This window comes from Platichthys flesus, chromosome 18, assembly GCF_949316205.1.
Source record: "Platichthys flesus chromosome 18, fPlaFle2.1, whole genome shotgun sequence".
In the NCBI taxonomy this organism is placed as follows: Eukaryota; Metazoa; Chordata; class Actinopteri; order Pleuronectiformes; family Pleuronectidae; genus Platichthys; species Platichthys flesus.
The window spans coordinates 4,655,243-4,727,331 of record NC_084962.1 but is presented as its reverse complement, the minus strand read 5'-3'; the positions used below and the strand labels follow the sequence as shown (position 1 = coordinate 4,727,331).

The 72,089-nt window shown below is 40.2% G+C and overlaps 1 protein-coding gene, 1 long non-coding RNA gene and 2 pseudogenes across 2 annotated transcripts; 1 reads left to right on the top strand and 3 right to left on the bottom strand.

Annotated features, from left to right (window-relative positions):
* Positions 1–4,272, top strand: part of LOC133973902 (macoilin-1-like) — a 9,810-nt pseudogene extending 5,538 nt beyond the window's left edge.
* Positions 4,273–15,736: 11,464 nt separating this feature from the next.
* On the bottom strand, positions 15,737–35,513 carry LOC133973901 (adhesion G-protein coupled receptor F3-like; annotated as a pseudogene).
* LOC133974002 (uncharacterized) lies at positions 26,406–27,339 on the bottom strand. The gene is made up of 2 exons (XR_009924630.1): positions 27,118–27,339; positions 26,406–26,924 (listed from the first exon to the last, which is right to left on the bottom strand). It is a non-coding gene; the product is annotated as an uncharacterized LOC133974002 (long non-coding RNA).
* Positions 35,514–52,988: 17,475 nt separating the features above from the next.
* Positions 52,989–70,471, bottom strand: LOC133973900 (adhesion G-protein coupled receptor F3-like). Its single transcript, XM_062411978.1, has 19 exons — positions 70,418–70,471; positions 70,091–70,103; positions 68,355–68,501; positions 67,263–67,415; positions 67,001–67,062; positions 66,839–66,900; positions 66,587–66,705; positions 65,409–65,639; positions 63,488–63,743; positions 63,339–63,439; positions 62,459–62,704; positions 62,162–62,299; positions 61,867–62,054; positions 61,101–61,280; positions 58,519–59,835; positions 56,763–56,804; positions 56,562–56,588; positions 56,406–56,476; positions 52,989–54,825 (listed from the first exon to the last, which is right to left on the bottom strand). Exons 1-18 carry the CDS (start codon positions 70,469–70,471, stop codon positions 56,414–56,416), a joined length of 3,399 nt encoding a protein of 1,132 aa, XP_062267962.1. The 3' UTR covers positions 52,989–54,825; positions 56,406–56,413.
* Positions 70,472–72,089: the final 1,618 nt, after the last annotated feature.

Sequence of the window (72,089 nt, the reverse complement as noted above, 5' to 3'; positions counted from 1 at the left end):
CAATCACAGCCTTGCGGGCTGAGTGAGCTTGCGGAGCTTTGCCGTAAATTTTAGAAAAGGGGGTCGACACCCGTCAGCACGTAAGGAGGGATACATAAGCACGTAAGGGACCCGGAAGGGCTCTTGCGCTTACGGGCCCGTGAAAACGCAGAAGCATGTTTCAGGCTTAAGTATTTAATAGGAAACACCAGATATTTCACTCTTAAATGAAAATTCGATATTGTACCAGAGGGGTTACTATCATGGCAAGATTAATATATATTTCACATTATAAGTGACTACTTTGACCAGCCGATGGTGCTAGAGGAGGCTTTTAAAGTCTAGTCTAATGCATGAATACTCAAAATATTCAATTCTCAATCTCATACCCTAATGATCCAACCTGCTTGACCATTTCCTCCTCACTCCTCAGGCTCCACAGCGCCGTCCAGGCCAAGCAGAAAAATAAGCAGACCATCTCCCAGCTGGAGAAGAGGCTCAAGGCTGAGCAGTAGGCTCGGGCCCTGGCTAAGAAACAGCTGGCTGAGGAGAGGAAGAGGAAGAAGATGGAGGAGGCCACGGCTGCCAGAGCTGTAGCATTAGCTACTGCCACTAGGTACTAATTAAATGATTGTTGGGATGTTAACCTCTGAACCAAGGAAAGCAGAGCATCAGTACATATTTCAAGAGATTAGTCTTTGTCCCCTCTGGCAGATGAAACAAATGTAAACTCTATTTGTGCCTAACTCAATTAAAACGTAAAATAATGTTGCCTGAAGCTGCAGGGGGGCAGTGATAGTTTCATGGTTCCTACGACTTCTCCTCACTGGCTGTGCAATAAGTGCAGTAGGGACTGCTTAGTTGTTGTTTTTTTATATAACTATTGTTATATAAAGTGTTGCATGCAGCATTTTGGTACAAGTTTACCATATAATATGTTCCCTCTATTTTCTGACTTAACTTTTTGCCTATTCACAATGTAATTGCTCTTTTTCTCCTTTATTCCACAGAGGGGAGTCTAATGACTCTCTTCGCGTTCGTCTCAGAGAGCTACAGACCGAGCTATTTTTAATACAAAAATAGCTACTATCCACCAGCAACTGACCCCTCACATGTCTAGTTGTCCTACCCCTCTAGTTCTCCACTCCCCCCTCTCTGTACCACTTTCATGCTTCCAACTCCCCTCTCCCGCCGAATTATCAGATGCCATCCGGAAATCCAAATCATCCACCTGCCAACTTGACCCCCTGCCATCCTCCCTGGTTATAGCCTCCCTCCCCTCTCTACTGCCCCTGATAACTGCCATTATCCATTCTTCCATGAGCTCTGGTTCTGTCCCATCTTCTCTTAAATCTGCTGCAGTGACACCGACGCTGAAAAAACCTGGTTCAGACCCCAACAACTTCAATAACCTTCATCCCATCTCCAAACTGCCATTTCTCTCAAAAATCCTGGAAAAGGAAGTCCATGCTCATCTCTCCAACAATAACCTCTACGAACAGTTCCAATCCGGTTTTCGCCCCCGCCACAGCACAGAAACAGCCCTTCTCAAAATCACAAATGACCTCCTGATGGCAGCTGACTCCGGACTATTATCCATCCTCATCCTCCTCGACCTGAGCACGGCTTTTGACACCATATCCCACTCCACCCTCCTTGACAGACTAGCCTCCATTGGCATTACTGACATACCCCTAGACTGGTTCCGCTCATATCTCTATGGCCGTACTCAGTTCATCCAGTTAAAATCATTCACATCTCACCCATCCCCCCTCTCCTCTGGTGTTCCCCAGGGCTCTGTCCTTGGCCCTATCCTATTCATCATCTACCTCCTCCCACTTGGACTGATCTTCCGTAAATTCAACATTCATTTCCACTGTTACGCGGACGACACCCAGCTCTACGTTTCCTCCAAACCCACTTCCACCTTCCCACCCTCCTCCCTCTGTGCCTGTTTACAGGAAATCAAATCCTGGTTTTCCTCCAATTTCCTCAAACTAAACAGTGAAAAAACGGAGGCAGTCCTCATTGGTTCCAAACACACCCTCACCAAACAGCCCAGTTTCACCCTCACCATAGACAACTCCTTGGTTTCCCCCTCTCCTCAGGTTAAGAGCCTGGGTGTCGTCCTCGACAGCACTCTATCATTACATACCCACATCAACAACACTATCCGGTCTGCCTACTTCCACATCCGCAATGTCAACCGCCTCCGCCCCTCACTCACTCCCAACACCGCCGCGATCCTGGTTCACTCCCTTGTCACTTCCCGCCTGGATTACTGCAACTCCCTTCTCTTTGGTCTCCCACACAAACTCCTCCATAAACTTCAACTGGTACAGAATGCTGCTGCCCGTATCGTCACTAGAACACCATCCATCAGTCACATCACCCCCGTTCTACATCAACTCCGCTGGCTTCCTATTGAAAATCGCATTGACTATAAAATCCTCCTCCATACATTTAAGGCTATCCATAACCTTGCTCCTCCATACCTTTCTGCCCTACTCCATATCAATGTCCCTATCCGGTTGCTCAGGTCTGCTTTCTCCATCAGCCTGACCGTCCCCCGAGTCCACCTGTCCACCATGGGATCTAGAGCCTTCAGCCACTCTGCCCCTCACCTCTGGAACTCCCTCCCCCCTCACATCAGGAACATTGACCCAAATTCAATCACTCTTTTTAAATCTACCATCAAAACCCACCTGTTTAGGCAGGCATATAACTTTTAATGTTCCTGTTTGCTGAAATTGTTGTTCTGCTGCTGCTCTGCTTTGTGCATTTTAAAATTGTTTTATTAACTCTATTGTTGACTGTTGTACGGCGACCTTGGGTGTCCTGAAAGGCGCCTTATAAATAAAATGTATTATTATTATAAGAAGCTCAGCTTGGACATGAAACTTAAGGAGGAGCAGATTAGGGACCTGGAGGGCAAGTGTCAGGTAAAACTGAATATTTTTCATTAACATAATAGTCTGTAAATGTGCACTTACTTGTTCAGTCACAGCATTGAAAAATATATCTTCCTTGTACTAATTCCACAAATCACTGTCTTTCCGTATGTGGATTATACGTCTCTTGAATCGTTCAAGTTATTGGCATTACACTTGGCATGTATGTATTTTTAAGGGCCCAAGGAAGTGCAGTATCAAATTTGGCGCAATATAAACATGCAATAAGTTCAATGACAAAAACAATCTAATAAACAGATGATCAGCGCTCTGTAACAGTTTGCTGGGACTAATAATGAAGTCGATGTTGTCACCTTCATTTGCCGTAGCTCAATTTATTGAAGGTTACTTGAATGGTTTCAGAAAGAGCTGCAACCTAGTATCACCACAGGCCAAGCAAACAGGCAGGTTTAGAGCAGCCATAAATGCTCTAATGTAATTAGCTATATTTACCTCTAGCTATCTAAGAGCACTTCAATTTCTAAGAGCACATGATCCTTTAAATAAAATTTGATGCTTTAAGTGTGAGCTATTGGTGTAAATAAATCAAGAGACCCTCTGCGCCATATCAACAGTAAAAGTTTTGTTTGAGCAATACAATAAAATATCCACAAGAAATAATGTGTTTTGTAGTGTGACCATACATTGATCTAATATCCTATTACTCTTACCACACAGGAGCTGAGGAAGTACAAAGAGAATGAGAAGGACACAGAGGTGTTGATGTCGGCACTGTCAGCCATGCAGGACAAGACCCAGCACCTGGAGAACAGCCTCAGTGCTGAGACCAGGATCAAACTGAACCTCTTCTCTGCACTGGGAGATGCCAAGAGGCAGCTGGAGATAGCACAAGGTAAGTGGGGACTGTGGGGATACAGTGAAATAAGCATTGTAGAAGCTACAGAATCTGTCTGTGGTTCCTTACATCAGGGTGGAGGTGAGCGTGTAGTGTCCTCGAGCTCTCAGTCAGGCTCCACCGGCCACTCCTCAAAATTTGGGCATTTCTGGTTTCAAAAATCTTCATGAGCTAAAATACCATTTGAGTACTCAGGGAATCAGTTTGAAAGGTCACATGTGTACCCCCGCTCTGTACTCTGTGTGATAAACGTGTCTTCATCCTCCATGTCCTCCAGGCCAGAACCACCAGAGGGAGCAAGAGATCGCAGAGCTGAAGCAGAAGATAGCCGAGGTGATGGCGGTGATGCCGAGCCTGTTTTACTCGTCGGACAGCAGCAACCTCAGCCACGTCACCCCGCACTACTCTTCCAAGTTCATGGACAATAGTCCCTCCTCCCTGGACCCCAACGCCTCATACTACCAGCCCCTCAAAAAGTTACTCTGACGTCCACACTTTGTGTCAGACAGAACTTTTTCCCTTTCTTTATTTCAGTGACGATTTCAGTTCTGGCTTTTTGTTTTTCAGTTAACCAGCCCCTCACACACACACACACAAACACAGTGCACACAGCCCCTTCATATATGTGTACTTGGGTTACATTTTTGTTCTATTGTGAGAACTATTATTTTTAGGGGGTTGTGTACAATCAGATTATTTTTTTTTTTAATATTGAGTTTTAAGAATTTAGCCATTAGACTGCATTATCTGTTTAAAGGGGGAGGAAGGGACATGCAATTTGTTGGTCAAACTTTTACTTAAGAGCCATCATGCATTACGTCATGTCAGTCTTCTTTTGCTGTACAGTATGAATCCCCCCCACAGCCATACTCACTTCTATAGTGAACTCACTCCCAGACCTTTTTATTTGAAAACAACAATTGGCCTCCATGATCGTTTATATAAAGACAAAAGACGTGTTTAGATGTGTAAAGTAAAGCCAGGTGTGAGATACATGAATGTAAAACTATTCATGTTTTGATATATCCATCTACTCAAATCAGTGATAGTTTGTTTTGTAACGTTTTGGTTTCAGTTACAGTGATGTACATTTCCTAGAAGACAGTGATATTGAGCAGGTACACGTTTGCTATATTCTTCTGATATTCCAGTACAATTTTGCCCCTTAATGCTGGAATATAGTAGATTCTCCAAGATTATTAGTGAGTGGATGAAGCAGATTCCGTTTTGTCCGAAAATAAAATATAATGCTGTTCGATTCGAACCTGGCACTGCCAAAAGCGTTCACCTGTTTGCTGCCAAAACCTTTCCTTTCCCTCTGGACCAAATTAGAACCCGTTACGCCATATTGTCCACTGGATTTAATGATGTCAAGGTAACCAGTCGTAACCATTATTTGCAGATCTTATAGTGCCTTTCAGTTTCTCTTTTTCAGACGCAGAAACCACATACCTGGGATCTAAAAGCATCAGACTTCAAAACCGTCCCTTTCTCTCTATTGCTGTGAATCGCCTGATTTCTCACAATCCAAAATGTTTAAGTCAGTATTCAAAAGTTAAACCAATGAAGTGTCACCTCAGAGATCGCTTTGAGCTAATTGATCTTTGCAAACTAAAAAGGGAAGACCTTACTTTGGACAAGGTGCATGTCATTTCACAGTGACACAGTATTGGTATGCCAGACACCAGCCAAACCGATTGTCTGTTATCATGCCCTAGTCTCGGCATCTAGCTGTTTACAAAAATGTACATTAAGATATTGAGGAATGTTTATTTGTTTGTTTCTTTTCCGTTCTCATGTGCCAAGTGTTGATGTTCGGTTTTCATCCATACTTTGATCGATGTAGCTAGCATAAGGTTTGCAGAAGAGTGCTGTCATTTTGTTTTGTTGTCATTAGAACATATCGGGGTGGTGTTGTGTTTACATGGTGCTGGACTAATCTTGATGACGCAGCAGATTGTCAGTCGGACCGATTGTGTTATTCACTCGTTTATTTATTTTTGTTTCCAGACCTTTAATTGAGAGGCACCACTTTGATATCTCCCATCATGTTCAGGTGACTTCCCGAACGTCCACCAGGAAAGATTCAGTGAATGTGTTGTGTTGGGGGATCGGTTACCCCTGAACCGTTGACCATGTTGTGCTGTCATGCTTCCTACCTGGGGGAGAAAAAAAAAAAAAATGTGTGGATTGCTCTGGCGTTGTGACTTCAGTTCTCGAGTTCCTTTTATATATATATAGTATGTTACTAAGGACACCTAATACTAGAAGAAATAGCTGAGAAAACTTTTGTTAGAATTTTTTTGAGGTTAGGTGTTTTTTTTTCATATATGCAGCCGCCTATTTTACAAGTTTGTGTAAAAGGAGGAAAAGGTTGAAAACAAGTGCTTTGTTTTTTTCATCTTTGTTCCACCATGCTTATTTTCTCGAAGTGAAGGTGACTATGTCACCCTCCTCACTTTGACCATCACTATTAAAGAAAGTCTTGCTGGTGGCAATGCAGGCCGTTAAGTTTGAGTTTGTGTCATTATCTGTGTGTCTGGCTTTACTCTTTCTAGCTCAAATGTGAACATATTTTATCTGTGACATCCAAACAAAAAAAACTACTCTAGTCAATGTATTTTGCTTTTTTAACTTATTTCTAGTAATATTACAAATTTTACTACAGTAAGTGCAACTGAAATGTGTGCCAACCTTTTCTGTCGTAACAATTTACAAAATTTAAAAGGTATCCAAACAATCCTTTTCAATTTTAATTTCAAGACGTTCTTAGTTCAGAATCTACAATTCCATGTAGGTGACAACTGCTTGCAAGCTGTTAGTTAGGGCCCGAGAACTGAATGGTGAGAGGCCATATTGAAGGACTCTTATTATTATTACTATTATTGTGACGAAACTGTATTGGCTTTTTGAGGGCTTTAACATGCTGAACTTCTTACCAAACTTTGCAGCAAATTAGAAAGTGGTGAAAATGTACTTATTTGGGAGTAATTTGAAATGGGTGTAGCAAAATGGCTCAACAACGCCCCCTGGAACCAGCCCTTAGGTTTCCCCTTGATCGATCTTCACCAAAATCGAAACACAGGTGTGTCGTGACCAGTCATAAAAAAAATGTCTCAATGGCAATTGTTAAATTGCAACAAGGGAACGTGCCATTTTCAATTTAGTGGCTATTTTTGGCCATATTCCAAATTTTTACTGTGAAGTCAGAAGACAAAGATATAAGGGACTGACTTTAGTTATTCAGTTATTGATGAGAATTATATTAAGATAATTATTGATATCATTTTATTGCCTAGCTCCCTGTGCTACTTGCAAACTTTGGCTTTATTTTTGTCAACTCAAGTCCAAGGGCTGGGTCATACATCAAGAAATGACACATTTGTTTTTATTGTAAGTTTAAAGGCAAATTAGCACTTGCATACATGGGATATTTTTTACCCATGTGTGTAAACCTGATGTAGTAATACAAAAACTATTTTAGTTCAAAAATGAAGACCGAGAAAATGAATATAATGATTTGTGGTAATCAAAAACAAGATATTTTAATGAATACTTTGTAATATTAAATAATTAAATAAATAGATTTGAAAAGATATAGCAAAGAAGCACAGCCATTCATGACATAACATGTGTTTTGAATACGGATCATTTTTTTACCCATGTTGTGCTTTAGAAGGGTAGTGATACAAAAATGATTTTTTGTAAAAAAGGAAAAAAAGGACAAATCAAAAATAAGAATTTGTGATGACCAAAAACAACTTAGTTGAGGAATTCCTGGAATTCTGAATGATGAAATAAATTTATTGCAAAGATATTTACGATTAAAACTCCAATTGTAGTTTTAATTACATCGGCCATTATTTCAACATCGGTCGAAATAATGACCGATGTTGTGTACCCTTTGATACACAATATGGGTCACTTTTGACACATGTCGTGTATCAATCAATCAATCAATCAATCAAATTTTATTTGTATAGCCCATATTCACAAATTACAATTCATCTCATAGGGCTTTAACAGGGTGTGACATCCTCTGTCCTTAACCCTCAGCAAGAGTAAAGAAAAACTACAAAAAACCCTTTTAACAGGGTAAAAATATGTAGAAACCTCAGAGAGAGCCACATGTGAGGGATCCCTCTCCCAGGACGGACAGAAGTGCAGTAGATGCCACGTGCAGGAGAAAATCATCAATAATCAAAGTCTCTAGCAGCATTTGATGCGGGTAGACATCCTGAAGGACAACCCCAACATGACATGCCAAGCAGTCCCGCTGCAAGCACAGTCCATGCTCAGCAACCATCTAGACCACGATCCACCATCCAGACCAGACGCCAAAATTGCGGGTCATCCAGGTTTTTATGTCCTTGAGACATGTTCGAAGTTTAGTTAATTGATTACTTTGTTCAGGTTTTATTGACAAATATAACTGGGTGTCATCCGCATAGCAGTGGAAATTTACCGAGTGTGTCCTGATAATGTTTCCTAGTAGAAGCATATATAATGAGAATAAAATTGGGCCGAGCACAGAGCCCTGTGGAACACCATGGTTAACTTTGGTGTGCACAGATGACTCATCATTAATTTGCACAAATTGGGAGCGATCAAAAAAATACGATTTAAACCAGTTAAGGGCGGTTCCATTAATGTTAATTAACTGTTTCAGTCTTTTTTATAAAATTTGATGGTCAATTGTGTCGAATGCTGCACTGAGATCTAACAGAACGAGGACAGACACAAGTCCCTGATCTGAGGCTATTAGAAGGTCATTAGTGACTTTTGCCAAGGCTGTCTCTGTACTGTGATTGGCTCTAAACCCCAATTGAAGGTCTTCATATATATTATTTTCCTGGAGAAACTCACACAGCTGATTGGCAACAACTTTTTCTAAGATTTTAGACATGAAGGGGAGATTAGATATTGGTCTGTAATTGGCTAAAACCTCTGGGTCTAGGGTGGTTTTTTTGAGTAGGGGTTTGATGACAGCTATTTTAAAAGACTGTGGTACATAACCTGATGATAATGACAGATTGATAATGTTAAGTAACGAACTATCAATTAGGGGCAGAATTTCTTTAAGTAATTTGGTAGGAATGGGATCTAAGATACAGGTTGTTGCTTTAGAACCTGAGATTAATTTGGTAAACTGATCACGGGTGATCAGAGAGAAGCTGTCTAAGTAATGGGTAGGATTCTCAGCCGTTTCTGAGATCTCTGTTGTTGGGAGGGTATTAGTGCCAATTGAGGGCAGGAGATGGTTGATTTTATTTCTAATAGTTTGAATTTTATCATTAAAAAAGGTCATAAAAATATTGCTATTTAGGGATCGAGGAATACTGGGTTCGGTGGAGGTGTGACTCTCTGTCAGCCTGGCTACAGTGCTGAAGAGAAACCTGGGGTTGTTTTTATTCTCTTCTATTAGTTTTGAGTAGTAGGCGGCTCTTGCTTTGTGGAGAGCCTTTTTATATTCTTTAACACTATTCTTCCAGTCTATTAGATTTTCAACATTGTTGCTGGAGCGCCACTTCCTTTCTAGTTTTCTTGATAATTGTTTTAACTCATTTGTCTGGGAATTATACCACGGAGCTAATTTACTATGTTTGACATTTTTCTTTTTTCGAGGCGATATTGAGTCTAATGTTAATCGTAATGAGTCTGCAGAGCTATCGACGAGGTGGTCGATCTCAATGGAGCTCAGGGTTTTAAAGAATTTGTTGTTTATATCTACTGCTAATACGGGTTTAAATGTAATTGGGATTATATCCTTAAATTTAGCTACAGCACTATCAGGTAGACATCTAGAAAATGAATTTTTTATTAGTGGCATATATTCAGTTATTGAAAAATCAAAGGTTATTAAATTATGGTCTGATAGAACTGGATTGCGCGGAAGTACTGTTAAATTTTCAATTCCGACACCGTACGATAATACAAGGTCAAGTGTGTGGTTACCACAATGAGTAGGTTTGTGCACACACTGACTGAAACCAATAGAGTCTAGTATTGAAATAAATGCTACGCTAAGGCAATCTTTATTATTATCAACATGAATATTAAAGTCACCAACAATAATAATTTTATCGGTCTTTAGGACTAAGTTTGATAAAAACTCAAGGAATTCCTTTAAAAATTCAGTATAAGCCCTGGGAGCACGGTAAACTACGGCAAATATGATTGGCTGTTGGTGGTTCCTGGATTGGCGTGGAAGACTAAGAACCAGACATTCAAATGATTTGTAGCTGAGTTTAGGTTTAGGATTAATTGATAGACTGGAGTTAAAAATAGTAGCAACTCCACTCCTCATTTAGACTGACATATTCATCAGGATGCAGCCACGTCTCAGTGAGGGATAATAAATCTATGTTGTAATCGGAGACTATTTCATTAACTAAAAGAGCCTTTTTTTTCAGTGATCTAATGTTTAAAAGACCACATTTAAAAGTCTGGGTTTCCTGTATTGTTTGAGAGGTTGTTTTAATTTGTATTACATTTTTGTGTGGAGTTCTCGCTCTGTTATTGTTTAATTTCAATAATTTAATCGGACGGTGAACAGACACAATCTCAATGGGGTTTTGTGACTGATCCAAAGGGAGCGCAGAGAAGAGTTTAGCACTGCAGCTCTGCTTCCTGGTCCTGACTAAGGGTTGTCATGTTATAGACTTAGTAATATTCCTAGATAAGAGAGCTGCTCCATCCCAAGTGGGATGAACGCCGTCTCTCCTAACAAGACCAGGTTTTCTCAAAAAAGTTAGCCAATTATCTATAAAGGAATGGGAGTGGCAAAATAAATGACTAGCGCCCCCGAAAGGGCAGCCCCGGCAATACGATTGGCCTACATCTACAAAAATCTATAGGACATGTTTCTTTTTATAAGAAAATACATCACGACTTAAAACCACAGCGCCACCTGATGGCTACAGGAAGTGAAGCATTTATCCCTGCCACAGAGCGCAAAAAGCATGCAACGCGGAGACGTGCGCTTGGTGATCGATTGTTCTCTCTTCCCAACAACAGCCTTGAAATTGCCTGTGCTCAGCCCCGTTAGTGCTACAACGTAGCCCTATTTTGATGAGGCGACAAAAACTGCGTTAAATGGTGTTCGATGGGCCACGCATTCAGTCTGCGTGTCAATATATTTGGCCAATCAGATGGAGCCCTGCTACTCTAGCTGATACATTAAAGAAATTCATATTATTGACGGGTTTTTCTATCAATGAATTATTGTTAACAAAAGAGAAACTATCCTTTTTTGTGTGCCTAGACATTGTTTCCTTTTGCTGAGTTATCTTAAGGGTCATTGTGTATCATTCCTGCTACTGATTAGAAAGTGAAAGGTAGTAAACTATTTTTTAGTGGTTATACTGTGGACTATTAGTGATCTTAGGAAGACACAAGAGACCCTTGTTTATTCTGTTGTGTTGCTTCTTTGTTGTCCCTAAAAGATCAGATGCACTAGTCCAATAATATTTTAGCCTCATCATCTGGGGTTCGAATTGTTTACAAATATACCATACATGTATATTTTTGTTATAATTTCTCAGTCAGTTGAAATAAATCCTGATGAGAATAATTTTGGGTTGCTTGTGTCTGTATAGGCCTACCATAAAAAGCACTTAGCATGTTTAAGTTTGGTACTTTTACTTTTGATACTTAATTAAATAAAATTATCTGTATAAAATACATATTGAATGAATTTGTCACTATGAATAACCGCTTCAATATAGACAAAGTCACTTGATCCATCGTTAATATAAAAATTTGAGCTTCTGCTCAGTGTGAACAATTCAAGTCTTGAATTCTCGCTCACCTCACATCTAGTTTTAACAATAAATATGTAAATAGAAAAGAAGTGCAGTTTCCTATCGAGATCGAATTAGCTGGCGACGTGAATGAAGAATGATTGATGAACCTTTTTTTCTAGCCTTCTTTATTCTGAGACTCCGACGCTCGCAGGAACAAGCCAACCAATGCTTCAGGAGCCGAGTGGGATGCCAGCTGCAGGTGCTACCGCGGCCCAGACGTTGGCTGGAGAACGTTCATGTCTCACAATGATCTGCACAGAAGGAGCTTCCTCAAGAACAATGACCTCATCATTACTGCTGATTTCAATGGTGAGAATATAAAATATCAGCTCTTTTATATCTACTAGTAAATAATGGCACAATTCACACAACTCAGAAATCTATTTTTTAATTAGCAATTGAAATCTTGCCATACAGTTTATATATGTTTTTTATTATTGAGCATCATTATTAACCTGTTGTTTTGATAGATTTGACCTACCTGATCAAGTAGGTCGAAAGTTGTCAATGACAATACAGATGAGAAGCCAATCGGTGACGTGGGAGTGAGAGCGCAGGATCCGAAGCAAAGAGAGGCACGTGCAGCCCACCTGTGTTTTAATGGAGTTGTGTGTCTAGAGAGTGAAGGATAAGCCTCATGCAGGTGTGTGTTTCTTTGTTTCAGGGGTTGATATTTATGAAGGTGTGACTATTTTTGAGAATTAAAAATGGACAGTTTAGCTGGTCATCACTTGCAGGTACCTAAATATAATAATAATAACTAGGGCTGGTGCTCCTGTGCCCTTTTTTGGCGAAAGTCAATATCAGTTCATATAATGGATGGATGGATTGAAAGATAGTTAATCTAGTCAACAATTAAAAGTAGCATTTTAGGGCATGTGTGTACGGTCACATATGGTTAAAACTTTCATAACGGGGCTAGCAGGCTAGCCACCATACTAACTGCGGTGGGAACAGCGCAAAAACCCGCTGATTTTAGTCCCACGGCTGTCATGACACTGTTTCTCAAACACCGTCAGGTTAACTACTTACACTTTTAGTAGTATCGGGTGTCCGTGCTGACTGTGTGTGGAAGCTGGGGGGGAGACAGCTGCCTCCGTGTAGCTTCAAGCTGTTGCAGCTATTGAATTAGCAACGCAGTTTGGAAACAAGACCGGGGTACCGCTGCGCTAAGACACGATAACATAAGAATTATGTGGATACATGGTGGACATTATGACCCGCTGGGTGTCACTTTATTTCAGCAAAAACTGTCGCGTCATCAACTGCCTTTTTCTGTTAGTTGCCATCGTTCACTGTGTGAGGAGCCGGTGGAACGTAAATAAACCAGCGTGGACTTCTTCTATATACCTCATGAGGTAGGCTTCTCTAAGCTCGACTTCCGTTGCGCCAACTACTGTTCTGGCAGTGAATTGTTTTCAGAACAAAAAGGCTCGTAGAACTATAAATCAAAAAGTGTCCGTCCGATCCGTCCGTCCATAACGGACTCGGAGAAGCATATATCGGCCTTTAAACTGTCCTACATCAGCAGAATCTTGCCTCTAGGAATTTACCCTATTAGAGTTTCACTGTAACTTATTTAAGCTGATGCCAGAATACATGCCTGGCTTCTAACTGCCTTCATCCTAATGTCTACCCTACTTCCACTGGAATAGTATTATACTGAGGGGCCCTATGAGTAAAATAATATTTTCAACCACGCCCATTCACGGCAGCTCTCCTCTTATGATCAGTGCACTTGGTAGGTGCTTGGAAAGTAATTAGTGGCTTTGTAAGCCCAAAGAATCTGTTGTAATATTTGACTAGACTAACATTTAGAATCAGTAAGTTGTTCTCAAACATACAACATCTGAAAGCATAAATCTAATGTCCACAACTGCTAAATTAAATCTGAATTATTATTTTTATAATTTATTATTAACATTCCCTTTTTCTTTTTTCTTTATGAATCTTTTGAGGGTTGTCTTATCAATATTTCTACCCCTTCCAGCTTTTCTTAAGGACTTCTTTCCTTGCATGACCTCAGCGGCTACACTCTCCATCTCTGCGAGGGGTGTTTGGCCCCAGGTTGCCTTCCTGGTGTATAGTTTGTTGGCATGATGGCTTTTCTATATATATAGGCTGGTGAGGAAGGCGGGAGCTGTTGTTGGCTCTGAACTGGACTGCCTCACAACAGTGGCAGAGAGTAGGACCCTGAGTAGGTTGCAGACTATCTTGGACAATGAGCACCACCCACTTCACAAAACTCTCATAGGACAGAGGAGCTTATTCAGTGGCAGACTCCTGTCACTGTCATTCTCACCTCGAAGGCTGAGGAGGTCCTTTCTCCCCAGGGCCATTCGGCTTCATAACGCCACAGAGAGGGAGAGTGGGGGGGGGAGATCTTCCCGGCATGAGTCAACCATATTTGTGGCACCTATTGCACTTCTGTCCGTCCTGGGAGAGGGATCCCTCACATGTGGCTCTCTCTGAGGTTTCTATGTATTTTTACCCTGTTAAAGGTTTTTGTTTCGTAGTTTTTCCTTACTCTTGCTGAGGGTTAAGGAAAGAGGGTGTCACAACCTGTTAAAGCCCTGTTAATGCCCTGTTAAAGCCCTATGAGACAAATTGTAACTTGTGAATATGGGCTATACAAGTACAATTTGAGTAATTGATTGATTGATTGATATTCCTATATATTTATATATATATTTTTTCTGCTGTTTTTATAATTTATATACAGTTTTTATTTATTTGTACTTTCCACTTCAGCAGCACAAGAACACTTTCCTACTAGACACTGACACAATCACATCATTGCAATCCATTCCTGTATCTATAAATATGCTCTCCGTATGTGATTTATGAGATTTATGTATGTATGTCAGTGATGTGTTAAGTGTACAAGCTACTAGATCTTCTGAATTTCCCACGGGATTAATAAAGTATCCATCTATCATCTATCTATCTATCTTTTCTACAATATTTATGACATTAAAAATAAAACATGTATAATGTAATATAACACTAAAATATGTTTAAGACTAAACTTAACTTGTGCTTCATTTGTCTCACTTTACCCCACAGCCACCGTTTTAGAAAAAACATCTCTTGCAATTCAGGCTAATCTTCAGCTAGCATCAATCACATGGTTTTATATGTTGGAAGTTCACCAACATGTATGATATAAGTTTTTTGACCTGATTCAATTTCTTTGGGCACAACAGATGATTAAGTTCAAAGCAAGAAAATGTACTATTTATTTTTTTTGTGAAAAAACATACTTTCCACAGTACCAGCACCAACTTCTCCTTCATGGCAAGGGGGGAATGGGAAGGGCAAACATAATGGTCAAATGACCACAAATGTGTTCTGTTGCCTAGATACAGGGTGTGTCTCACATTACCCGATGTCCCACATTACCCCCGCTCTCCCCTACTGCTGCGTTCAGAGAAATAATATAAATTTAGTGAGAAGGAATGAATGCCAGCACCGCTTTATCCAAAACTCGTTTCGTACTAGAAGTCTTTTTATGGCAGATTGGTCGCAGGGTTTCTTCAGAATCCAACTGCAATCTTCAGCTGGTTGGCTATTTCTCTATTTTAAAGGTTTCTTCTCCTCACTGCATATTTTCCAATTTGAATATTTCTTCTGTGGAAGCTTTCTCAAAGTTGAGAAGTGTCAGTTTTTCCCATTCTTTTGATTTTAGGCTGAGGAGGGGGTCTTTGTCCCGTTCTGTGTAAAGGAGCCATAGAAGAACCGACCAACATCCTTCTCATGTCTTTTTATATTCTCTTGAACTCTAAAGCTTATTTACTCATCATTATACAATGACACACTACCAATAGAAATGGCCAGTCTTGGGCCATGAACTTATATGGTATAGATCTAACAACTTCTAGCATTTTCACGTGTTGTGTCACGTTGCAAACATTGTGTCACATTTCTGTGTGGCTGCACCATCTTTGCACAGCATGTTATCTTCCATCTAGCTTCTCATTCTGCACTTCACTTCAACACAAACCCTTTACTTCTTAAACATGCATAATGCTTTCAACACAGTCGAAGAATGTTCAACTTAAAACCTTTATTCTTAAGAAAAGAAACACATACGAAAAGAGAAAAAAAGTATTTAAAAGTTATTGAAAAATATCCAACATCTACCCCAAAACTATAAAAGATTCTGATTACATTTCATCTCTAACATGATACGTTACTGTGTTAAACGCATGTTACTTTAAACATTATAGAGGTTATATAAGCAAACCAAAGTAATTCTACATGTTACTTTATGCTTGTAGCTCATATTTCAGCGGTGAGATCTCGACATGATCTAACACAGGGGTGTAAAACATACGGCCCACGGGCCGTCCAGCTCGGCCCGCCGGATGCAAGGCATGCTCTAAATTTAAAAATAAATACAATAATGTCAGACAGCCAACCATGTTGAAAAGAATGTACGATGAAGCCTTACTTGCTATTGGGTTCACAGTGAACGAAGGAGGACATGAGGAGAGACTAGTGTGGATTATAGGTCTGAAAACTCTGGCAGCTGACAGCATGAGACCCAACAAATAGAAGACACTATTTAGAAACATTACACCCCAGTCACATGCATGTGTTCTTTTTTGTTGAGCTTATCATCGTGATTATGATTGAATTTATTTTTTCTCTATTTTTGAAAAAGTACAGACTGATGGAGGAATGTAGTGATAAATGTCACCAAACGCACTTCAATTAAGTTGAATTTAAGCAAAGTTGAAATAGATTAACAGAAATAAATGTTGCATGTTTTAATATATCTGTTTCCTACCATCATTGTTGTTGAAATTATTGTTAATAATTGTTGTGAGAAATAATTAAAATTGATGTGATCAGACATTCTCTTCACATATATCAATATTATTATTAAAAGGTGATCTTTGCAACTTTGTTATTCAGGAAGTTTGTATCAAACAAGTAGCCCTACGTACTACTCAGTACCTGTGAAGTAGCTCCTAGTTTGAAAAAGGTTGGTGACCCCTGCCATAGACCATCGGTTCCCACCCTGACTACGCGATGTCATCCAGGGCGGAGGGGGCGTGGCGCCGGCGGTGAAAAAAAATATGCTATGATTTTACTGGTCTGGTCCACTTGAGATCAAAGTGGGCAGTATGTCGCCCCATAACCAAAATGAGTTTGACACCCCTGATCTAACCCATGAAATAAATCAAGTGAGCAAGTTTTTTATTTCCAAACTGTCCCATAAAACTCAATAATAAAAATCAATCAACCTACTCTTGCTAGCCTGGTGACACAGCTTAGTGCATCAGGACTAAAGCAAATACAAACTTGGGACATGCATTCATTTGAAACCTGAAGTTCTTAGAAAAATTTGTTGTATATAATTTTTTTAATGATTAAAACAGATGTGTGTGACTGCTGCTTTTCAGGTGTGCCACAACCCAGGCCACCTACAACACTGGAAAAAGATGTGAGGAAGTGAACACACACAGTGGAATTCTGGGAGCTCTGATTGGGGGTGCAGCCGGGACGGTAGTTCTGACAATAGCCATCGTCACCGTCATCAGGAGAGTTCAGTGAAACACCCTGTGGAGGACGAACTCGTCCACTGCAGTAAAATCACACTAAATGTAAACTCAATATTAGGGGGAAATATGCCAATTTATCTTGGGCCTTTCTTTGATACGTCCCCATATTTAAAATACAATTTTTTTTGAGACAGATCTAAAGGCTTTCCAAATATAGAACCCTGCATCAGCACTTCTATGTCCTGAGTGTGGTTTATTTGTATGATAAAAGTAATCAAGTGTTTTCTGCTACATTATTTCTGTTGTGAATAACCCAAGACTGGAAATAACTATTTAAATCACACCTAGTGTAACCAAAACCCTTTCTTTTCCTTGTCTTTATTCCTATGTTTTACTAGTTTTGAGATACATATAGTGGTTATGCAAATATATAATACAGGCTATGTTATTCATGTCAGATAATTTCATTCTACAGACTTTCCTTTTGAATAAAATTGTCTTAGCAATATTTTTGTATGTGTATACAACATTTAAAAACACAAGATATATCATACACCTTACTTTATAATTAAACCAGTTTTAGCGGAAACATCTATTCCTTTATATATGTTTAGGAACTATAATATACCACAAATTAAACTCTAGGTAATTTTCTCTTCATGTACTCTACATGTGAGTTGCTGTTTCTCTTGGCACCACCTGAAACACAGAAATTACATTCATTATCAAATGATGTACTGAATATTTTTGGCTTAAAAGTGGCACAAAACTGATTTATTAATATTTACACTGACAGACTCAGTTCACGAAACTTAGCAGAGCCTGATGGGTGGATTGGTTTATATGGTCATTAGAGCGCCATTTGTCACCGCATTGTGTGCGGCAAACATCACATTATTCTCATCACAACAGCATAAAACAGAAGCCAGATGGAACATACAAACTGCTGTAAAAGTAGCTGTGGAGTTGAGGGGGTTGGGAGAGCACTTTCCCCTGCCACAGTGGCACCCAGCATGGGGCTCCACGCAGCAAGAGACGCGGACCTGCAGTTGGAGTCTATGCTTAATCGGATGGCGGTGGAAATTGTTGCATCTTAAGTTGAGTTTGGTGAGGTTATGTTTGCACTGTGTTCCTGTTAATACAGATGCCGAAAAGGAGAGCTCCGTGGGATGGTCAACTCCCACACTAGCATTGTCACTTTCCTTATCTAAGTTGGGTTAGATTCACCACAAAGCCAAAAGTATAAGTTCTGACTTCAAGTCTTTGCCGCAACTAGAAAAAAACTGGGGAGAAGATAAGTGCAACTCCCAACGTGCACTGCAGCAGCTGTTGTGCCTAAGGACAATGGCAGAATTGAAGTGTTTAGACGCATCAGCATGACACACAAAGTTGAAATAATTAAAACTGGTGAACATAACAACCCTTTAGGATAGACGTATTTGGAGTCCCATATGTTTATATATAAAGTAACATAAAGAAATTAAAAGAAAATTTGGAAGTCGGAGTACTGTAGGGCTCCCTCCCAAATCCCACCTTGATTGTATGGATTACCATCAAATTTCGTCTCTATATCCCTGTACAAATAATTCCCTAAATGCACCTCGTCGGAAGATATCTGTGGAGATTTAGGCTTAAAACACGATGTAAATGACCTTGTTTCGAGTCAAATATAAATGTAATGTTTCTGATCATTAAGCAGCTGTGGAAAATAGAATAAACTCTGTGTTTTCACTGTTTTCTTCAACTGTTCTTCAACAAAGTCACTGACTGGCTGCTTCACTTGAACACACCTTGCATTCGATATATAGATATATATCGCCCTCCCCTAATTTGAATGCTTTTGTGATTCCTTAAACTTTCAACTGTACAGTGCTTCATGATCAAATACCTAGAAACTACAGACAGAAAAAATGTTGCTACTCAATGCCAACCCAACAAACTAAGATTATCTACATTGTAAAAAATTATACCCACGGACAGCATAGTATTTGCGATGTTATGTTTACATCTCTGAAGATTGAGTGCATGCATCAACACATAAGGAGACAATTAATGACAACATAAGACTGACCATTGCCTTCATCTATCTTTTGTGTTTGAGGCTGAGGTTGAATTCTTCGTGGTGTCATATTTTCCTTTATCCTGAAAGTAGAAGCAGACAGAGAAATTATGCACATGTCTGTCATGTTGTGGTGTAATTATGAAAAGACGTCTTGGCAAACCTACCATTCGCTTTAACAGTTCTTGACGCACCTGTTAATAATCTGTCATCTCTCATCGTCATCCGCTTATCCGGTGTCGGGTCGCGGGGGGAGCAGCTCAAGCAGGGGGCCCCAGACTTCCCTTTCCCGGGCCACATTGACCAGCTCTGACGGGGGGATCCCGAGGCGTTCCCAGGCCAGTGTTGAGATATAATCTCTCCACCTAGTCCTGGGTCTTCCCCGAGGTCTCCTCCCCACTGGACGTGCCTGGAAAACCTCCCAAGGGAGGCGCCCAGTGGGCATCCTTACCAGATGCCCGAACCACCTCAGCTGACTCCTTTCTAAGTAAAGGAGCAGCGGCTCTAATCCGAGTTCCTCACGGATGACTGAGCTTCTCACCCTATCCCTAAGGGAGACGCCAGCCACCCTTCTGAGAAAACTCATCTCGGCCACTTGTGCCCGCGATCTCGTCCTTTCGGTCATCACCCAGCCCTCATGACCATAGGTGAGGATAGGAACGAAGATCGACCGGTAGATCGCAATACCGCCCCCGCTGCTCCGATTCTCCGGCCAATCTCACGCTCCATAGTACCCTCACTCGCGAACAAGACCCCGAGGTACTTGAACTCCTTCACTTGGGCTAAGGACTCATTTCCTACCTGGAGTAAGCAATCCATCGGTTTCCTGCTAAGAGTCATGGCCTCAGATTTAGCAGTGCTGATCCTCATCCCAGCCGCTTCACACTCGGCCGCCAGCCGATCCAGTGAGTGCTGAAGGTCACAAGCCGATGATCCAATGAGGACCACATTATCCGCAAAAAGCAGTGACTAGATCCTCAGAACACCGAACTGCAACCCCTCCCCACCACGACTACGCCTCGATATCCTGTCCATGTATATCACAAACAGGATTGGTGACAAGGCGCAGCCCTGGCGGAGACCAGCACCCACTGAGAACGAAACTGACTGGCTGCCGAGGACCCGAACACAGCTCTCGCTTTGGGAGTACAGAGATTGGATGGCCCTGAGGAGAGACCCCCTTACCCCATACTCCCGCAGCACCTCCCACAGTTTCTCCCGGGTGACCCGGTCATACGCCTTCTCCAGATCCACAAAACACAAGTGGACCGGATGGGCATACTCCCAGGCCCCCTCCAGGATCCTTGCGAGAGTCAAGAACTGGTCCGTAGTTCCACGTCCGGGGCGAAAACCGCATTGTTCCTCTTCAATCTGAGGTTCGACGATTGGCCGAACCCTCCTTTCCAGCACCTTGGAGTAGACTTTACCAGGGAGGCTGAGAAGTGTGATACCCCGGTAATTGGTACACACTCTCTGGTCCCCCTTTTTGAACAGGGGAACCACCACCCCGGTTTGCCACTCCTTTGGCACTGTACCCGACTCCCATGCGATGTGTAATAGGCGTGTCAACCATGACAGCCCCTCAACACCCAGAGCCTTTAGCATTTCTGGCTGGATCTCATCAATCCCTGGGGCTTTGCCACTGCGGAGATGTTTGACTACCTCAGTGACCTCCACCAGGGAAATTGACGACGAAACACCATCAACCTCGAGCTCTGCCTCCAACATAGAGGGCGTGTTATTCGGATTCAGGAGTTCCTCAAAGTGTTCCTTCCAACGTCCGACGACCTCCTCAGTTGAGGTCAACAGAGTCCCATCCTTACTGTACACAGCTTGGATGGTTCCCCGTTTCCCCCTCCTGAGGTGCCTGATAGTCTTCCAGAAACACTTTGGTGTCGACCGAAAGTCCTTCTCCATGGCCTCTCCGAACTCTCCCACACCCGCTGCTTAGCCTCCGACACGGCAGCAGCTGCAGCCCTTCGGGCCTGTCGGTACCCTGCAACCGAGTCCGGAGTCCTCCAGGATATCATATCCCGGAAGGCCTCCTTTTTCAATCGGACGGCTTCCCTGACCACTGGTGTCCACCACGGTGTCTGAGGGTTACCGCCCCTTGAGGAGCCTAAGACCCTGAGGCCACAGCTAGCCACCGCAGCTTCAGCAATGGAGGCTTTGAACATCGCCCACTCTGGCTCAATGCCCCCAACCTCCACAGGAATGCCAGAAAAACTCCGCCGGAGGTGTGAGTTGAAGATACCTAGGACGGGGGCCTCCTCCAGACGTTCCCAGTTCACCAGCACTACTCGTTTGGGCTTACCAGGTCTATCCGGAAATTTCCCCCATTCCCTGATCCAACTCACAACCAGATGGTGGTCGGTTGACAGTTCCGCCCCTCTCAGATGACACAATCACAAAATCGATCATTGATCTTCGGCCTAGGGTACTCTGGTACCAGGTACAGTTATGAGCACCCTTATGTTCGAACATGGTGTTTGTTATGGATAATCCATGACTAGCACAGAAGTCCAATAACAAATGACCGCTCGGGTTTAGATCAGGGAGGCCGTTCCTCCCCACCACGCCTCTCCAGGTGTCTCCATCGTTGCCCACGTGGGCGTTGAAGTCACCCAGCAGAACTACGGAGTCCCCTACTGGAGCCCCATACAGGACTCCATTCAGGGTCTCCAAGAAGGCAGAGTACTCTGAGCTGCTGTTTGGTGCATACGCACAAACAACAGTCAGAGTTTTCCCCCCTACAACCCTTAGGCGCAGGGAGGCGACCCTCTCGTCTACCCGGGTAAACTCCAACACCGCAGCGCTCAGCCGGGGATTTATGAGTATCCCCACACCCGCCCGGCGCCTCACGCCCTCGGCAACTCCGGAGAAGAATAGAGTCCAACCCTTATCCAGGAGTACGGTACCAGAGCTGAGACTGTGCGTGGAGGTAAGCCCCACCAGATCTAACTGATAGCGCTCCACCTCCCTCACAAGCTCCGGTTCCTTTCCCCACAGCGAGGTGACGTTCCACGTCCCCAGAGCCAGCTTCTGCCGCCCGGGTCTGGTCCGTCAAGACCCCTGACCTTCGCTGCCACCCATGTGGCTGCGCACCCGACCCCAACGGGTCTTCCCACAGGTGGTGGGCCCATGGGATGCCTGTTAATAATAAAACAAATAAAAAATCGTTTTAATAACTGGAAGGATTATTGAGTTCTATAATGCATTTTGTGTCTGTCCCACAGGCAGTGTTGTAGTTTTTGCATATTATAATAACACAATGAACATATTGAAACAGGTGGAGCAGGAACAGCAAAAGTTAAATGACAACAATACCTTTGGCTCTGCAAAAACCCCTGTTAACATCACGAATAGGCCCTGTAGGAGAAGAAATATGTCAAAGTTACTGCACTTTTCACATTTCATTATAAGTAATGCATTTCTTCTCAAAGGGCAAGACAAATTACAGCAGGAAGTTGTTTGACGTTTGTAAATGTGCCTTATGCAATGGTGGAACAAATTATTATACAAAAAACTACTGATAAACATTTGAAAATGGCATTTGAAAATCATAACAATCGCTTTTAAGTTCATTCCAAACTCGCATTGGCGTACACATGAACTGTGCACTGGTGTAAACAGGAAGTAGATTACCCTGCAGCTGTCAGTTTTAGAAAACAAGGAGTAGCAATGGTAAAAAGTAGGAGCAGTGATTTCTTGGCTTGGACCTTCATCAAGGTGACCCTGTTTCTGACACTAAAGGTTAGCAATGTTTGTCATTCGTCATCCACGTTGTATTCACCAATCAAGGTCATGGCTGATTGTTTTATTTTGGGAGAGCAACGTTTCCCTAAGTTTCTGTTTTCTGGGCTCAAAAACTCTGGTGTAGTGTGGACATCAGGTTGTAAAACTAAAACACAGTAGTGTGAATGTAGCCTCAGCATATCTCTCCGTTATATTTGTATGTTAACTAAACAGCACCTTCATAGAGTCTTTATGTTACATTACATTACATTACATGTCATTTAGCTGACGCTTTTATCCAAAGCGACTTACATTTTTAGAACACTCATCATTTTTTTATGAGGGGCCATCTAGGGGTTCAGTATCTTGCCAAGGACACTTAGGCATGCAGATGGGATAGAGTGGGATTCGAACCGGCAACCTTCTTGTTGCAGAGCACCCGCTCTATCCCCTAGGCCACACTCTCCCCATGTTAACAGTAAGCTATTCAAACTTTGAGCAGTCAGCTTTTGTGTGTGTTTGCAGAGAGGTACAATACCAACAAAGGATGCAGTGATCAAATATCTCCTGTCTTTTCTTACCTGCATTGTAACCACAGTGCATCTCAAACTCCTATTAAGTTTGCCAGAAATTCTTTTTTTTTTTATTTTATATTTAGTCTTAAATAAAAATTGCCTCAAGCTGAAATTAGGGGCATTATAAAGGCATCTGGAAACTTCACTTCTTTCTAATGCTAAAACTCCTAATCCATTTTCTGACCCGACTCACTCAAATTAGACTATTAGACTCTATACAACTCCATCTGGAGCCACACAAGTCAATCCCTGGTTACTTTGTTTGGTGTGTATGCTCTGTTCAAAATACCTGGAAGGTATTGAGGATGGTGAAACTGTACAGAAGAAAAGGATATGCCTCGTGGTCCTTATTGAATATTTGCAGAAGGAAGCCAATACCCCATGTTACTCCGAAAACTGGTGTGAGAAAGATCACCACTTTAATGATGCTCTTAAATGTCTCCTTCTCATCCGACTTGCTGCCATCAGGGGCGGAGGACTTCAACAGAGTAAAAATGACGACCGCCATGGAAAAAAGATTTGTGAAAATAACAGTTCCCACAGGGAGGAGGAAAGCAAACAACGAGCCATCCAAGGTTCCATCAAAAACTAGCCAGCATTTGTCCTTTTCATAGTATTCCTTCTCGTTGTATCTGCAATAGACATAGCTGATTCCCACAATGAGAACTGGGCAACCATAGCCTACGATACTGGATAGGAACATGAAGACTCTTTTCCTTAGCGGGTTGAAGACAAAGATGAGCCGGTGGATGAGCATGACGCTCATGCACAGCATCCAGCTGAACATGGCCAAATAAAATAGGTGTTTGCATAAGGTCAAAATTAGGCACCATTGATCACTGAGGTTCTCAGGTGACATAGATGCCAAAAAACTGCAGTCAGCGAGCAAGAGGAACACGGCGATGTTCACCAGTGCTGTGTGACGGAAATATGAGAGATCGGTCTTGACCACAACTGACCACACAAGAGCCTCAAAACACTGCCAGGCCAACATAGGTAATGGTAACTAGGTCGAGGTTAGGTGTATTGGACTTGGACATGAGGACAGCGAATGAAGTCAGGTGGTTGCACTTGCAGAGTGTGTGATTATCATGATTACTATCACGTCCAACTCTGCAACCTGTGTCTGACCAGTCCTTTTTATTGGTGTCCCAGAAGACACAGTGTCGTTTTTGTGTGTCTCTCAGCTTCTTGATGGGGAAGTCCATTGTAATCTCGGTAGAAAAACTGCCGTTCTTTGTGACTATTAGTAAAAGGTTATGCGGAGCTGTTGATGTTGGTTTAAAACTGTTATTTAATTTATCCATCAGATTTCTCACACCAACAGTTTTGATCTGACCGCCACTCTCGGTGAGTTTAACAGTCAGATCAAACACAGAGATATTACAGTCCCCTTTTGAGACTTTGAGGTCCAAGTTTGGTTTTGAGATTTTCAAAGTGTTTTTCACTTGGATGTTCTTCACCAGATTCTCCACACCGTAAAGGTATTGTGATGACATGTCATATTTTATAGATGAGTCAACCCCGGTCCAGTTGTTGGCCAATAAATTGCTAGATGCTTCAAGAAAATCCTGAAAAAGATTCATTAAAGAAAATCAGTGAACAGGCAAGTTTCAAACAGACGATAAATACATACACATTATGTACAGTTTTGGAAGACTGTGAGATTGTGAGCCATTTCAAACACAGTCTTTGAGCATAAAATTACATATTTAATAAAAAAAAGATCTGGCAGACATTTTTTACAAGGCTCTCATCACATTTTGTGGACTTGTCATGGAGATGGTCCACATATATTGGACACCAACACACTTATTAGAGTGGAAATTTGGTCATGTAATAACACATGGTTGTGTAAATGGGCGGGGCTTAACCTCTGTCTCTGTTCAAAGATGGTTTTTGACATATGATTGGTTCGAGTCGAACATGAATGCCGGGGACACTTAGATGACACCACACTAGCAGTATGGAGGCATGTTATGTTTTTTCTGTTGTTTTATTACGTCTAAAGAAGCAGGCACAATTGACTTAAATCGCATTGGATTAGGCTGAAATGCTCTTTACCCCTTAGAGATTAAATTCTCTCAAACATTTAACTCGACCCTCAAACAGAATATTGGTGAGTAGTTACGTTTTGAATTTTTAATTTTCCGTGAACTATCCCTCTAAGACATTATACTGCGTTTAAGAGATTTTTGACAACTTATTACAACTTAAGTGTCTAATTTAAGATATTGTTCGTGTTAATCGTTCCCAAAGTGGTCTCTTGCCTTTCCAAAGAAGCAGTCAGTAATGTTTCATGAAATGGTTTAAATAATGTTGACCTCGGCCATCAATGGTGCAAAGTAAAACTAAAAACACTGTTTTTCTCAGCCTTCACATGAACACAGGCATCTGTAGCATCTTTGAAATATTTACAATTGAACTTGAATGCTTGAACCCCATATGACCACTTGTTATTCAACCATTCATCCATCTATAATGCTTATCCTTTGAGGCTTGTGAGGGGCACTGGAGCCAATTCCAGCTGGGTGAGAGGTTGGGCACATCCTGGACAAGTCACCATTCCATCACAGGGCCAGAATACAGAGAGAGAGAGAGATCCCCCTGATTGATATTTGAGACCCCCTGAAAGCCTCAACAGCCAAATTCTAGGAGGGTCTCTGTACCAACATTTTTTGTTACTTCTAGTTGTCATAAAAATTTATTTTAAAAATTACGTTTAGTATTTTGTGTTTCTGCTACTTTCATTTTGTATCGGCGGCATCTAATATCATTGAGGTAGGTTTTTTTTCTCTCCAGTCGCCAAAGTGCTTCCTCATTGTGGAAACTGTTGGGTTTCTCTGTAATTATTAAGGTCTCAACTTTCTATGTTAAGTGCCTTTTGTCACAAACTGGCTCAACATATGTGACAAGGAGGGGAGACGAGTCAGGATTGAAAGTGCTAAATGAAAAGGTTTTATTATAACTTGAACAATTATATGTACAAAAAGCATGAGGTGTGGAGAGTAGTGGCATCAGTGGTGAATGTAGTGTATGGATGAGTGAGATGTGTGTGCTGGTGTTGAGTGTACAAGGAAGACGCCAAAAAGAACCAAGAACCAAGAACCTGTAGCGGCGTGGAGGCTAGGAGAGAGAGAGAGACAATGAGACCAGGCTGGCTTATATCACCTTGGGTAGAGGCCTAGCCAGGTGTGAGCACCTTGCCCTAACGACCCTCCCTTTCTGCCAACTCCTGAAGGAAGTAATCAGCTGCATGATGCTAGCAGAAAGGGAGGGGTCGTCACACCCCCCTCCATAAGAACGAGGTTCCACCTCGTGTTATACATCAAATAAGTGTCAATATGTTCCAATCTGTCATGGTTCATACGTTACCAATAACTGACAGTCAGTACTGCACTCCCCCCAGGCTGCATCCTCCAGCACATCCCTCCATCCTCACCAACCCAGCAGCCTTGGTACCAAAGGAGCATTTTAAGGGAATGAAGAGCCGAGAGATGAGCAGAGGAGAACATGGAAATGAGAGACAGCATGAACAAATAGACTAAGGGTCCACAGGTGCCCGAGACAGGGCATCTGCCATTACATTGTCAGTCCCCTTAATGTGTCGGATGTCTAGGTTATATGGCTGCAGGAACAGCGCCCACCTCATTAGCCTCTGATTAGGATTTTGCAGTGACTTCAAGAAGGTGAGGGGGTTATGGTCAGTGAAGACAGTCAGCGGAGATAACCCTGAGCCGACATAGACATCAAAATGCTGCAGAGCCCAAACAAGTGCCAAAGCCTCCTTCTCAATCACTGAATAGTTGTATTGATGCTTGTTAAATTTTCTTGAGAAGAAGCTCACAGGACACTCTACACCCTCCGCATTCTCCTTTAACTTTATATCTGAAATGTCAACTTCATAGTGCTCTGCTATCCTAAGAAGTTGATCTTTAGTGCACTGGTCCAGCAAAGCCTGTGAAGGATCCTGGATGAAACTCTCCACAAGGGAAGCCATCCTCAAAAACAATCAGCCTAACAAGTTACAAACCTTGACTGAGACACGCAGAAAACCCAAACCTGAGGTAACAGGTGAACAGGAGCCTCCCCCCTTTACTGATATTAACTACAACCATTAAAACTAGCTAACTAACTTATCCTAGTCTTCGTGCAGTTAATGGTGGGGGGTACTTATGCACGCGAAACCAGTGGTGAGAAGAAGGCCACCAGAGGACTGGCAACCCTCTCCCAACCCTAGAGGTGCTCCCGAGCTAATAGCTCTACCCACCTTCGCCGCCACCTAAAGTGATCACCACGAGTCCCCTAAAGGAACCCGCTACCAAACCTAACAGGGGGTAGAAACTCCTGCTCCAACAGATACCAACATACCCCACATAGGGCTAAACGCAAAGCCCCAGTCAAATCCAATCACCTTCACCACAAACAGAAATGGACCAAATACCTCTCCTTAATTTCCTACAAGAAATAACCAGCACTGACAACAACCTGACATTTCCCCTCCCAGAACAGTTGATGACTAACCAACGCACAGTCAGCTATGTCCAACAACAAGTAGTGTACACTCCAACAAAGCAAACCAAAAACCATTGTCTGCAAGAGGAGGAAGCACACACCAACCTAAACCGGGCCAATTTACCAGTACAGACCAAATTTAAGCTATTTTAATCCTAATACTGTATCCCGGACGAGCCCCCACTTGTCACAAACTGGCTCAACATATGTGACAAGGAGGGGAGACGAGTCAGGATTGAAAGTGCTAAATGAAAAGGTTTTATTATAACTTGAACAATTATATGTACAAAAAGCATGAGGTGTGGAGAGTAGTGGCATCAGTGGTGAATGTAGTGTATGGATGAGTGAGATGTGTGTGCTGGTGTTGAGTGTACAAGGAAGACGCCAAAAAGAACCAAGAACCAAGAACCTGTAGCGGCGTGGAGCCTAGGAGAGAGAGAGAGACAATGAGACCAGGCTGGCTTATATCACCTTGGGTAGAGGCCTAGCCAGGTGTGAGCACCTTGCCCTAACGACCCTCCCTTTCTGCCAACTCCTGAAGGAAGTAATCAGCTGCATGATGCTAGCAGAAAGGGAGGGGTCGTCACACTTTAGACAATGTTTATTATGATTTACCACAATACATATAAAATGGAATTGAGTTGAATGGATCTATAATTAAATAAATGTGATCGTCCAGAGCAAGAGAGACGAGCACACACACAAACACACACACACAAACAAACAGCAGACAGGAGAGAAGTTCTTCCCGCAGTTTATGACACAAGGTGTTTTAAATTCATTGTGGCAGAAGTGAGTGAGCGCTTAGAAAAGAGCGGAGGAGAGGAGTCTCTTTTTGACTAGCGAAGCCTCCTGGACTGTAAAGGCCATAACCAGAATTTTTCGCTACACAAACCTTCAAATTCATATGGAGAGTGTCAAAATAATCAAAATATAACAATCACTATTGACTTTATTATTTATCGCTTAATTCATTTATTTATCTTCCTGTCTAGTGCCCCTGAGCAAGGCACCTTACTCCCCCAACATCTGCTCCCCGAGCGCCGTACATGGTCGCTCACTGCTCTGTGTGTCCTGCACACAGATGGGTTAAATGCAGAGGTTAAATTAACCTACCATTGCATGAGTGTATTGTGCATGTCTGTGCATGTGTTTGGTATAAATAAACATATCTTAATCCTAATCCATGTATGTTATTTATTTAAATTTTTTGGGGTGGGGGGTAATCCGGGGAGGTGCATTAAATATGCATAACACTGGAGCGCTGTGTACTGGGTATTTCACACACTGAAGACAACCACACCTATTGACAATTAAGAGTCTCCAAACCTAACCAGAATGCCTGGAGAAAACACATGCAGGGTTGGCCTCAGCCATGCTGGGATTGGAACCGGGAACCTTCTTTCACCACTGTGCCACCCCCATTTGTTAACACATGAATTTTGAAATGAGGTTTAAAACAATTATCCCCATGACAACTGAGTCACTCTGTCTGCTGAGGAAGGCAAAATGATGTGAGTGAACGTTTTGGAAAAAACATCAACCCCAGTTCTTTGTGTTGGGAATGTTATGCAGCTCAATACTATACATGAACTACAAGAGTAGTAATGGCCACCAGGGACTTACATCAAAGACTTCTTCCTTCAAGGTGATGTTTTCTGATCCAGAGGCCATTATATTTATTATGCTGATAGAAGCACTGATTCCAGCATAGTCGTTACTGGATTTAGATGAAGTGGTGTTCTTAAGTGAACCAAAGATCCACATGGCTGCTTCCTGTGTAGCCCCTATGCCCATCTTGAAGACCTAGAAACAAAAAACTCAATATCTCAAAGTCAAAGTCTACAAAAGAACACAAACAACTAATAATACTCCATTATTTCTGCGAGTGGTTTTTTGTAATACATTTTTTTTAGCTAGACGTTGAGATTGGTGGCTGATGGAAGAATCTGCTTTTTCGTCTAGCTTTAATATATTCATAGCCTTCCATGTAAAGATGCAAAACAAGGTGCTACCAATACACTCAAAATACAGGAATGTATATACATGTATATAAAGGAGGTGACCTGATAAACTGATCAGGGAACTGATAGGTCCTCTTGTGTGTATTCTGAGCAGTGATTGGTGCTTGGCATGTGTAATTTCATTAGACCATGATAGAGAATGACTTTGGACATTTTATTCAGGGCCGTTTATGCACAAAAGTTACAATAACTGCTAAAAATAAATATCAATAAGGTTCAAATATTACCATAAACATAATTAATTTTGACAAAATGTCAGGATCTTACTTTTCTGAGTCCAGGGAGTGCAACACAAGCTATAATGCAACACTTACCTCTGCTGCAGTTAGAACTTTCTTCAACTCTTTGCTGATGCAGGTGGAGAACTCTGTCTGCCACTCGCCATCTTTACCACAAGTACGAGACTTGTAACCAGTCTTGCCGTTTTCACACTGATTAATCACTGTAGCTCCATTTGGGGTTTTGGGCCAAATCCCATCACCAGTGCAACATTTTCCTAACTCTAGAAAAAATGCAGCACACCATTAGATGGTTGAAGAAAAGAAATATAAAACACTTACACATAATAATTTAACCTTATAAATAAATTACACAAAGACAGTTAGAAATTCGATCAGGTGAAATCCAATAAAGGTTTAATAATCGTACCTCTAATTACTAGGATATCCACGCTTTCATTTTCCGTCTGTCCTTTTTGGTTTTTAAAACTGACTTCCCATTTTGTTGCATTACTTTCCTCGCATGAGAACTCAGACCTGACAGAATAGACCCGGATATTTCCAGGAGCTACAACGAAAGACAGATGCTAGTTTCAGGGCTCCATTTTTGGTTCTACATTTTGCATGCAATTTAAATCTGTGTTAATATCATCATGTATTCTGGACCTGCAGCTCACAGAAGGAAATATATTGTAGGTTTGTCTTACCTGGTTCGGGTCCTCTAATTGGCTCCATTCCAGGGAATTGCCACGAAACGTTGTAGCTCTCCGTGCTATTTTGGATGGTGGCAGTAACAGTCACAGGCACAGGGTCTTCTAAGTTAATGCTGTTTGAACAGTCTGCTACAAGTGGATCGATTTTCATGGTGGTCTCCTCAGGCAGGAGTGACACTTTCAGCTCTGCCTTGGCTGTGTGTGTGACTGACCCAAAAGTGAATCGACACTCATATGTACCTGTGGAAAAAATGGCGGTAAATTACCTTCTACAGCTGAAAATAGAATGAATTAGACTTTTGGTCTAAAAGATGACTTGGAATCACTTTTTGCACAAGTACGTGCCAGCACTTCAGTTTTTCACTGATGAAACGTCATAATGTACAAATGTATTTGTGACGGGCACACAAACGCAGAAACCCCCAATTCAGACATGATTGAAATAAAAATCTGCAGTGTTAACTAGGGATGAGCGAGTACAGCATTATTTGTATCTGTATCTGTATCTGTATCTGTTAACCATATGAATTATCTGTATCCGTATCCGTACTCGGAGTGGGCGGGGCCTAACCCGGAAGTTGGTGTGATTTAACCCGGGAGTGTGTGTGTGTGTGTGTGAGTGTGTGTTTGAGTGAGTAAGAGAGAGACATAGAGAGAGAGGGGGAGTGTGTGTGTGTGTGTGTAGCTTAATTTGTAATATTTTTTATACCACTACTACCTAGAATGTGTCAGACACTCAGTGCGTGAAGTAAAATGATACTGGTTAGAGACAACTGACGGTTTAAAAAAAAACAAAAAAAACTCCAACGACTGGCAGAGAGAGTTAGAGAGAGAGAGAGAGAGAGAGAGAGTGAGAGAGCGTAGCCAGACGCTAAAGCAGTGATTCTCAAATGGGGGTACGCGTACCCCTGGGGGTACTTGAAGGTACTCCAGGGGGTACTTGAGATTTTTTTTAAATATATTTAAAATTAGCATCCATTCAAAAATCCTTGAAAAATTGTTATTTAACAAATATTCAATAAAATATAAGTGTAAGTTCATGAACTCAATTTTATATTCAGTAGGCTTTTCAATTTAATTATCCTAAAAAAACAGAGTGTCCCCCATACCGATGGTTTGACCCAACCTGGCACACGCCACCTGTCATCACCTGTCATCACCTGCCTTGAAAACTTCAACAATGGAGTAGAGTTGAAGTGAAGCAGCAATGCTGCTGAAACACGGAGGGACAAGTACCAAAGATGGCGAAACCAGAGCAGAGAGCCTTCCCTAAACAACACCGTGAGAGCTAGTGCCTCTTCGGAGGGGCGCTAAAATGGAAAAGTTTTCCGTTGTGAAGTTAATGATTCATAACAATAAGTCCGCGTCTCTACCGGTACCCTTTCAAAATAAAAGCATGTAATACAAAAGCTGAAATGAAATTGTATGACCCCTAAAGCGAGCAAATATGTCACAATAAAATAACAGAAAGACACTTCAATAATATTAACAATAACATAGATTGGGTTATTTACACTTTATGTTTTTTCTGTGGGGAGAGATTAGCCAGCAGTGGCATTAAGCCACCACATCTTCAGCGGTATCTCCAGACAAAACATGAAAGTCATGTTGATAAGCCACCTGAGTTTTTTAAGAGGAAACTTTCTGAATTCAGGTCATCTCAAAACACGATGCGAAAAGCCTCCTCAAAGCAAACGGAAACAAGCTACCTGTCAGTAATCTTTTCAATCCTTAAAGAAGATATTTTAAGATGATGAATATTAAAAAAATATGTTTTGAGCTAATCTTTTATTTAAAACTAAGTTAATGATTTATTTTTTGGGAAGAAGTGTTTAGCTATAATTAAGTTCATGAGTTCAGTTTGAGAAAATATCTTTATTATGATCCCAAAAGAGGTCACTTTAAGTTGATCATTATTTTGAGGTGCACAAATCTTTATTTATATTGAGATAATAATAAAAGTCTTTAGTTATTTTATATCTTTTTATTTCGTAATAGTTCAAGAGAGACCACTACAAATGAGCAATGTTATGGACATTGATGGAGTTTTAAGTTTGAATGTGTCTAGTTACAAGGCTTAATAAATCACATTACATCTTTCTTTCAACCAAAAATGCTTTGCGCTGGTTAGGGGGTACTCTGCAGAATTTTTTCTTCGAAGGGGGTACTTCACTGAAAAAAGGTTGAGAACCACTGCGCTAAAGAGTAGTCAGACACTTAATGCGTGAAGTAAAAAAAAAAAACTGTTTAAAAAAAATAAAATAAAAAATCTCCGACAGGCAGAGACGCAACGCGAGTCGCTTTTTACCAGCATCACATCTGAATGAACCCACGTTTAACAGAACTCTACTGGTTAATAAGTAAGTACAAACTGAAATAAAAACAAACTTCAAGCTGAAGAAACCCTAAACGTTAACCGAAAAGACCCGCGAACCTGAGTGACTGAGAGACAGAGAGCTGTTCTGTGAGTGAGTGAGCAGAGCGGTGTGTGAAGGGGAGGAGCGCTGTGACGCTGTGTGAGGATTTTCATTCAGTCCGAGCACAGATAATGACTCGTATTACTCGTATAATACTCGTGCTCGGCAAAAGTGCTTTATCCGTACCGGATACTCGTTTCAGCCGAGTATCCAGCTCATCTCTAGTGTTAACCCTAACTCTAACTCCAGAGACATCTTAAGGCTACTCAGTTATCTATATAAAATTAGTAAAGGGTGTAAAATACTGGATCTTTTACACAAAGTTTCAACCAGATGGTTGGCAGTTTGATCCCAACTAGAAGTGCCCTTGGGCAAAATACTGAACATAATGCCTCCGACAGATGTCTGGCAGTGTGGGATTGATGTATGATAGAAGGCCTGCACATAATTAGGGTGGATGGCAAAACCGTACTGTGAAGCACTTTGAGTGCAAGAGTAGAAATGCACTATATACTTTAAATAAAGACCATTAACCATAGACAGAAGGAGGGTCACTTGTTTAATTATCATATAAATAGTTTGTCAACACACACAGGACCAAGTAGTCCTTTGATAACAATCATACAGGATTCTAATCACAACACATAGTACAATGATGTGTAGCAGTAAATAATAATGGCAAACGACAAAGGGATGTTACAAATTAAGGTAAAGCATTAAAGGTGATTTGATTTCCTGAAAACTAGTTTTGAAAAGTCATCAGATTACGAGTGTACTGTGCAGTCTCCCAGCAAGAGTGTGGGATTACAGGTTGGTTTTAGACAACACGTTTGTTGCACAAATCTGGGATTCATCAACATGTTCTGACTTGTTCGTGCTCTGGGAACAAATGTAGAACTTCCTCAGACCATGCATACCTGCTCTCTTCTTGACAAACGGATGTCCTTATAAGGAGAAATAGAGGCGTGGCGGTATACAAATTGCAGAGATTGGATACACGCCTGCAGATTTAGTGTAGCTGAATAATGAAAAATGCAGTAGGAGAAAAATATCTTGACTGATCCAAGAGCAGGAGACATTAATGTTTTGCTCAATCGCATTTATTCAAATGAAAAAAGGAAGTAAGGTTTTCACTTAACGTAAAAATTAATCTATCAATCAATCAGATTTTATTTGAAAAGCCCAAAGTCATGAATCACAACTTGCCTCATAAGGCTTGACAAGGTGTGATATCCTCTGCCATTAACCCACACATAGCAAAGAAAAATTGACCCACATCAAACATTGTCTGCTGGTCCACATAGTGCAAGGAATGATGGCACTGTGGTGTTGAACTCCTTTTTGCAGGATCTGGGCCACAAGTAGGCCATCGCAATACCACACATCAACCAAAGGTGCCATAGGTGGCCTGCATTTGTTTTGTGGTATTATGGCCATAATAAAAATTTACCATACGGTTCACTTTAGGCTCACATCTAGATTAGACCCTAGCCTACAGCCAAAAAGGCCAATAAAGGCCCACATTTGTTTTTGGATAGTCCGCCCACAATTATTTTATCCCGGCCACAATAAGGCCAGAAATGCTGCCTGAAGTAGCCCACATCCATATTCCATCTGGGCCTCAACCAGATATAGGAAAAATTACCAAAATACCTTTCAAACAGAGGGGGGGAAATGCAGAACACTCAGGGAGAACCGCTTATGTGTCCATTTGAGCACTGGGCACTCTCTGTGGACTAAATATGTATCAGGGAAGCTTTCCAGACATATTGCTTGTCTTTTTCTCAATAAAGTACAATGCCATTGTTCACACAGACATTGCACCAATCACATTACAATACCCACATTGTCACTAAGAACGTAACATTCACATTCACTGGAAAACACTCATGTCAGGCATTTTATCGCTGTAGAAGAAAATGTTTGTACTTGCCTGACCCGGCGCTGGTCACTTCCTTGAGTTTAACTGCAATACAGGAACTTGTTTTCGAATCGCAGTCTTTTAGAGTCACCACACTACCATCCGTGAGCTCCAAAAGCTTGTGTTCCCTGATCAACTTCCAGCCAGTGCTGTTTGCTTCCTCCTCAAATGTGCATTCCAGTGTTGGGCTGCACTTGTAGCACAAGCTATCCTCTGGAGCTGTGATGTCGACCATTCCTAGTTGAAGAAGGCAACATGGATACAAAGCAATACAGTGGGTGTCAGACATGCACTCCAGAGAACATATGCATAATGGGCTCCAGACTTTCTTCAGAGTTTCCCTTTCACACATGACCAACGGAGCAGGAGATTCTCTGCTCAGAAGTGTTCAAAGCAATGCTCAGGTCAGGGGTGGTGCAGCAGACAGAATCAGGAGATAATGTATAAATAACGTTGGCTATCATCACCAAAAGCTCTTCCTCTGTATCTTCTACTTGTATGACACCACTATTTCAAACTGACATAATTGTATCCTTTGTTTTTCTTAATATTTGCGTCAGTCTCATCAACTCGCTCACAGGGAATCCTGAGGAGGATCTCCTGCTGTGTTCTCAAATAGGCTCATTCAGACATTATCCGGAGTTTTTTTCAGGGTTCTGGGAGGACTAACTCCTGTCTGAAAGCAGCTAATTTCCACTGGTTTGTGTGAACCGTGGGCTTCATACCAAAGATTCCTGGCATTTAGTTAGTTGCTCCTTTTATAACAAGGAAAATAAAATAGCCCTACCAGACACCTTAGGTAGCAGCCCTGCAGAAGGCACGCATCACAAACGGTCATGGTGTGAACAACTTGCAATACATACATAACATTGTGATCTAAATGAATGACTCTTTTTCACTGACCTATAGTGTCGACCCAAAACTTAGCTGAGAGATTGGCCATCAGATCAGTCAGCAATTGATTAAGTACAGAGGTCTTTAGTTTGATGCAGACAACTGCCTTGAAGTCAGCAGTTTCGGGGCTTTGGAAAGAATAAATAAATATATCGGTTAATGACATAGCAAAGTGTACATTTGGGAAGTTGTTTTGTGTTATTTTGTCTCAAAAGCCTATCAAAAATATTTCCTAAGGAAGGTACATTACATTCTACCAGTTATCTTCAGGGACTCATAGCCATTCAATCGAGATCTGAACGCACTCTTCAGCTTTGAAAAGAAAGAGGGTTAAATCATGTATATCTGACTTTTGTTTTTTAGAGACAAACACTCTCTGGTATTATAAGTCTGTCACAAGAGCAAAATGTACCTTTGTAGTTTTGTCAGCATCCCAGGATCCAGACGTCAGTGTAGCAGATCCATAGATGGAAACTGTAGATTGATAATATTATCATTAGTTTTACTGTTGCTCTCTACAGTAAATTTATCATTAAATATATACATATACTCTTGCAAAGATTCATGATCTTTGCTCTATTATGCCACAGAGATCTTTTCAAAATACTATAAATTATTAAGAGAAAATATTACTAAAAATACTAATAATATCAGGTCAAATATCATGACTGGTACCTTGGACTTTAGCAACGCAGAGTGGTTCGATGTGGGCCACGTTTTGTGTGCAAGTTGTTTCGGTGCAGCATGAGGAATTGTAGCACACTTCGTTGCTCCAACTGTACCCGACAGAGCAATTGCAACTGGTTGTGTCTCCAATCAGAAAGCATTCTAGAAAGTGAAGCACAATCGTCAGATTCCTAAAACTCAGTTTGAAATCTTAATTTTTTGTAACATTAAATGCAATGACCAAAATATTAATAAATCAAGTTTGAATCTGAATGAAAAATCCCAAGTTACTGTGACTGTAGATGTGGTTGGATTTAATAAATGATAATTAGTTGATGAAGAAAATAGGTATAAAGATTTTATCCTCATTTTGTCGATTGAGTGACATTACGATTCTGAATTATTTTTTTAAATATTATAATTTGACATAACAACAGCCTTTTTAAAGAATAAGTGTACTTTGTCTAAACAAACAGATGTAGGTAATAAACTGAACAATGAATTATATTGTGAATGCAAAAATGCTATTTCCAATAGATTGTAGATAGAGACTGGGGTTTGCATCCTAAATCCCATCTGTGGTTAGATTTGACAAAAATAACTCTGGTTGAGGTAAAAATCATTTGATGACTTAACTTTATCTGTATTTAACCAAGAGGACAATATTTCTCTAAACCTAACAAAGTGCTGTGTGTTTGTGTAGATTTGTATAAAGTGTTGTACAGTGTTGTAGCGGCTATCCTGCAAAAACATTATATGAATGCATTCTGTATCTGTAACATTTTGGTGACATTACATTTCCTCTGAGAGGTTCATGCAGTTAGATAAATTGCAAATAATTGAAATTTTGAGGAGACAGGAATTCTTTGGGAGAATTTTAGGAATTTGCAAGCTTTTACTGGTTTGTCAAAAATAAAGTGTTAATTTGCCAGTGTTAGGTTTAGTGATGCTATACATAAAAAAGTCTTAATAACTCAAATATATTTCATAAAACAGCCACCAGTTTGTATGCATGTGAAATAATTCTAATACAATTTTCATCTTAGAAGTGCATCGTGCTTCCCAACTCCCTCTATTTCCCCTGTCACAGTGTGAAATAACCACAGAAAGAAGAAAGTGCTCCTGCAAGATACCTGAAACCAGTTGGATTGCTGAAATCGTCACGTTGAAAGAACCGCTTTCCAACTGGATTGACACTGACATGTTCAAAAGTGTCTGGTTCTCCATCGTGATGTTATTTTCCACTTCCAGCTCAGCAATGTCACAGTCTATAAAAAAATATTTTTGTGTGTTATCTTTTTTTTTTTATAGCAACTAGTTGAGCCTCTGATACATTAGAGCAGTGGTTCTCAACCTTTTTTCAGTGAAGTACCCCCTTCGAAGAAAAAATTCTGCAGAGTACCCCCTAACCAGCGCAAAGCATTTTTGGTTGAAAGAAAGATGTAATGTGATTTATTAAGCCTTGTAACTAGACACATTCAAACTTAAAACTCCATCAATGTCCATAACATTGCTCATTTGTAGTGGTTTCTCTTGAACTATTACGAAATAAAAAGATATAAAATAACTAAAGACTTTTATTATTATCTCAATATAAATAAAGATTTGTGCACCTCAAAATAATTATCAACTTAAAGTGACCTCTTTTGGGATCATAATAAAGATATTTTCTCAAACTGAACTCATGAACTTAATTATAGCTAAACACTTCTTCCCAAAAAATAAATCATTAACTTAGTTTTAAATAAAAGATTAGCTCAAAACATATTTTTTTAATATTCATCATCTTAAAATATCTTCTTTAAGGATTGAAAAGATTACTGACAGGTAGCTTGTTTCCGTTTGCTTTGAGGAGGCTTTTCGCATCGTGTTTTGAGATGACCTGAATTCAGAAAGTTTCCTCTTAAAAAACTCAGGTGGCTTATCAACATGACTTTCATGTTTTGTCTGGAGATACCGCTGAAGATGTGGTGGCTTAATGCCACTGCTGGCTAATCTCTCCCCACAGAAAAAACATAAAGTGTAAATAACCCAATCTATGTTATTGTTAATATTATTGAAGTGTCTTTCTGTTATTTTATTGTGACATATTTGCTCGCTTTAGGGGTCATACAATTTCATTTCAGCTTTTGTATTACATGCTTTTATTTTGAAAGGGTACCGGTAGAGACGCGGACTTATTGTTATGAATCATTAACTTCACAACGGAAAACTTTTCCATTTTAGCGCCCCTCCGAAGAGGCACTAGCTCTCACGGTGTTGTTTAGGGAAGGCTCTCTGCTCTGGTTTCGCCATCTTTGGTACTTGTCCCTCCGTGTTTCAGCAGCATTGCTGCTTCACTTCAACTCTACTCCATTGTTGAAGTTTTCAAGGCAGGTGATGACAGGTGATGACAGGTGGCGTGTGACAGGTTGGGTCAAACCATCGGTATGGGGGACACTCTGTTTTTTTAGGATAATTAAATTGAAAAGCCTACTGAATATAAAATTGAGTTCATGAACTTACACTTATATTTTATTGAATATTTGTTAAATAACAATTTTTCAAGGATTTTTGAATGGATGCTAATTTTAAATATATTTAAAAAAAATCTCAAGTACCCCCTGGAGTACCTTCAAGTACCCCCAGGGGTACGCGTACCCCCATTTGAGAATCACTGCATTAGAGAGTGTAACCCTATACTCTTCATGTATTAACATACATACAGTGTGTGATTTTGGAATTGGCCTCACCTGCTGGGAGCAAGCCGGCAGCAGTAAGACATCTCCCTCTCTCTACCTCTCTTGATAAGAGTTTTTAGGTTTTGGTTCTGTTTTGTTTGTTTTAGTTTAGCTATGGTTAGGGTTAGGGCTGAATACTCCTCATCTCACTCGCCCCTTCCAAGCATGACACAGAACATGGGATAGCCTTCAGTTGACATAAATATTCAAAAGGTGTTTAGTTTGACCACTTTGGACTACTGTAAAAACATGGCAGCCTCCAAGAAGACCCGCCCCTGATGAAATTAGTAAGTATTTAAACATAAAGAGCCTATTCTAAAGAAGAGAAAACAACAATTCGAACAATTTAGATTAAACACACTAGTGAAAACATCACTAGGATTATTTTAGATTCAAATTCTGTCAATAGATCCCTTTCACCGCTTTGTTTTGCATGTGTGAAAGGCAGACTACTTGTAAACTCTGTAGCCAAATGTCTGAAAATGGCTTTAAAATTTTTTCATGAGGGTGACCTTCATGCGCATGCACTTTTATACCTGCTACTATTTTAGACTGACTTAATTCTGTGGGAAATGCTGCAAATTGTCACTTTTATTGTAATATAATTATAAAGTGATTCTTTTATATAAAAATGACTGATGGGACAGGGGCACTTCAGGGACCAATCAGATATCAGCTGGGGCTAATACCCCTTGGCCCCGCCCAAGGATCAGTCCCATGAGGAATCTTCTAGCAGTTCTATTGTAATGTATCTAAAGTTCTACACAATTTGGCCTATTTATATAATGGTGAACCCAGCCCCTTAATTCTTGCCCAATTTATGGATGTTTCTGAAAATCTTATTGAATGTTTGACAATGTTGCCAAACGACTCACCTAATGCGTTGACCTGCAATGAAAAGAACAGGTAAACAACAGATTTATACTATCTTTCAGGATTCCGTCTTAAGTCAAATTAAAATATATACATGTTAATATACCTGCAGAGGAAAAATGGCTACAGAGGCTCTACAGTAAATACAAAGATCTATTTTGTCTTTTAATATTTAGTCAATTAATGTTATTATATATGCAAGACTTAATTGATTGAACCAAATGTAATAAGAGTATTAAGATAGAATTACAGGGGGTAATTTCAAAACATGCACTTAGTTGTATTTCTGTCTTAAAGTATTTAACCCAGACTGAGAAGCATATTTACCTGATAGTAGATGTACGCAGCTCCGATCAGAATCAGACTCAATCTGGAAAACATTGTTACTCTGGGGGGAAAACATATCAGATGAGAATGACAATCAATTGCCTCATAAATAAACAAACACGAACCCTCTTGATTATTTTGTTCCGTGTGTTGATCATGTGTTCATGATTAAAGATGATGCATTTAATGCGGCTATGTTGTGTGGGAACGGGGGTGCGTGAAACCAGTTTGGATGTAGAAGGGGATGCGTAGTTGACATTTAGGCTAAAAAACTGTGTAAATGACACCGTTTTGAGGCGAATATTAATGTTTTGGCTTGTGGACACTTGGAGAATTTTTGACCATCCTCACACATTACATCTGTACACCATGGTGAGAATATAGAAAAGAGAATAGAAAACATGCTTTTTTATCTACAAGCAATACCCAAGGTAAGGTTATGGATAAAGGGCCAACCAAGAGTTCATTGTCATATCCATGCTCACGGACTTGTAAATATTGTAATGATAAACATAGCAATACAATAAATACTGATACTAAGGCTGTATTAGTATGTTGTCAAATACTTAAGTGGCATAGATTTGTTGTTTTACTGTCTCAACACCCTCAGATCTATATTTGTTTTATTATATATATTTTTCATGCTCTTATAGGCACCTTTCTGTGTTTCCTTAAAAACTAAGTAGAGCTCATATGCTGTAATAAGTGTTATATTTACATTGCTTCGCATGTGAGCTATGGACACAAATGAGGAGCTGGTGGTTTTCACTGCTAACTGTTAAATCCTGCCCACATATGGTTCAGGGCGTAATGATGTAGTGCAGTCCATGCCCACCTCATTTTCATGGAGTTATTTTAGCCACTGTAAGGTTGTGGTTATTGAACAAACGACAACTTTTCCATTCAAGTGAACATGAGTCGTAGGTCTGTTACTTTTTGCCCCTATTTGAAATTCACAAACTGATTTAAACGTTTGGGGAAAAACAAACATGTAGGAATGCAAAATATAGACTACAAGCTCATCAGACCGGCTGAAGTGATCTAGAAGAGGCGATCACAGTCAGCTCGACCGATGTCCTGCCCTCCTGTCCTATCAGTGAAGTCAGTCAGTAATGTTATGTTGTTTTGCCACGAAAATGGAGGATGCTAAGCAAGCATAACTGTCCTGAGCAGGCAATCACACCAAAGTATCTGAGCAGACGTGTCTTGAAGTGTTGTTGTTGTGTTCTACACTGTGCATGGTAGAGTAATGACCAATGGTGAGGCTGGTTGTTGACCATGCAACTGCCTTACTTTTCAATGGCAACAAATCTGCAGGCTCACCTGTTAACTTTCTACCAAAGCGAGATAGCGGAGGTGGAATCACAGACGAGCGTTCAACACCGTCTGGTGAATGAATATACACTTGGCTTTTTGTATGTACACAGATACATACAGGGTCATCCCATATTCCTTAAAATGATGGGGAAATATCACACCTATTAATTTACTATTTTAAGCTTTTACTTTTATTTTTAACTCTTATTTACTCAATTTAATGTATTTCATTTAATTACACATTACCTAAGTTTTCCACTTCCAGGACCGATAGATATCCACAGCCCTAGAAAAACTTTCTTCAGAACCAACTCTCACTAAATTGCTTACTCTAAATCAGCAAAGAAAGTCACTAAGTTTCTTCTCCAATAAAGGTTACCTCAATCTGATCACTAAAACTGTTTAGTTTTCTGTTGTTTGGCCGCTGGAACAAAGCTAGTATGCTACATTTTTCGCTTTGTCAGGAAAAGGATTTCGGTTTTGACTTGACCACAAGGGTGAGGGTTTTACATGCAGAGACTAGAATGACCCATAGACCTGGCATGGCCTGACAGTCCCCTTAAATTCAGTCAGTGCAGAACACTAGTTCCACCGAATTGCACACATTCAGTTCCATAAATGTGCCTGATTCCTCCCCATCGAGATCCATGAATTGTTCCCGGTGAAAAGAGTATGAAAAGTTGAAAAACACCCTCTTGCTATGTTAAAGAAAGAAAAAAGCCTGAATCTCCCCCTGATTAAAATCTGCACCAACTGTACTGGCTTCTTCCTTGACCCATGGCACACCCTTTTCTCATGGAAATCCTGTATTTTGTGTAAAATTGCTTACAAACAAACAAATGGACAGGTAAACATAACCTCTTTAGCGGCGGCAACAAAAATGGGGATTTCAGGAATTAAGGAGATGGTTGTTAAAAAACGTTTTAAAATCCTTCCTGACATGACTGCATGGTGTTGCATTAGTATCTTAATTCTCTGCAGTTCAAATACTTAACAGGTTCTGTTCAGATCGAAACTGTCACAAAGATTAAAACACAGAGATGAAAAGCTCTTACCTTGGCTTTACACAGAAGATGTACACATCTTTGCCGAAATTAGCAAACAAAAATCCAACTGTGCTTCATGGCAAACAGGAGCAAACCAATATTAGAGTGAAGGTAAGTGGGCACATAGATCAGAGGGGCTGGGTTAGACTGGACAGTGTGTGTGCATGTGTGCCTGTTTTGGGGTGGAGTTATGTTTTGGGAAAGAATGATTTCCAGGCTTTGGGGTCAAATACCATTTGCATTGATGGCATGTCTCCACGTAAGCTGGAGCAGTCAGCACATAAACAGAGCCTCTTAATTTCCATGGATATATGTATAATCAAATCGAGTGTTCTGCTTGAGGCGGTCAGACAGTAGATGCCTGTCGCATGTAGCCAGTCCTGTTCAGTACTGACCCCACAGGATGAGGAACCTTCACCATCACAATGAACTCACTAAAGATTTTCTGATTTGCAGCCATTACAGGATCAATTGAAAATGTCCAATATAATGACAGACCTGCTTCTGCAATGTTTTTCCTTTCGATTCATTTTGATAATACTTGGTTTTCATCCCGTCATTATGACTTTTAACAGGTTGCAACATAGAACCCCAAATCAGAAAAAGTTTTTTTTTTCAAAATAAACACTTTTTGGATTCTTGTAACATTTTCCTAAAAAAATTGGGACGGTAAAGCATTTACCACTTTGTAATGTTGCCATTCCTTTCACAACACTTTAAAGACGATACAATTAAGTTATCTTATCCTATGTTCATAGTGTCTGCTATGCAATACAAGTCAAATTAAATGTAGAAATCACTGCTTTCTTTTTTTACTAACTTTCCATACCATCCCAACTTTTGGGGAAAGGGAGTGAGTTTAAAAGTATTGTTAGATCAGTGGTGTAAAGTAACTAAATATTTGTACTGTACTTGAATATAATTTAGAGGTACACAAACCTCACCTGAGAAATGAGATTTCATGTAAAGCTATACTTTACAAAGATTAAAATTCAAAGATCTTTATTGTCATTATACTCATGTAAAATTAAATTGTATAAGTCTTCTCTCACACATCTATAGTGTACAAATATAGTGAAATATAAGCATGAAATATAGCAGCAAATAACAATATACAGAAGTTAGAATAAGACTTTCTTACAAATAGTACAAGCATGATTTTTAAGTTGCAGTCCCTGTGTGGGCTGTGCATTCTGTGTTATTTTCAATCCATAATGTGTGACACATTGCTTGATGTGTTTGTTATGAGCGTTCCACAAAAACAGAAAGCCAGAATAGAAGAGAGGCGAGCCGTTTCGTCTGTATATGCTTTTACGCAGAATAATGTAATTTAAATTGTGGTCTTGCTATTTTTAGATTAGAAAAAGAGAACCACTGTTCATGAAAGGTCATAAAGAAAGTACTGAACAGTGTGGGGTAGTTGCAGCAACTTAAGTAAAATTATGTGAAAAATGTAGTTATCGCTGACAAACATAATTTCTCATGACTACTGACTACCTTTCATTTTAGCCATGCAACACAAAGGATCCAGTGTATGGAGAGCTGAGTATATAAACTGAAATTAGTTTCTTTCTTTACTTTAGCAAATCGAGCACATGTTTTGTATTTGCAGAGACACAAAGATGATGTAATGATCCTTGCTTTGGCCTCTGCTACAGTCAGTTGTGTCTGTAAGTGTTTTATTTGTTTATTCCTAATGTAAACTGTTCAATAGAACAGTAATGTATTTCATATAAAAAAACTCTTTAGACTTTGACAGGCTTATAACTAAAATAATAGATAATAGTTGCATTCTGAGCAGAGTAACAATTCTTATGTGTTATTGTTGCTCTTCATTGTTAACCCTGTTTGGAAAATTGACAATAACAGGCTATGTACATGACTCCTAAGGCTCATTAGGTTAGGTCTTTGTTTATTTTTAACATCTTACAACATAAAACATATATTTAAGTATGCCACAATATTCAAATGCCACAATATTCCCACTTTCATCATAAACAGCTCAAACTCATTCACCAAAAATAAACATTCAAGACACAGCGAGTGTAGATAAACAAAATTTAGGCAAATCAAGTCTTTTACATATCCTATTCCGGCTTACTTTGCTACTTCCCCTTCACAATTAAATTCAAATTTATAACTTGTTGGACATTTTCATATTGACATCACAGCTGTTCCATAGAGTCAGGGTAGGAAATATATATTTTTTAATGGGGCAATTTTCACCCCCACTGACTGAAATCCAGGGGCATTTGAAAAAAGTTGGGGGTACTTTTTGAAACTTGTGAAATAACATTTAACCTTTGTTCAAAATAATAAATATTCTTATTTAGGCTTACAGTATATGAGCAATTGCCATCAAATGGCAATAATAAGACTATTAGGCAGTAGTCTACAGATTCTGAGTGTTTTCTTAGATTCTTTGAACAAACATAAAACATAAACCAGACAATCATATCAATTTTATTCTTAATCTTTTGTGGTTATTTATTTATATTATTACATTTTAACCATTAACAATCTTCTCTTTTTTTTATAATTATAACTCATTATATTTATTGATTTTGTTGTTATCTTTAATCATGTTTTACCTACCTAGTTCAGGAAATACAGAGGGACAGACAAAACAAAGAACAAAAACAAAACACAATAAAAAGGCTATACATACATAAATTTAATTAAATTTACAAAGAACAAGCTCATCAGAGCTGAGTGGTTATGGTCATTTCAGAAAGTTTAAAAGTAAATATTAAGTTATATGTACAGTGGAGAAAAATATTATGATGACGGAGACACTCGCAGCAGTCACAGGTCTTAAAGCGCTCCATTTTTCTTAGATTTTTTAGAACATTTGGTTCTTCACGCACACGCAACATCAATCAAGGCGAAACTCAAAAACATTCTATGGCAACTTGACCGGGTCATATAGGCTACAATTTTTTTGACAAGTTCATTAAATTATCATTATTATTAGAGGAAATTGTAAATAACCCAACATATTGTAGCCAAGCATTTAGGCCTCAGCCGAAAGAAGACACAGGAGAAGGTCATCAACTCGGGACATAGCACATTATTACCCGTCACATTTCCACAACACTCCTCACAGAAGAACAACAAAAGAAACTTCCTCGTTTCTAAACAGAGACAATATCAATACACAAAACCAATAATAACAGCCACAGCCAAAACTAAATTTACACATATACACACATATATATATATATCCCTAGTTTACGAAGCCACGAGAGCTCCCTCTCATCTGCCACCGCGGAGGTCGAGACCCTTTCACCTCAATCCAGTCCAACACTCCACTAATGACGGGATCATCCATTTGCCGCAGCTTAATCTCAGTATCATCCTGGGAAGTGAAATAATAAAGGAAAAGTTATCTGACTCACAGTCCATGTCCTCATGCTTCCCCCTTGTGGAGGAACTAGGGATCTTGGGATTTTGCAACCGTGACTGAGACTGTGAACTGCCTATCCTGGAATCACTCGACTCCCTGTAGAGTCCACAACATTCACTTGGCCAGATGTGTCCCTTATGGTGTTCCTCATTGTGTCAGGCTCAGGATCTGGATGTCGCCGTGATAGAGCATACGCATTAGTATGCCGTTTTGCTGTTTAAGTGGCGATAGTCAATACAAATCCTCCACTCTCCAGTCTTTTTCTTCACCAGAACACCAGGTGAGGCCCAGGGGCTGCAGCTCTCCTCTATCACCCCATCAGCTAACAGAGCCTATCTCTGCCTATCTATCTCTTCCCTCTTGTCTGGTGAGCTGCGATATACACGCTGTCGCTGGGGTGGATGATCAATGGTTTTAATATGATGTTCAATGAGCCTGCATTTGTCAATCAGCCCCTATGATGTACTAAATATCTGCCTATATTCCTCCAGCAGCTCCATCAACTGTGCCCTCTCATAGAGAGACATAAACGGCACATCCGTGGATGAGATGGTGGAGACCGTCACCGCTGGGGTTTGAGGGTGTAGTACTAACTCAGATTCATCGACTGACAAAAACTGCCCCGAATGCATGTCTTCTCTTAGCACAATAACTCTGTCTGCAGGGTTTAAGATACAGGCTGTTGTGACTCCATTTTTCACCACGACAAACTTACTATTCGGCTAGAGATTGGGAGCTAAATATCCTACAAAGTCTGGGAGTTGGTAAACGGGCCCAGCTTGAGATACACTGAGAGGAACTATCATTTCACTGAGGGGGGGGGGGGGGTAAGTCCAGGGCAGTGGAGACCGTGACATAGCACTCAGGAACCAAGTCTTTGTCACTTAAAAGGGGAGTAACTGCGTCCCACAACTGCAGTCGGCCATTGACAAAATCCAACAGGGCGTGATTTGGGACAAGAAAGTCCAAACCCAGCAGTACTGCTTGTGTAGATCCCCAAAGTACATAGAAAACCTGCTGCCAGGACTCATTACCCAAGCGTAGAGTGGTAGTTATAGTGTCCAAAGTGTCTGGCCATTCACCGCACGTGCAGCAATGAGATCAGGGTTCAGGGGTCGTCTGCGCAGCGCTGGGACAGCCATGTGGAAATCAGCACTGATGAATGACTCTGTTGCCCCAGAATCCACTAGGATGTTGACTTCAGTCCCTTCAATGCATCCTTTCACATATGAGGTGCTCTTCTCCTTCCAATGGCCCACAGGTGTTGTAGCTGGTGTCTGGGCCGCAACAGTCCGGGGCGCGTCCTCCTCACTCCCCCTGTGGGCGACGAGATCGGCAGCCATGATTACCACAGTCACACTGGCACCGACCTCCATGCACCGAAAGAACATTTTTCCATTCACCTAGACCAGGGGTCTCAAACTCAAATTACCTGGGGGCCACTGGAGGCAGTATCTAGGTGAGGCTAGGTATTCAGGTATTCCACAAAAAAAACTTTGCTAAAAAAAATCCAAACTTCCCAAATGTCCTTATTAACAGTTATTTAACTTCAATGGGTTCTTCTGAACATGAATAGAATATTGAAGAACATGAACGGTTCTTCTGAACATGCTTTCTCTTGCCTACTTCTTGCTGCCAGATCCGGTACCTCTCGTATTGATTTTGTTTTTTATTATATTAATATGAATATTAAAAAAGGTTTTTAAAGAAATAATTTAAAAAAATATAACAATATAATGTAATCACTAGAAAATTACGGAGCCCCTGTTGACATCGGTGGATAAATTACTAATTTGTGGCCAGGCAATAACAAGAGAATCTAATAAGCTATATATAAAGCTTTCTTAACAACAGCATCACAATTTCATAAAATAATAACAAATGCAGACTTCTAAGATGAACCAAAATAAGTATGCACATCGTCATGTACAGTCTGTGGCTCGGTGCGTAAATGTCACCACCAAAGGATGAGGGAATTTAAATCATTAAAATTCATCCACACATATCAGGTGTAAATAATAATGTAAAACAGCCCAGACTGTAAAATGTAGATATTAGCTCAATGACGTGTTATAAACTGCTGCAGTTTAGAATAATCCGTCTGCGTAAAGAAGCTCCAAAAACCTCACAGCGCAGCGTGTGCGTAAAGGAGCCATGGTGTCCCTTGAATTTGCCTTCAATTTAACAAATTGTGTGTGCGTGTGTTCCGTTCGTTTTACTCTGCTGGACACAGAAGTCACCTTTGCTCAAGATGCCACTTTATTAATCACTGACACAAAGACTGATACCGTCACTGCAGTATAGCCTAAATAAGTCCCACTGCATTGTAAGTGGAATGTGTGTGCTGTCTTGAGCGTCGTTTTATGTACGTTCCAGGACCTGTGCTCGTCGTACCTGCGCTGTCATATGTACTTAGCGTTCCGGCACCTTGTGATTTACAAATGAAGCACTGGATGCATCATGACCTGCGCGAAAGAGGGTGGAAAACTATGAATTTCACCCTCCTGCTCTCCGCACATCCAAAGCCAGTCTTTTCTCTTCCGGCTCTCTCTCGCACTCACTCTCGCACTCACTCTCGCACTCACTCTCACACACACACACACGACCCCGCCCCCCATGTCACTCCCATGCATGGTGCATTCACTGGACAGGCACACAGTAGGAAACCAGAACATCATAACATTGTCCCACACAGAAGCTAACAATATAAAACTCGCGGGCCACACTAACATTAAACTTTCACATTAAGGTGGGGGCCACAAAAATATCGTCTCGAGGGCCGCAAGTTTGAGACCCCTGACCTAGACCATCAATGGATCTCAGTCGCTTATTTTCCTCTGCCATTTGTCTCATGTCCATTTTCATTTCCCTCAATTCCTCATTAAGTCGATCTATGGCTTTGAACAATCCACCTCCATCAGAAATGGAATGCATGCAGGCTGTTGAACCACTGTTCACTGCAGGCTGGATTGCATGAGAATTGCCATATTCCATCTTTAAAGTCTCTCTGACCATTTCACACCGACCTGCGATAACCAGAGATCTCTTCAAAATCAGTAGCCCCCTGCTCATTACATTTAGCTCTCGGGGACGAGTCAAGGCCATGTAGAAATCTACGGAACTTTTCCTCCCTTTGAGCTATATCCCCATAGCCTGGGAATGCTTCTTGGACTAGTTTGCTTATTTTTGCTGCATATACTTCCAAAGTCTCACCTAAAGCTCTAGGACGAGCGGAGAGGTTTGCTCTGAAGCGGTCCAAAAATGTCTTTGTCCAAACGCCTCTTGCAGTTTCTCATTTACTGCAGAATAGTCAGTTTGAAGGCCTTCGGCAGGCTATCCCACAAGTGAAATGAGGCTCTGGCCAGGTGGCTGGTAAAATCCGGACAAGTTCATACTCATAGTCATCCCCCGCGCCGGTCACCAGAGCCTGCACGCCCACCTCAATCTGTCGAGCCCAGCAGGGGAAACTTTTCTTTTCCTCCCCAGTGGAGGGCAGTGGGAGCTCGATCCTGACGTTGCTTGCGATGGATCTATCTCCGTACTGCACTCGGAAGAGGGGGCAAAATTGAAAATTCTAATTCAACTGGAGAGCAAAGACAAGGGACACTGAATATTGGACTCTAAGAAACATAACTACAAATCAATGCAAATGTTGCTTGTATGATCAATGTCAACCGATGGTAAGATTTGTTTAATAAGACAACTCCTACTTGAATATGTCTGCAACTGTCGTCGCCAGGCACTAAATTTGACTTCGCCTCCGGCGATTGGACAAGCGTGTTTGTTGATCCAGGATTTGAGAAGGAATAATTAGACACTTATACATGGAGTTCTGGAAATTGAACATTTATTGTAAAACAATGAAATACTTACAGAGAGTCTCTGGGGTTCTGCCGGACACGTCACCAGGTTCACTGGATCATGTCGAGAAGAAGCCCCCCACATCCTAAGTCCACAGTATTTATACAGACACAGGGGGCAGCACAGAGGCGGTTCTTTTTCTTTGAGAAAATTCAGTTATTGGCCAGATGTATACTGTTTCCTCAAAGTGCAGTTTTTTGCAAGCACATCACTTTCAACTGACCAGGTGTCCCACAACTGTGGCCTTGGCCAACAGGGAGCCTTCTACATCGGAGAGAGACAGATTAGACAGAGAGGAGGATTTCATATCTTTTTCTCACCACGTTTCATGAAACACCTCTTTGTATTAATTGTGGCATGACCTCTCTCTTTCCTGAGAACCTGTGCTTGTTGTGCAAACCCTGTGTCTGAGTCAAAAAGATAGACATCATCCCAAGAAAAGAAACAGTTGTAGCATAAGCATTATTGATTATCTAGATTATGCAGCTAATATTTATTCACAGGATATAGGTAAAATATAGTCACAAGATACAGAGAAACCTAGATATCTCAACACAACCCATCTTGAAGTACAGGCCATCAACAAGGGACCTACATGGATAAGGTGACAATGTCAATGTTTATTATATTATATTATATGATACCTTGCTTTACTGTTCACAAGTGCCATCAAAATCAGTTTAAGTTACTTTAAAATGCCTTGCAAACTCTACAATAGCTTGTGTTGTGTTTTTCATATGAAAATATAATTCCTTAATTAAATAAAATTATGTGTATAAAATATATATTGAATGAATTTGTCACTATGAATAACCGCTTCAATATAGACAAAATCACTTGATCCATCGTTAATATAAAAATGTAAGCTTCTGCTCAGTGTGAACGATTCTCGCCTTCTTTCTTCTGAGACTCCGACGCTCGCTGGAACAAGCCAACCAATGCTTCAGGGGCCGAGTGGGATGCCAGCTGCAGGTGCTACCACGTCACAGACGTTGGCTGGAGCACGTTCATGTCTCACAATCATCTGCACAGAAGGAGCTTCCTCAAGAACAATCACCTCATCATTACTGCTGATTTTAATGGTGAGCATGTCAAATATCAGCTTGTTTATATATAAACTTGGGAATCAATAAGCTAAGCTCACAATAAAGTGAGTGGTTGTTTGCCTCTGGACTTTCTGTGGCCAGCCCCCTCATTAAAACTCCAGATAGTTTCAGTCTGTTGATGACGTGTCGAACACACGACAAATGGAAATGTGAAATATCCAAAACAAATACAAACATCTCAGGGGTAAAAAGTACTGCCATACACGTTGAAGACACAGACGGAGATGTCATGAGAGCTTTTGGTGAAAAGGGCCGTCACAGGTGTCGATGAGCTGTAAACTAAATGTGTACATTGCATCCTGCCTCTGTCTGATGTGCTAGCACTCACCTTATCACTTTGGAGATTTATGTGTTGTTGTGAACCTGCCTGAGGAAACAATCTCCTGCTGTGTTGTTCCTGTGTTAGAAGAAACTCCGGAGAAAACCCGGACCCAATTGTGCGGACATCTTCAGGAGTTCATATCTGAACATGCCTTATGGTGGCCCTGCAATATGCTGGCAACCTTTCCAGGGTGTACTTTGACTCTCAGTCAATAACAGTTCAGATAATGGATGGATGGATTTAAAGACAGATACTCTACGAACAATTAAAAGTAGCCTTTTAAGGCATTTCTCATCCCAAGCCTGGAAATGTTATATTCTTATGTATTCCTCATGATTATCTTTCTTGACGTTTAACAAAGAGAGAGATGCTAATGCAGAGCAGGAGCCGGGAGGTTGGATAAGATTATTAAAACTACGACTGGAATCAAGTGAAACAGCTCTTGATGCCAGATCAAATTCCAAGCATTCAAAACAAGCTGGTATTCCAGTTGTTTGCACTGAGGTGTCAATAACCGTAGTCCTTTCTAGGTGGAGAGTCATGTCTTTACCACGGCCCCCAAGAAAAGATCTGACAGGTTGAAACTGTCAGCAGAATCTTCCCTTTAGGAATTTACCCTATTAGAGTTTCACTGTTACTTATTTAAGCTGATGCCAGAAGACACGCCTGGCTTCTCACTGCCTTCATCCTATCGTCTACCCTACTTCCAATGGAATAGTATTATACTGAGGGGCCCTATGAGTAAAATAATATTTCCAGCCACGCCCATTCACGACAGCTCTCCTGTCACGATCAGTGCACTTGGTAGGTGCTTGGAAAGTATAAATGGCTTTGTAAGCCCCAAAAATCTGTTGTAATATTTGACTAGAGTAACATTTAAGAATTAGTAAGTTGTTCTAAGACATACAACATCCCAATTTACTGTAACTCTGAAAGCATAAATCTAATGTCCACAACTTCTTAATTAAATCTGATTTTTCATTTATTACATGCAATTAGCAAAAGTACATTTTTAATGAAAAGAGTAATAAGTAAAAATAATACAAATAATACAAATTAAGAGTTATAATAGAGAAATAAGTAACAACTCATAAAATAGGTAAAAGACAAAATGTATTAAAATGAGAAAAAAATAACTAAAAAGAGAGTAAAAGGTAAAGATTCACACAAGAAATAAAACATACAAATTAATAAAGAGTAAATGCGATGAAAACTAATATAAATTTTGTGAGAAGGAAGGAATGCAAGCACCGCTTTATCCGAAACTCGTTTCCTACCAGAAACTTGAATTCTGTTAAAATTCAAAACTCATTACAAAGTCTAATCTTCTTTAAAAAGTCAGTCTTTTGATGGCCTCAGTGCATATTTTCCAATTTGACTATTTATTCTGTGGAAACTTTCTCTAAGTTGAGAAGTGTCAGTTTTTCCCGTTCTTCTGATTCTAGGCTGAGGAGGGGGTCTTTGTCCCACTGTGTGTAAAAGGAGCCATAGAAGAACTGACCAACCCCCTTCTCACGTCTTTATATTCTCTTGAACTCTAAAGCATAATAACTCATCATTAAACAATGCCACGCTACCAATAGAAATGACCAGTCTTGGGCCATGAACTGATATGGTATAAATCTAGCAACTTCTAACATTTTATATCATATATATTAAGTGTTGTGTCACGTTACAAACATCGTGTCACATTTCTGTTTGGCTGCACCAACTTTGCACAGCATGTTATCTTCCATCTAGCTTCTCATCCTGCACTTCATGGTTGAACACAAACCCATAACTTCAACATGCATAATGCTTTAAACAAAGTCGACAATGTTGAACTTAAAACCTTTATTCTTAAGAAAAGAAACACATATGAAAAGGGAAAAAAAATATTTTAAACGTTATTGAAAAATATCCAACATCTACCCCAAAACTATAAAAGATTCTGATTACATTTCCAACTTTTTTATCTCTAACATGATACGTTACTGTGTTATATGCATGTAACTTTAAACATTATAGAGGTTATATAAGCAAACCAGAGGAGTAGTTCTACATGTTACTTTATGCTCTTAGCTCATATTTCAGCTGTGAGATCTTGATTATTCTTGACATGATCTAACCTATAAAATAAATCAAGTGAGCAAGTTTTAAATTGTCAAACTGTCCTATAAAAATCTATAATAAAAATCAATCAACCCAACTCTTAGTAGCCTGGTGACACAGCTTAGTGCATCAGGACTATAGCAAATACAAACTTGGGACGTGCATTCATGTGAAACCTGACGTGTTTAGCAATTTTTGTTGTATATAATGACTGGTGAGGTGACAATAGCCATTGTCACGGTCATCAGGAGAGTTCAGTGAAACACTCTGTGGAGGACGAACTCGTCCACTGCATCATTCAGCTGTGAAATCAAACTAAATGAAAACTCAATATTAGGGGAAATATGCAAATTAATCTTGGGCCTTTCTTTAATACGTCCCCATATTTAAAAAAAAAATTGTTCATTGAGACAGATCTAAAGGCTTTCCAAATATAGAACTTTGCATCAGCACCTTTATGTCCTGAATGTGGTTTATTTGTATGATAAAAGTAATCAAGTGTTTTCTGACATTATTTCTGTTGTGAATAACACAAGACTGGAAATAACTATTTAAATCGCACCTAGTGTAACCAAAACCCTTTCATTCCCTTTTCTTTATTCCTATGTTTAACTAGTTTTGAGATACATATAGTGGTTATGCAAATATAGCATACAGGCTATGTTATTCATGTCACATAATTTCAATCTACAGACTTTCCTTTTGAATAAAATTGTCTTAGCAATTTTTTTGTATATGCATACAACATTTAGAAACACCAGATTATATAATACAACTTAATTAATAATTAAACCTGTTTTAGGGGAAACATCCACATCTTTGTAAGTGTCTTGGAACTATAATATACCACAAATTAAACTCTAAGCCATTTTCTCTTCATGTACACTACATGTGAGTTGCGGTTTCTCTCGGCATCACCTGAAACACAGAAATTACATTTATTCTCAAATTATGTACTGAATATTTTTTGCTGAAAAGTGGCACAAAGCTGATTTATTGCTATTTACACTGACAGACTCAGTTCACGTTACTTAGCAAAGCCTGATGGGTGGATTGGTTTCTATGGTCATTAGAGCACCATTTGTGTCTGCATTGTGTGTGGCAAACATCACAACATTCTCATCACAACAGCATAAAACAGAAGTCAGATGAAATACGCAAAACTGCTGGAAAACTAGCTGTGGAGTTGAGGGGGTTGGAAGAGCACTTTCCCCTACAACAGTGGCACCCAGCATGGGGCTCCACGAGGCAAGAAACGCGAACCTGCAGTTGGAGGCTGCACTAAATCAGATGGCGGTGGAATCGTTGGCATCTTAAGTTGAGTTTGGTGAGGTTATGTTTGCACTGTTTTCCTGTTAATACAGATGCTGAAAAGGAGAGCTCCGTGGCATGGTCAACTCCCACACTAGCATTGTCACTTTCCTTGTCTAAGTTGAGTTAGATTCACCACAAAGCCAAGAATGTAAGTTCCAACTTCATTAGAGTTTAAAGTCTGTGCCGCAACTAGAAAGAAACGATTTGGGGAGAAGATAAGTGCAACTCCCAACGTGCACTGCAGCAGCTGTTTTGCTTAAGGACAATGGCAGAAAAATTTAAAATAAAATCTAAAGTTTAAGTCAATTCTGTTGCAAATTGTTGGGCATGAAGGGTATTGAAGTGTTTAAACACATCAGCAATGACAAACAAAGTTGAAATAATCAAAATTGGTGACCATATGTTTATGTATAAAGTAACATTAAAATAAAATTTGGAAGTTGCAATACTGTAGGGCTCCCTCCCAAATCCCTCCTCGATTGTATGGACTACCATCAAATTTGGTACAGACGTATAACCTAATGATTATAACCTAAACCAAATATCAATACACAATATATATCTCGATATTGTGAAATCGTCTCTATATCCCTGTACAAATAATTCCCTAAATGCACCTCGTCGGAAGATATCTGTGGAAATTTAGGCTTAAAACACGGTGTAAATGTCCTTGATTCGAGTCAAATATAAATGTCGTGGTTTCTGATCATTAAGCAGCTGGGAAAATAGATTAAACAGTTTTCACTGTTTATTTCAACTGCTCTTCAACAAAGTCACTGACTGGCTGCTTCACATACAAACTTTGTATTCGATATATCGATATATATATATATATCGCCCTCACCTAATTTGAATGCTTTTGTGATTCCTTAAACTTTCAAGCTGATGCCATTATCAGGTCAGAATTCCAACTGTCCAGTGCTTCATGATCAAATACCTAAAAACTACAGACATAAACAATTTTGCAACTCAATGCTAACACTATAAACTAAGATTGTAAATATTGTAAAAAGTTATACCCACGGACCAGCATAGTAATTGCGTTTCCTATATCAACATGCAGACAGAAATCCAATCTACAGCCTAACTTGATCTATATGCCTGGAATTTTTTGTTTGCATCTCTGAAGTAGGAGCGAATGCATCAACACATAAGGAGACAATTAATGACAACATAAGACTGACCTTTGCCTTCATCTTTCTTTTGTGTTTGAGGCTGAGGTTGAGTTCTTCATGGTGTCATATTTTCCTTTATCCTGAAAGTAGAAGCAAACCGAGAAATGATGCACATGTCTGTCATGTTGTGGTGTAATTATGGATAGAACATCTTGGCAAACCTACCATGCGCTTTAACAGTTCTTGACGCACCTGGTAATAATAAAACAAATAACAAATCGTTTTAATAACCTTTATTATTGGGTTCTATAATGCATTTTGTGTCTGTCCCATAGGCAGTGTTGTAGTTTTTGAATATTATAAAAATACAATGAACATATTGAAACAGATGGAGCATGAACAGCAGAAGTAAAATGACAAAAATACCTTTGGCTCTGCAAAAACCCCTGTTAACATCACAAAAAGGCCCTGTAGGAGAAGAAATATGTCAAAGTTACTGCACTTTTCACATTTCATAATAAGTAATGCATTTCTTCTCAAAGGGCAATACAAATTACAGCAGGAGGTTGTTTGACGTTTGTAAATGTGCCTTATGCAATGGTGGAACAAATTATTATACAAAAAACTACTGCTAAACATTTGAAAATGGCATTTGAATATTGTAACAAGCTCTTTTGAGTTCATTTCAAACTCACATTGCCATACACATGAATTGTGCACTGGTGTAAACAGGAAGTAGATTACCCTGCAGCTGACAGTTTTAGAAAATACTAACAACAAGAAGCAGCTATGGTAAAAAGTAAGAGCAGTGATTTCTTGGCTTGGACCTTCAACAAGGTGACCCTGTTTCTAACACTAAAGGTTAGCAATGTTTGTATTTCCCAAAGTATGTTTTTTCTGGGCTCAAAAACTCTGGTATGTTGTGGACATCAGGTTGTAAAACTAAAACACAGTTGTGTGAATGTAGCCACAGCATACCTCTCCATTATAAATGTATGTTAACTAAACAGCACCTGCATACAGTCTTTATGTTAATAGTAAGTTAATCAAACTTTGAGCAGTCAGCTTTTGTGTGTGTTTGCAGAGAGGTACAACACCAACCAAGGATGCAGTGATCAAATATGTCCTGTCTTATCTTACCTGCATTGTAACCACAGAGCATCTCAAACTCTTATTAAGTTTGCCAGAAATTCTTGTTTGCTATGTTTTATATTTAGTCTTAAACCAAAATTTCCTCCAGCAGACATTAGGGGCAGTTTAAAGGCATCTGGAATCTTCACTTCTTTCTAATGCTACAACTCCAACTCCATTTTCTGACCCAACTGACTCAATTTAGACTATTAGACTCGACACAACTCCATCCGGAGACAAAAAAGCCAATCCCTGGTTACTTTTCATAAAAATGCTCCACTCTGTTCCGTGGTCTGAAATAAATACCGGTAAAAGTTTGGGAAAAGAGAGCACTGATGCCAGATTGAGCATCGCATACAATACTCTGAGTTGTAGAACAGGCATTAAGTAAGAATAGGAGGATCAAAGCACTACTAATATCAACACTAAGATTGGTGTGTATTAGGGCTGCTCGATTATGGAAAAAATCATAATCACGATTATTTTGAAGAATATCAAAATCCCGATTATTTAAAAGATTATTAATGTGGGCCCCTATTCTGAAGTCTATGCTTTATTTTTTTAATAACTTCCGGTTCCGGTAAACACCGATGATGGCTGCGTGTCTTATTCCTCCGTGAAACCAGGATATCGGTGCCCGGTTATTCAAACCCTTAATGATGGCAACCCTAACACTCTATGACCATCTGACCGGCGCGGAGACATGCGGGTCCGGTCTGACCGGTCTGAACAGCCAGGCGGGAGCGCGCTTGAGAATAGCGGTGCACGTCGCGGCCGCTACATGGTCTGCTGCTGCGCTCCCTGCCGATCACCAAACACAACTCGCCTCCTTCACTTTACTGCTGCTTGAGAGTGAGAGCCAGTCAAATGGGCCGCTGAATGCTTCTGGGGAAGGACTGAATTGCGCGAGTGTGTCTCTTTTGAAAAAAATGGCAAATAATCATTTCAACTCTATCATAGTAGTTTGGAGATCGTTTGACCCCATAATCGTAATCACGATTAAATTTCGATTAATTGAGCAGCCCTAGTGTGTATGCTCTGTTCAAATTACCTGGAAGGAGTTGAGGATGGTGAAACTGTACAGAACAAAAGGGTATGCATCGTGGTCCGCATTGAATATTTGCAGAAGTAAGCCAATACCCCATGTTACTCCGAAAACTGGTGTGAGAAAGACCACCACTTTTATGATGCTCTTAAATGTCTCCTTCTCATCCGACTTGCTGCCATCAGGGGCGGAGGACTTCAACAGAGTAAAAATGACGACCGCCATGGAAAAAAGATTTATGAAAATAACAGTTCCCACAGGGAGGAGGAAAGCATACAATGAGCCATCCAAGGTTCCATCAAAAACTAGCCAGCATGTTTTCTTGTTATAGTATTCCTTCTCGTTGTATCTGCAATACACATAGCTGATTCCCACAATGAGAACTGGGCAACCGTAGCCTACAATACTGGATAGGAACATGAAGACTCTTTTCCTTAGCGGGCTGAAGACAAAGATGAGCCGGTGGATGAGCATGACGCTCATGCACAGCATCCAGCTGAACATGGCCAAATAAAATAGGTGTTTGCATAAGGTCAAAATAAAGCACAAGTGAGGACTGAGATTCTCAGGTGACATAGATGCCAAAAAACTGCAGTCAGCGAGCAAGAGGAACACAGCGATGTTCACCAGTGCTGTGTGACGGAAATATGAGAGATCAGTCTTGACCACAACAGACCAAACAAGAGCCTCAATGATGAGGAGGATCAACAGAGAGCAGATTGACACTGCCAGGCCAACATAGGTAATGGTATCTAGGTCGAGGTTAGGTGTATTGGACTTGGACATGAGGACAGCGAACGAAGTCAGGTGGTTGCACTTGCAGAGTGTGTGATTACCATCACTGTGATTACTATCACGTTCAACTCTGCAACCTGTGTCTGACCAGTCCTTTATATTGGTGTCCCAGAAGACACAATGTAGTTTTTGTGCGTTGTTCAGCTTCTTGATGGGGAAGTCCATTGTAATCTCGGTAGAAGAACTGCCGTTCTTTGTGACTATTAGTAAAAGGTTATGCGGAACTGTTGATGTTGGTTTGAAACTGTTATTTAATTTATGCATCAGATTTCTCACACCAACAGTTTTGACCTGTCCGCCACTCTCGGTGAGTTTAACAGTCACATCGAACACAGAGATATTACAGTCCCCTTTTGAGACTTTGAGGTCCAAGTTTGGTTTGTAGATATTCAAAGTGTTGTTCACTTGGATGTTCTTCACCAGATTCTCCACACCGTAAAGGTATTGTAATGACATGTCATTTGTTATAGATTCGTTGACTCCTGTCCAGTTGTTGGCCAATAAATTGCTCGCTGCATTAAGAAAATCCTGAAAAAGAATCATTAAAGAAAATCAGTGAGCAGGCAAGTTTCAAACAGACGATGACTACAGAAACATTACGTACAATTTTGGAAGACTATGAGTTTGTGAGCCATTTCAAAAACAGTCTTTGAGCATAAAATTACATATTTAAAATGTTTACAATGCTCTCATCACATTTTGTGGACTTGGTGATGGTCTACATGCATAGGACACCACAACACTTATTAGTGTTGAAATTTTGTCATGTAATAATAGATGCCTGTCTAAATGGGCTGGGCTTGGCTTAACCTTTGTATCTGTTCAAAGATGGTTTTTGACATATGATTGGTTCGAGTCGAATATGAATGCCGGGGACACTTACATGACACCACGCGAGAAGTATGGTGGCATGTTATGGGTGGTGTGGCCTTGTGGTTAGAGTGGTGGTTCTCCAACAAGAAGGTTGTCGGTTCAAACCCCACTCTCTTCCATCTGCATGCTGAGGTGTCCTTGGCAAGATACTGAACCCCTAAATGGCCCCTCATAAATGTTGAGTGTACTAATTGTAAGTCGCTTTGGACAAAAGCGTCAGCCAAATGACATGTAATGTTACGTTTTTGTGTTGTTTTATTACGTCTAAAGAAGCAGGCACAATTTACTTCAATTGCACTTGATTGGGCTGGAATGCTCTTTTAAAATTTTTGTGAACTCAAAAAATTTAACTTGACCCTCCATCAGAATAGTGGTGAGTTACGGTGTGAATTAAAACATTTCCGTGAACTACCCTTTTAGGGGTTTTCAACCAGGAGTGACTTTATTATTTATCTCTTAATTCATGTATTTATCGATCTATATATGCAATTTATTAAATTTTTTTGGGGGTGGGGAGTAATCCGGGGAGGTGCATAACATATGCATAACACTGGAGCGCTGGGTATTGGGTATTTCACACACTGAAGTCAACCACACCTATTGACAATTAAGAGTCTCCAAACCTAACCAGAATACCTGGAGAAAACACATGCAGGGTTGTCCTCAGCCATGCTGGGATTGGAACCGGGAACCTTCTTTCACCACTGTGCCACCCCCGTTTGTTAACACATGAATTTTTAACTGAGGTTTAAAACAACTATCATCATGACTTCTGAGCCACTCTGTCTGCTGAGGAAGGCAAAACGATGTGAGTGAAAGTTTTGGAAAAAACATCAACCCCAGTTCTTTGTGTTGAGAATGTTATGCAGCTCAATACTATACATGAACTACAAGAGTAGTAATGGCCACCAGGGACTTACATCAAAGACTTCTTCCTTCAAGATTATGTTTTCTGATCCAGAGGCCATTATATTTATTATGCTGATAGAAGCACTGATTCCAGCATAGTCGTTACTGGATTTAGATGTAGTGGTATTTTTAAGTGATTCAAAGATCCACATGGCTGCTTCCTGTGTAGCCCCTATGCCCGTCTTGAAGACCTAGAAACAAAAAACGAATTATCCCAAAACAGTCTACAAAAGAACACAAACAACATAACCTTAACCCTAATGGGAATGGAGTCTAAACAGCTGAGACCTTGGAATTATAATATTCCATGATTGCTGTGCGTGGTTTTGAGAGTTATTTTTAGTAATTAACGATTTTGAGCTAGACGTTGAGATTGGTGGCTGATGGAAGAATCTGCTTTTCGTCTAGCTTTAATATATTCATAGCCTTCCATGCAAAGTTGCAATACAAGGTGCTACCAATACACTCAAAATACAGGAATTCATATAAATGTTTATAAAGGAGGTAACCTGATAAACTTATCAGGGAACTGATAGGTCCTCTTGTGTGCATTCTGATCAGTGATTTGTCCTTGGCATGTGTAACTTCATTAGACCATGATAGAGAATGACTTTGTTAATTTAATCCAGGGCCATTTGTGCAGAAAAATTTGACAATAACCGCTAAAATAAAAAATAAAAAAAGTATAAATAAGGTTCAAATATTACTATGTACATAATTCATTTTGACAAAACATCAGTCCAGGGAGTGCTACACGAGTTATAATGCAACACTTACCTCTGCTTCATTTAGAACTTTCTTCAACTCTTTGCTGATGCAGGTGGAGAACTCTGTCTGCCACACACCATCTTTACCGCAAGTACGAGACTTGTAACCAGTCTTGCCGTTTTCACACTGATTAATCACTGTAGCTCCATTTGGGGTTTTAGGCCAAATCCCTTCAGCAGGGCAAACATTTTTCGACACTAGAAAAATTGAAGCACACCATTAGATGGTTAAAGAAAATAAATGTAAAACACTTACACGTAATAATTCGATCAGGTGAAATCCAATAAAGGTTTAATAATGGTACCATGAATTACTAGGATATCCACGCTTTCATTTTTCGTCTGTCCTTTTTGGTTTTTAAAACTGACTTCCCATTTTGTTGCAGTACTTTCCTCGCATGAGAACTCAGACCTGAGAGAATAGACCAGGATATCTCTAGGAGCTGCAATGGAAATCAGATTGTAGTTTCAGGGCTCCATTTGATGTTCTAGATTTTAAATGCATTTAAGTGCATGAAAGTGTATTTTAAATCTATGTTATTATCATCATGTATTTCTGAGCTGCAGCTCACAGAAGGAAAAATATTGTAGGTTTGTCTTACCTTGTTCGGATCCTCTACTTAGCTTCGCTCCAGGGAATTGCCACGAAACGTTGTAGCTCTCATTGCTATTTTGGATGGTGGCAGTCACAGTCACTGGCACAGGCACTTTTAAGTTACTGCTGTCTGAACAGTCTGCTACAGGTGGGTCGATTTTCATGGTGATCACTTCAGGCAGGAGTGACACTTTCAGCTTTGCCTTGGCTGTGTGTGTGACTGACCCAAAAGTGAATCGACACTCATATGTACCTGTGGAAAACATGTCGGTACATTACCTTCTCCAGCTGAAAACAGAATGAATTAGACTTCTTGGTCTAAACGATGACTTGGATCACCAACTTGTCTGACATGCTTTGGCCTCAAACCAAAATTTGAATCACTTTTTGCACAAGTACGTTCCGGCACTTCAGTTTTTTCGCTGATGAAAAGTCATAATGTACACGTGTATTCGTGACGGGCATACAAAAAACCCCAATTAACATGACATAGTTGAATGCAGCATCTGCTCTGTTAACCCTAACCCTAACTCCAGAGACATCTTTAGGGCTACTCAGAGATCTTTATAAACTTAGTAAAAAGGTGTAAAATATGTGATCTTTTACACAAAGGTTCAACCACATGGTTGGCAGATTGATGAAAACAAGAGGTGCCCTTGGGCAAATACTGAACAAAAGGCCTCCGACAGATGTGTGGCAGTGTGGGATTAATGTATGATAGAAGGACTGCACATAAGTAGGGTGGATGGCAAATCCACCCTACATATTTTGGTTCCTCTATATCAGAAACAATACGCTAGATGGCATCGAATGGGAATACAACCGAAAAATGTGTCATGTTCCAACCATGCCCATGTAGGGAGTCTCGCTACATGGCCTTGGACTACCCCCCACCATCATCGCACTGGCTCCGGGGGGAGACGGAGCCGGGCCGGTGGAGCCTGGGCTACACTGTCTCGCCTTCTCCACGGGGAGAGACGGTATCTCCCTGGGGAGACAGTGGATCGCGTTAGCTCACATTAGCTCGCGAGCTAACGCTAGTCGGGGAGCTGGGCTGTCTCTCCCCGGAGCCGGTAAGATGATGGTGGGGGATTGGTCCAAGGCCATGTAGCGAGACTCCCCAGTCCCCACATGGGCATGGTTGGAACATGACGTATTTTTCAGTTGGCGCGATAGCGTTAGATCGCTGCTGCTCCCCGTCAGACATCTAAGTGGCCGCATAAACATGTCGATCGTCGAGGCGGAGATCCCCGGGACAACTCTAAACGTTGACTCAACAGTGTGGAAGGATGCTGGGATGAGAAGGGGACGGGGAACTCAAAACAGGTCAATCTGACAGGGGCTGTTTTAGACAGGGTAATAAGGGTGCTGTTTTAAGGGTTAGGGTTAGGGTTAAGGCCAATAAAGTCCCACATTTGTTTTGGTTCCTCTATGTCAGAAATGATACGCTAGATCAGGGGTCTCAAACTCAAATGACCTGGGGGCCACTGGAGGCAGTATCTGGGTGAGGCTGGGCCGCATCAGGTATTCCACAAAAAAAACTTAGCTAAAAAAAAATCCAAACTTCTCAAATGTCCTTATTAACAGTTATTTAACTTCAATGGGTTCTTCTGAACATGAATAGCAAATTGAAGAACATGAACGGTTCTTCTGAACATGCTTTCTCTTGCCTACTTCTTGCTGCCAGATCCGGTACCTCTCATATTTTTTTATTATATTAATATGAATATTAAAAAAAGTTTTTAAAGAAATAATTCAAATAAAATATAACAATATAATGTAATCACTAGAAAATTAAGGAGCCCCTGTGGCCACGCAATAACAAGAGAATCTAATAAGCTCCCAAAACCTCACAGCGCAGCGTGTGCGTAAAGGAGCTGTGGTGTCCCTTGAATTTGCCTTCAATTAAACAAATTGTGTGTTTGTGTGTGTTCCGTTCGTTTTCTCCGCTGGACACAGAAGTCGCCTTTGCTCAAGATGCCACTTTATTAATCACTGACACAAAGACTGATACCGTCACTGCAGTAGAGCCTAAATAAGTCCCACTGCATTGTAAGTGGCATGTGTGTGCTGTCTTAAGAGTCGTTTTATGTGCGTTCCGGGACCTGTGCTCGTCGTACCTGCGCTGTCATATGTACTTAGCATTCCGGCACCTTGTGATTTACAAATGAAGCACTGGATACATCACGACCTGCGCGAAAGAGGAAAACTATGGATTTCACCCTCCTGCTCTCCGCACATCCAAAGCCACTCTTTTCTCTCCTGGCTCTCTCTCGCACTCACTCTCAGATACACACACACACACGACCCCGCCCCCCATGTCACTCACAAGCATGCTGCATTCACTGGACAGGCACACAGTAGGAAACCAGAACATCATAACATTGTCCCACACAGAAGCTAACAATATAAAACTTGCGGGCCACACTAACATTAATCTTTCATATTAAGGTGGGGGCCACAAAATATCGTGTCAAGGGCCGCAATTTGCCCGCGGGCCGCAAGTTTGAGACCCCTGCGCTAGATGGTCCGCGCACAAGCATTTTGTCCCAGCCATATAAAGGCCAGATGTGCTGTATCACTGCCTGAAGTGGTCCACATTCATATGCCATTTGGGCCTCAACCAGAAATGACCAAAGTACCCTTTAAACAGAGGGGGAAAAAATGCAGAGAAAAATTGATTTGAGCACTGAGCACTCTCTGTGGACTAATTGTATATCAGGTAAGCTTTCCAGACATATTGCTTGTCTTTTTCTCAATAAAGTACAATGCCATTGTTCACACAGACATTGCACCAATCACGTTACCATACCCACATTGTCACTCAGAATGTAAACTCCACATTCAATGGAAAAAACTCTTGTCAAGCATTTTTATCGCTGCAGAAGAAAATGAAGCATTAATTCAGTTGCGCTTTAACTTAGAAAAAAATGTCAGTGTTAAATGTTTGTACTTGCCTGACCCGGAGCCGGTCACTTCGTTGAGTGTAACTGCAATACTGCAATTGTATTTCGAATCAATATCGCACTTGGCTAGAGTCACCACAGTACCATCCGTGAGCTCCAAATGCTCGTGTTCCCTGATCAACTTCCAGCCAGTGCTGGTTGTTACCTCCTCAAATGTGCATTCCAGTGTTGGTGTGGACTTGTAGCACACAATATCATCTGGAGCTGTGATGTCGACCATTCCTAGTTGAAGAAGGCAACATGGATACAAAGCAATACAGTGGATGTCAGACATGCACTCCAGAGAATGTCTGCATAATGGGCTCCAGGCTTTCTCCAGAGTTTGCCTTTCACACATGACCAACGCAGCAGGAGATTCTCTGCTCAGGTCTGTTCAAAGCAATGCTCAGGTCAAGGGTGGTGCAGCAGACAGAATCCGGAGATAATGTATGAATAACGTTGGCTGTCATCACCAAAAGGTCTTCCTCTGTATCTTCTACGTGTGTAGAAAAAAAACAACACTTTTTTATCCTGACATAATTGTATCCTTTGTTTTTCTTCATATATGCGTCAGTCACATGTTAGAAACGTCATCAACTCGCTCACAGGGAATCCTGAGTAGGATCTCCTGCTGTGTTCTCAAACAGGCTCATTCAGACATTATCCTGAGTCATCAGGATTCTGGGTGGAGAAACTCCAGCGAATGTCTGGAGCCTCACATGCGGACATTTGCGATCTCACATACAGCCCCTCTGGAAAACCTTAAGAAATTGTCCAGATCAGTGCATGTCTGAAAGCAGCTAATTTCCACTGGTTTGTGTAAACCGTCATTCATCTATCTATACCATAGATTCCTGGCATTTTGTTGAGAACATTAGGGTTATGGTTACTTTATTCTAGGCTACTTTTATTACAAGGAAAATACAATAGCCATACCAGACACCTAAGGTAGCAGCCCTGCAGAAGGCACACACCAGAAACCGTCCTTATGTGAACAACAGACGTGCATGTGATACAGCAGATCAACGATGCAGCCGTCATGGACTGACCACACACATTATATATATTTATATATATATATATATTTTATATTTTTTTCAGAGTGCAAAATATAGATAGTAGTCTATAGGGAACATGCAATACATATTCTACATCATTGTGATATAAAATAATGACTCTTTTTCACTGACCTACAGTGTCGACCCGAACCTTAGCTGAGAGATTGGCCATCAGATCCTCCAGCAATTGATTAAGTACAGAGGTCTTTAGTTTGATGCAGACGACTGCCTTGAAGTCAGCAGTTTCGGCACTTTGGAAAGAATAAATAAATATATCGGTTAATGACATAACAAAGTGTACATTTGGGTAAGGACATGGAAGTTGTATTGTGTTATTTTGTCTCAAAAGCATATCAAAAATATTTTCCAAGCAAGGTACATTACCTGCTACCAGTTATGTTTAGGGACTCATAGCCATTCAATCGAGATCTGAAAGCACTCTCCAGCTTTGAAAAGAAAGAGGGTTAAATCATGTATATCTGACTTGTGTTTTTTAGAGACAAACACTCTCTGGTATTGTAAGTCTGTCACAAGAGCAAAATGTACCTTTGTAGTTTTGTCAGCATCCCAGGATCCCGACGTCAGCGTAACAGATCCATTGATGGACACTGTAGATTGATAATATTATGATTAGTTTCCGTTTTGCTCTCTACAGTATATATATTAATAAATATATACAAATGCTGTTGTTGTTTTAATGATATTTGCTCCATTATGCCACAGAGATCTTTTCAAAATATTATAAATTATCAAAGGTAAATACTAGTAAAAATACAACAAATATAGGGTCAAATATCATGACTGGTACCTTGGACTTTAGCAACGCAGAGTGGTTCGATGTGGCCCACGTTTTGTGTGCAAGTTGTTTCGGTGCAGCATGAGGAATTATAGCACACTTCGTTGCTCCAACTGTACCCGACAGAGCAATTGCAACTGGTTGTGTCTCCAATCAGAAAGCATTCTAGAAAGTGAAGCACAATTGTCCGATTCACTCTCAAAACTCAGTTTGAAATCTTAATTATTTTTTTGTAACATTAAATGCATGACCAAAATATTCATTAATCAAGGTTGAATCTGAATGAAAAATCCCAAGTTACTGTGACTGTAGGTGTGGTTGGATTTAATAAAATGATAATTAGCTGATGAAGAAAATAGCTATACAGATTTTATCCTCATTATGTCGATTGAGTGACATTACGATTCTGAAATATTTTTTAATATATAATAATTGGACATAAAAACAGCCTTTTTAAAGAATAAGTGTCCTTTGTCTAGTCAAACGGATGTAGCTAATTAATTGAACAAATAATTATATTGTGATGGCAACATTTTTATTTCCCATCGATCTTAGTCAGAGACTGGGGTTTGCATCATAAGTCCCACTTGTGGTTAGATTTAGGCAACAATAACTCTCTGGTTAATGTAAATATCATCTGATGACTTAATTTTTTCTGTATTTAACAAGAGGACAATATTTCTCTAAATCTAACCTATTGCTATGTGTGTTTCTAGATTTGTATCTAGGTTGTACAGTGTTGTAGCGGCTATCCTGCAAAAACATTACATTTCCTCTGAGAGGTTCATGCAGTTAGATAAATTGCAAATAATTGTAATTTTGAGGAGACAGGATTTTTTTTTTTTAATTTTGGAATGTGCTTACTTTTACTGGTTTGTCAAAAATAAAGTGTTAATTTGCCAGTATTAGGTTTAGTGATGCTATTAATAAAAAATTCTTAATAATTCAAATATATTTCATGAAAGAGCCACCAGTTTGTATGCATGTGAAATAATTCCAATAAAATTATCATCTTAGCAGTTCATCCTGTTTCCCAACTCCCTCTATTTCCCCTGTCACAGTGTGTAATAACCAAAGAAAGAAGAAAGTGCTCCTGCAAGATACCTGAAACCAGTTCGATTTCTGAAATCGTCACGTTGATGGAAACATCGTTTCGATCTGGGATTGACACTGACATGTTCAAAAGTGACAAGATAGTCTGGGTCTCCATCGTGATGTTATTTTCCACTTCCAGCTCAGCAATGCCAAAGTCTACAAAACAATATTTTTGTGTGTTATCTTTTTTGATTTATAAGAAACCAGTTGAGCCTAAATAATCTGATACATAAGATAGTGTAGCCCTATACTCTTCAAGTATTATCATACATACAGTGTGTGATTTTGGAATTGGCCTCACCTGCTGGGAGCAAGCTGGCAGCAGTAAGACATCTCCCCCTGTCTCCCTCTCCTGATAAGAGCTTATTGGTTTTGGTTCTGTTTTGTTTGTTTTTAGTATAGCTATGGTTACAGATCGTTTATGTCAAAGGTTCAGTGTGTATGATTCAGGTAAAACAGATTTATTGGCAGAAAAAAAATATGAACAAATCCTAGTGATTCTGTGGTTTTCTTTGCTCTAGAATTGGCCCTTTATATTTCAGATACTTCATTTTTACATCAAGAACTGGTCCTCTCTACGGATGCCACCACGTTTTTTATAGTAGCTCAAACTGGACAAACTAAATACCTTTGAGTTTTTATGACAACTGAACGCTACCACAGGTGCTCTTTTATGTTTGGAGGGGAAGGGTGAGGTGATGGGTATTCAGCTACAACATGCAACCTCACCACTAGACGTCCATATATTCTACTCACGGAACCTTTAACTCACACCTGCAGTTACACATCACCCAACACCCACCCCTCACTGCTGACGACTGATCAGACCTACTATGCTTTGCCTTATTTAGATTTGATTCCAATAAATAATTGTTTATTTAAAGGGTTGCTGTGTGGTTATCCCTCCTTTTTTGTTAGCTTTAAAGTTTCAGTGTGTAGAATCTACTGATATCTATTGAAGAAGTTGCATGTTGCAGCTGAATACTTCTCATCTCACTCTCCCCTTCCAAGCATGACACAGAACATGGGGTAGCCTTCAGTTGACATAAATACTCAAAAGGTGTTTAGTTTGTCCACTTTGGACAACTGTAAAAAACATTGCGGCCTCAAAGAAGACCTGCCTCTTATGGAAATATTAAGTATTTAAATATAAAGGGCCTATTCCAAAGAAGAGAAAAACAACAATTAGTACAATTTAGATGAAACAGACTCGTGAAAACATCACCAGGATTATTTAAGATTCAAATTCTGTCAATAGATCCCTTTCACCGCTTTGTTTTGCATGTGTGAAAGGCAGACTACTGGTAAACTCTGTAGCCAAATGTCAGAAAACGACTTTAAAATGTTGTGCATGAGGGTGACCTTCATGTGCATGCATTTTTATACCTGCTACTGCCTTAGACTGAATTAATTCTGTGGGAAATGCTGCAAATTGTCACATTTATTGAAATATAATTATTATTTGATTCTTTCATGTAAAAATGACTGACGGGACAGGGGCACTTCAGGGACCAATCAGATATCAGCTGGGGCTTAGTCCCCCCTTTGCCCCGCCCAAGGATCTGCCCCTGAGTTTTCTCTGCCCCATGAGGAATCTGCTAACAGTTCTACTGTAATGTATCTAAAATTCTACACAATTTGGCCTATTTATATAATGGAGAAGTCAGCCTCTTAATTCTTGTCCAATTTACGGAGGTTTCTGAAAAATCTTATTAAATATTTGACAATGTTGCCAAACGACTCACCTAATGCGTTGACCTGCAATGACAAGAACAGGTAAACAACAGATTTATACTTTCTATCATGATTCAGACTTATGTCAAATTAAAATATATACATGTTTATATACCTGCAGAGGAAAAATGGCTACAGAGGCTCTACAGTAAATACAAAGATCTATTTTGTCTTTTTGATATTTAGTCAATAAATGTTATTATATATGCAAGAGTTAATTGATTGAACAAAAATGTAATAAGAGTATAAAGATAAAATTACAATGGGTATATTCAAAACATGCACTTGATTATATTTCTGTCTTAAAGTATTTAACCCAGACTGGGAAACATATTTACCTGATAGTAGATATATGCAGCTCCGATCAGAATCAGACTCACTCTAGAAAACATTGTTACTCTGGGGGAAAAACATATCAGATGAGAATGGCAATCAATTGCCTTATAAATACACAAACACTCTTGATTACTTGGTTCTGTGTGTTCTGATCATGTGTTCATGATTAAAGATGATTAATTTAATGCGGCTATAAATAGGCCCTGTTGCGCTTCTTTCTTTTTGTAAGATTCTGGAGAATTAGGGGTGCATGAAACCAGTCAGGATGTAGAAGGGGGTGCTTGGAATAAAAAGTTTGGGAAACGCTGCTCTAGGGCACACGTGTGGTGCGCTTTTGTATGGTTCTGTCCACCAGCATCACCACTTCATACATACATATGGTTCAGGGCCTGCTGATGTGTCGCAGTCCATGCCCACCTCATTTTCATGGAGTTATTTTAGCCAATGTTAGGTTGTGGTTATTGATCAAAGGACAACTTTTCCATTCAAGTGACTGCAACATGAGTCATAGTTCTGCTACTTTTTGCCCCTATTTTCATACAAACCTGTACGAATGCAAAATATAGACTAGAAGCTCATCAGACCGTCTGAAGTGATCCAGTAGAGGCGATCACTGTCAGCTCGACCGCTTTCCTGCCCTCCTGTCCTATCAGTGAAGTCAGTCAGTAATGTTATGTTGTTTTGCAACGAAAATGGAGGATGCTAAGCAAGCATACCCGTCCTGAGCAGGCAATCACACCAATGTATCTGAGTAGAGGTGTCTTGAAGTGTTTTTGTTGTGTTCTACACTGTGCATGGTAGAGGAATGAACAATGGTTAGGCTGGTTGTTGAACATGCAACTGCCTTACTTTTCAATGGCAACAAATCTACAGGCTCACCTGTTAACTTTCAACCCCAGGGGGACAGCGGAGGAGGAACAACAGACGAGTGTTCAACCCCCGTCTGGTGAATGAAGATACACTTCGCTGTTTGTATGTACAAAGATACATACAGGGTCATCCCATGTTCCTTAAAATTACGGGGAAATATCACACGTAATAATTAAATATTTTAAGCTTTTATTTTCATTTTCAGCTCTTATTTACTCAATTTACTGTATTTCATTTAATTGCACATTAACTCAGTATTCAATTTCCAGGACCGATAGATTTTCACAGCCATTGAAAAACATTCTTCAGAACCAGCTCTCCATTTAAAATGAATCTCTAAATTTCTTACTCTAAATCTGCAAAGACAGTCACTAAGTCGCTTCTCAAATAAAGGTTACCTCAATCTGATCACTGAAACGGTTCTCTGTTGTTTAGCTGCTGGAACAAAGCTTGTATGCTCAATATTTCGCTTTGTCAGGAAAAGGATTTCGGATTTGACTTGACCACAGATTTGAATTTCGCCTGATCAAATCTGCAACAACTGTACTGGCTTCTTCCTTGACCCATACCAAACCCTTTTTTCATGGAAATCCTGTATTTTGTGTAAAAATTGCTCAGAAACAAACAAATGGACAGGTAAACATAACCTATTTAGCGGAGGTAAAAAAAATGGGGATGACAGGAATTAAGGAGATGATTATTAAAAAACGTTTTAAAATGTCCCGACATGACTTCATGGTGTTTCATTAGTATCTTAATTCTCTCTAGTTCAAATAATTAATAGGTTCTCTTCAGATGCAAACT

Coding starts and splice junctions, on each gene's coding strand:
- LOC133973900 (XM_062411978.1), bottom strand. CDS start 70,471: ATGTTTTCTAGAGTGAGTCTGATTCTGATCGGAGCTGCATATATCTAC. Junction 67,416..68,354: donor AGAAATCGAACTGGTTTCAG/GTATCTTGCAGG, acceptor TTCACTTTCTAG/AATGCTTTCTGATTGGAGAC. Junction 63,440..63,487: donor AGCCCAGCTCCCCGACTAGC/GTTAGCTCGCGA, acceptor CTGTCTCCCCAG/GGAGATACCGTCTCTCCCCG.